The sequence below is a fragment of the Vigna unguiculata genome, chromosome 4 (assembly GCF_037176805.1).
Source record: "Vigna unguiculata cultivar grain cowpea cultivar isolate G323 ecotype 2 chromosome 4, ASM3717680v1, whole genome shotgun sequence".
NCBI lineage: Eukaryota > Viridiplantae > Streptophyta > Magnoliopsida > Fabales > Fabaceae > Vigna > Vigna unguiculata.
The window spans coordinates 4,442,624-4,514,712 of NC_140795.1; the positions used below are offsets into that span (position 1 = coordinate 4,442,624).

Sequence of the window (72,089 nt, forward strand, 5' to 3'; positions counted from 1 at the left end):
ATTTAAAATCTGACTTTTTACCCCAAATATGCTTTTTAAACGGTTTAGATTTGACCTATTTGTAGGGTTTGTTTTGCTAAAAAAGAAATTCTTATCTGATATCATTTAATCTAAACAGGAGTTCAAAACTTTATTATATTGTCATATACTTTCCAATTAAACATTTTTGATTTAATTTTATTTCTTATTTATTTTTCCATTATTTGAATTGACTTATTTTTTTTTTCTTGGCAGTGTAAAAAGAACAAAAGCGAATGAATTGACTTTAGAACTGTGGAATGGCTAACCTGTCTAGTCCATTTTGGTGGATTGATTGCAAGGCATGTGGGTCAGTTTTTTGTTATTTTTTTAAACCCTACAATGCATGTGTTTTCTATATCACAAACTCTTGCTCCATAAAGAAGGTTCCTTGAAAATTCCCTGTCTCCATTAATTTATTTTTAAATTTCTTAAAACATTTGGGATGTGATTAAAGTTGAGATAAGGTCATTTTAAATGTAAGATACCTTATCTCTCTTTTATCTCTCTTGTACCCAAAATTCATGATTCTCACAACCTTGTAATAAACCAATATTTTTCGTAGCCTCTTTGTTACTGTGGTGTAATGATAGAGTTTGTTGATGCTTTTGGAAGCTATTACATGGAAATTTGTTCTGATAACACTCAAATTTTCTTGGTTAAAACATGATCTTTAAAATTTTTGAAGATATGAGTTATTAAGTTTGACTCTCTATCAGTAAGTTGTATGTGGTAGAACTATATATCTGTATCGTCATTTGGTAACAAAAAGAATTTGCAAAGTGCAAGTTCTATTATGTGAGTGCTACAATGGAGTATACATATGAATGTTGCATGAAAGGCACGACATTAGCTAAAGCCATGTGAAAGTTGTCTCTAGCTCAGTTTCCTTCTGAACAATTATCGATGATCGGATATGTGACTTTGGTTTTGATATCAATTATTGTATATTATGTTTTATCATTAGACTTAAAATTATAACAAATAATCACAATGCAATTCTTTTTTTTTTTTTTTCAAATATAGTATTTTTTAAACACCACACTCTGATTGTGACTCTTAGTAGGTACGAGGATTAATATCGGATCTACAAGGACAAATGATTGATTTACCTATTCAAATCAATTTAACAAAATATATAATTTCTTGCTATGGAGCTCGTAAAGGAGTTGTAGATACTGTTGTACAAACATCAGATGTTGGATATCTTACACGTAGACTTGTTGAAGTGGTTCAACATATTGTTATATGTCGAACAGATTGTGGTACCATTCGAGGAATTTCAGTAAATACCCAGAATGAAACAATGCCGAAAAGTAGTTAGACATAAAACCATTAGAAATCAAGATATTGGAATTGGACTTTTTGACCATTTCGTCATGGAATATAGGATAACAATGATGGATGAATGATGCATACATACCAAGAGGAAGATATCTTACTCTTAGTTTACTTTGAGATTCTTCATACTTCAATGAACAAATAATTGGTTTATTTTAGTTCTTATTCATTATGTTACATTTTATTTACTTGTCTTATTTGTTCATTTTCTTTTTCCTTTGCTAATACCCTTATTTTTGTGTTACCAAGAATTTTTTAACTAATCAAAGGGAGAAAAAAAATACCCTTTATCATTTTTCTGAACGGCTAAAACGACTGAAATTTTCGCATATGTTGCTTATTTTCTTTGTTGTATCGAACATTTGGCAAAACATAAAACTAAGAACACAGAGGAATACTACTAAGAATAACGAAAGAATGTTCATTGAACATAAAAATGAAGACACATATTTGCACAACGTTAAAAACCAAGAAACTGATAATACAAAAGAGATGACCCTAATAAAAAAAAAAACAAGGGTGATCGATCAATCGCGACCTGAAGGATTGTTCATACACAATCCGCAAATGGAAGAGAAAAAACTTCCATGTACCTTATTTTGAGATTTAGACAAAGAAGAAGGTGATGTATTTGAATGTGCGTCACCTTCATCATTCTCGTGAAATGTTCTTCCCGCGATGGCTTCTTCAATCTGTGGCACATTTGCCTCCTTGTTGTTGTTCTTCATCTTGTTCTTCAATGCAGCACCAGCAGCAGCATTACCATTGCCTTTTGCATCCTCGAATTGTATTTGGTCTTGCCATATTTTACCAGAAGATCCTTGTCTTCGAAATGAAAATGATGATCTTTGTAATGAATTCATGATTTTTTTTTTTTTTTCTGAATTTCAATGGAAATGTGTGTCTTCTCTTTGTGTTTCTTATGATCTCTTCCTGTGAAATAGTCCTTCTCTTCTCTCTCTCAATATGGATTTGGATAGTGGTGACTATAATAATCTCTTTTGTTTAGTCTGTTCATGCAAATATAGCAATTAGCCTTCTATTTTTAGTTCTTATCCCCACAATTTTTGGCTACTTCGTTTCGGTTAGTTGCTATATTTGAAAACTTATTATTAAGTGTTCTTATCTGCTTTTGGTGATGCTACATTTTAGGGATTGCACAATAATTGAACCACTGATGATATTTCTTGCTCATTTTTAGGTCTCGGGTTTTTCATTTTAGGGTCTAATGTTATTAGCATTTTAATTCTTATCTGTACAGTTAGAATAATTATTGGTAGCAGAGGTTTTGCTTCAAGATTTTAGCAAAATTCCAAGGTCATTCTTTCCTATCTTGTAAAGCACTATTTTTAATGTTTTCTCTCTTTTTGGCATTCCATTAATATATAGTTTATAGTACAATTAAAATAAACTAAATAAATATAAGAAGTGAAAAAAATAATAAAATAAAACAGTTGATAAAGATTAAAATATGATAAATTATTTTTTTCAGGTTATGCAGATCATTATATCACATACTGTCCCATCATTAGTATATAATAAATTATGTAAAATAGATCGAAATAGATGTACATATTAAAGAATGATGGATTAAAAATTAGTTAAAATATCGTTATCCTATATTAAAATATTCACATTAACAATTTCCATAGAGGTCCTGATGCTAAATCGACATAGCTATATCAACTGAAAATCTTAGAAGGGATTAATCTTAATTATATAGTTACACGTTAACATCAAATCCAGTACATGTTTATTTTGTTAAACGAAATACACATAAATTTAAAAAAGTGTTAAAAACTAAAAGAAAAAAACATTGTAAAAGATTAAGAAGCACTACTAAATCATGTATAAGAGGCATTGCAAGATGGTAAATCATAACAAAATCTGCAACTGGAAAAACATAATGAATGGTTTAACTTTCTGCTACATCCTAGTGATGTGAGAGTGTTGTGTGCTTAATAACCCTGCTGCTAATCATCAACAAGCAGAAAAACACACTCAGTAGTCAAAAGAAGCATCCAAAAGTTCAGGAAATGCTGCTCTTAACTCATTATCCCTGTCCAGAATACCATCTACAAATGAATGATATTCCATGCTTGCACCAGAACAACCATCAACTGATGCAACTCCTTGTTTGTCATGGCCACTGGTTTTGGCATTGATGGAAAAAAGATCAGCTTCAGTTTGCACCAGACTTGAGGGGTTCAGTGACCACACAAATGAGTCACTAGTGTGAAGAAACTCACTCCAATCAAAGGAGGAACAATGAGGAACAAGAGTTTGAGCCTGAGGGGTTTGGCAAGAGTAGGACTGTGGTGAGCCTAAGTGGGAGAGGTTGGAGGAAGATGAGGATGAGGTGGAGGATGCAGCTTCACTGAACACATGTGGTTGGACATTTTCTGTGGTGAGGACTTGGTATGAGTGAACCTGACCCTCTTGTGTGTTCTCCACCAGTGACTTATTGGAACCTGATGGTTCAGTTTTGGTTGGTGCCATGTTGCTCATCATCAAGTCCTTGTTAACATAAGCCATTGGGTTAGTGGTGGTGGTGGTGTTTGGGAAGCCACTGATGCTTCCCAAGTCAGAGAGGACTTGTGATACTGGTTTATGAGTCACTGGATCAATTCCCATCTTCATAAGCTTCTTCCTTAGCTTTGTGTTCCAGTAGTTCTTCACATCATTGTCAGTTCTCCCAGGTAATCTTCTTGCAATCAAAGACCATCTGAAAAGAAAATGTGATTAGATGCCACAAATAAGGAGATCAGATTTTTTTTTTCCTTTAAATAAAAAAAAAGGGTAAGTGAAAAAAAAATGGGGTTATATAGTTAGCACATTTGTCATGCATGTCAAAGTTTATGGTTAGTTCATTCTCTCAATAAACCAAGACAACACAGTTTATATTTTCCTCATGCAACATATACCAGCCAGTGCATTTTAAGTTTTGTCATGCTAATTTTGCTTACTTTGTGAGGCTAATAGCTGTATCATAAAATCAGAATTTAGTAAATTGCATTGCACCCTACAGTGTGATTAGACAGCTTGGAATTAACTGTTATCATTTTAGAAATTAAATCTTATAGAAAAAACTCAACACACAACAAATTTCATTATGATAAACTCTAAATTATGGTTTTAATAACATGTCAATAAATAAACTTTAAGTCTAATTCAACCTTACAAAATGAGTTTGGTTTGTAAGATGAGATTGTATTCACTTTTATACTATAAATTAACTTTTATCTCTGGTCGATACAAATATGTAGTTAAAGACATAAAATACAAAAAATGATGCCAGATAAGTTCTTTTATATATAAATTATTTCATCTGTGCCACCTTTCATATTGGTTTCATACAATGTAATGAAGCCATTGAAGCATTTTAGCAAATATATAGAGTGGAATATACCTGCTTCCTATGGCTCCATGAAGGTTAATAATGAGCTCTTCTTCTTGGGGAGTAAAACTATCATGCTTGAGGTCTGGTCTGAGATAGTTGGTCCATCTTAGCCTGCAGCTCTTACCACACCTATTCAGACCTGCAAAGAAATGGAGAAAAGAGAGTAAAGTTGCACCATAACAAAGTCATGTCTCTTTGTGTGGAAAAAGAAAAGGGTTGATTGAAGAAAAAACCTGCTTTCTTTGGAACCAATGTCCAGTTTCCAGTTCCATGATTGGCTACATAGGCAAGTATTTTAGCATCTTCCTCAGGAGTCCAAAGACCCCTTTTCACATTGGATTTGTCACAACAAGGAGGCCTTCCCATTTTTTGTGAAAACAGACAGAGAAGAAAAAGAAGTGCAGAGTGAATTATGTAATGGTGATGCAATATGCATTGAAGGGTAACTTTAAAGTGGTGAAAGGGGGCTAATGTTTAAGATATGAAGAGGCAAGAAAAGCATGCAAATTTTGGCTCCTAATAACAACAATTGCATGATTATGTTCATCTTTCTGTAAACAAAAATTAAAAACCAAAACCATTTGTATGACATCAGAAGCATAATGCAAATGCCTTCCCAATTTCCAAAACCAATATCTATTTCAGGTGCAATTTGAATGAATGACCTCTTTCGTTAAAACTCATTTTATTTGCTAATGCAATCCAAATTCTTAATCAACAGTACAAAATCTTTGCTTAAGACAAAGCAATACAGAAAAAGTACACATAACTACTACATAGATTCGTTCTCAGAAAGCCTGTGTAAGCATTACCACTAAATTCTGAAAAATAAATTCTACTCTGCACAAGTTCTGTTCAAGTGAACCTGTGAACTACCATGGATACAAAGCTATCATGTAATCATAGTGTATTTGGTATATATTTGTGTTTTCTAGTGAATTTTATTCAACAAAGCTGTCCAATCCATTTTATTTTCTGTCACTTCCTGATATTTGTATGAAAAAAAAAATCTAAAATAAATTGAATGTTTGCATCAGTTCAACTCAAAAATTAAACTGTTTTCATAAATATTAAAATTTGTTATATATATATATATATATATATATATATATATATATATATAGGGTTAAATATGTTTTTGTCCTTCATCTCTAAAAATGTGTATATTTTTGTTAAGTTTATTTGACGTTTCAAGCGCATTTCATGATAATATTTGAATTATTTATACCGTTTGATATTTGACCGGTTTAATCCTTCATCTTTGAAAATATTTGAATTTAGTCATTTTAACCAATTTTTGTTAAGTTTGTTAAGTTTATCTGATGTTTCAAGCGCATTTCATGATAGTATTTGAATTATTTACACTGTTTGACACATTTTCGATTCAATGTTAACTTAAATATTATCATAAAATGTGTTTAAAATGTCAAATAAACTTAATAAAATTTGATAAAAAGGACCAAATTCACATATTTCTAAAAATGAATGACTAAATTGGTATAAAATTTTGAAGAGAAATTAATTTCAAAATTGACTGAAACTTGAGAAACCTATTTAACTATATATATATATATACTTTTATTTTCTTATATATAAACTACCTTTTACATCGAAAAGATAATTATGATAGATTGTAATAATAAATAATAACAATTAATTATACATTAGATTAATTATTTAAATAATTTAATTTTTCTTGTTACAATCCCTAAAAGTTGTTGTGATAAGAAATAGACTTAATCAAGTTTTAAATTTTTTATAAATGTGTATATTTTTAATTGAATCTCAATTAATTTTTAAAATTTATTAAATACTTAAAAATTTTACATTTTTAATTAAATTTTAATATTTAACTTTTAGTTTTTCTAAAAAATAACAGTCACAAATTATTTAATAAAAAAAATTAAACAACAAAGAGTTAAAACATTTGAGAATTAAATAAATTAAAAGTTAAATAAAATTTGATATATAAACTTACAACTTAATTAAACGTAAAACAATACTTTCAATTTCTTACGAGGAATTATATTAGTCTATTTCTTTTACACTCTACTGTTAGCTTATTTTTATTCATCACTATATCCTCATTTTCTCCTATTTCTCTTCAGCAAAACACTTCTAATATAATTTCAGTTCTCACAGACTATCACTTCATTAAAGTCCATTCATGGTAAAAGAATCAACAAACTGTGAATACTTTCAAACAAGAATATTTTTACGGAATTGCTGTGAGAACAAACAGAAACAGTAAAATTATCATTGAGTACATAAAAATAGTTTGTAATTTAATCAAAACTTCTTTTCAGAGTATTTCAATTAACTCCTATAATAATTTATAAAAATATCTTATAATATAACTTCATCATCTTATTTCACCTTTGATCACTAAAACAACTCAAAATGATAATCAAGTTGTACTCAAACACAACCTATATCCAAAATGCATGAAAAGTGATATCAGGCAATAAAAACAAAACATCCTCTAGACAGAGAATGGTGTCTCAAGTTTTTATCTTTGACCATTAAAATATAGCTAAAAACTAAATCCTGTGTGTTCTAAGAAAACAGTATGAAATGTACTGGCAGAGTTGATGGTTATAGTTCACAACAAAATGAATGTTATATACATTATATTTCACAATGTATTATGTTTCTACATGCATTTAAGTCCAAAGAAGAAAAGGTAACAGAGTCTTTAAGAAGAGCAGACATTGCAACTCTTCATGCACTTTCCTCTGACTCCTTCACCTCCAACCATATAAAGTGGATTCTTCTCACATTCACCTATTTTAGCCCACCTAGTGCAATTCTCATTCTCATCAACACATTCTCCACTATACTCCTCAAGTGACCTCACAGGTTTTTCAAAGTCACTCACGTGAATCCACTTGGTTGCAGACCACTTTTCACCCTCAATCACTGGACAGCTTCCATGCAAGCTATTGGCATCAGTAGTTGCATCAAGATGAAGACTGAAGAACAACAAGGCATCACCCTTACGAGGTTTTACTGAAAACACCAAAAAAAAAAGGGTTAGAGCCATTGAAATATCAAGCATAAGAACAGTTAAGTTCATTCAGTACTGAAAACCATTGAATTCTTAGTGTGTGAAACTATTAGTCTCTGCAGATGTGCCTGCAACATCATCGTACTAAGAAGGAGAATGTGAAATTACGTACACCACATGATATTATACACTCTGCAGGAATGTTTTTCTGATGTAGTTCAACATAAAAATCTGCTAATAGTTTGTAAAGGCATCCAAATATATATACCTGCATATCCTTTGTGAGCACATTCTGACCAGGTATCATCTTTTGGCTGTGACAACTTTCCCTGAAAATGAAAAAGAATTGATCATGATTTCAATTTTTCTTTTTATAGAGGGAAGGGATTCCGAATGAAACATCAGAGAATCAAAGCCATGAGAAAATCTTTACCTCAGAATTGGGAAAAATTGTTTCCCCACCCTTCTCAACATCAGACAGATACATCAATACAGTAGCAATCCTATGGCCACCCATAATTTGATTAGCTTTGTCATGGAAGTAATCAAAGTGTGGTTCATACTTCTGACCATGCTCATAATGCAGTACTTGCATTGACTCACCATTCTCTGATGCAATGAACATACGTTTAAATTAAAGCAAAGAAAAGCAAATACTGAACTGGATCAAAGAATGATATTTTTTACTAACCTACAGGAAGGAATGTCCATGCAGAAATTCGGCATTCAATATCAGCAACTGTTTCATCCTTAAAAGATCAAATATAGAAAAAAGAGGAAATCAATACGTAAATGCAATTGTCACAAAGCTCTGTTAAAATAAATTTCAGCTCATGAAATTGAGATAAAAAATTGTTGGTGGAGCGGCAGAATTATTTGGTCATGAGACAGAATTATTAACTTGTTACTCTTATGCCCTGAAAGAGTAAACCATTAACCTCTGATTACAGCACAGTAGAACTGACAGTGGCAGCCCTCCATGATGCACATTATTCATTTAAATGCAAGATAATATCAAAGTCTATCCTAGATTATAATCATCTCAAACAAGCAAACAGACATTGAGCATGTTCACCACCTCCTTTCCTAAAGAAAAAGCTTCATAGAAGTCACATGTGGTTGTGAAAGTGATAAAATTCCATTTCTAGCATTTAGCAAGAGCAAGAGCGAACATTCTCCACCATATGAACATCTCCTTATTCACATGTTAACTTGTGGTTCAGTACATCTTCACTTCATTGTAATTATAATTCAATCCACATTTTGCATACACTTACATTTAACTTCTCTATAAGCTACATAGTTAATCATAATCAAATAAAAAGCCTTGAAGGTTTCCATATAAGCATAAAATAAACCATTTTGATTCATCATACCTGTGCCTTGTTCAGAAACATTCCAGAACTCGTTCTGACTTCACTCATTATACTTTTACCAGACTCATTATCCGCCACCATAGACTTCTCCAGCTTGTCCTTGGCCTAATATCACAAAAATTCAGACACAAAACTTAATATGATATATAATCTCATAAAAAAATCTCACATAAACCCAATGCCAGAGGTTTTAAATTGTAGCCACAATTTCGTCACAACCCTTAATATTGCGATAAATTGCGGATAAATGCAGCCTCGGCAACCACAAAGCATTGCAGTCACAGAAACCCCAAAAAATCATTAAGTTGCAGCCTAGATCACAGTCGCAGACCCTTTTCTAAAGCCTTGATTTTCTAATATATTGATCATAAAATCAAACATAATCCTCGTATTTGTTATAAATGATGAGCTTCATTCTTGATCCTACAATCTTATTTTTCACAAAGATGAACGGAATTCAACAATTATACAAAATAAGATCAAAATGCATCAATTACAAAAAATACCAAGACCAAAATCCACAGTCATTGTTTTAAAAGTATAAGGACTAAAATCAAAAACAAAATCTAACCAGAGATATCAAATGATCGCATTCTTCCTCCTTTAAGAACCCCTTGTACAGAAAAGCCCTGCACGACATAATTCACAAAAATCAACAACAAAAGATAACAAAATCGACCCATTTGTCTAGCAAAGGAAAAGGTCAAACCTGGGATTCCACGAGAGCTGAGTGACCCGTGTGGGATCAAATTTCACTGAACAGCCTCCCTTGTTCAACCGAAGCCCCGATCCATGGCTGAAAAACGAACACCCACAAACCAAAACAAAAAAAATGTCAAACTTTAAACTCATCCACGGGCAGAGAGATACACAAATGGCAGAACGGCATTCAGAAATAAAATTATGATCATCATTACGTGGCCTTGGCTTCTTGGTCCACACCAGGCAACCGAATGGCGGAAACAGAGATCTCAAAACAGAGGAAACAGAGAAAGAGCGACACGAAACGGAGAGAAACCATGGTGAAAGGCTTTTTCAGTGGGCAATCTGAAAAGAGTGTTGAAATTTATGCAATGCAATAAAAAAGAGTTGAAAGTGAAAGAGAGTTTGTGAAAATGTAATGTGGGCGTTTATTCAATCTCGGTTTGTCGTTTTCGGAGCAATGAGGATTCAACGAACGCCCACTGGTTTTGATTTGGCTTTCTACTTCCTCTGTCTGTTTCTAATGTGTGCTTAAACCCACCTTCTCGAACCTTCGTTTACCGCATCAACACGGAAAAAAACATGGTCCCTGTGTTTTTGTAAGGTTAAATTCTACGTTATTAATTCATTTATTTTAATATAATGCGGTTTTATTTTATATTCTAAACATTTAATTTAATTATATATTTTTTTAATAAAATGATGCTTCGATTAAAATAAAGTGTTAAATATCTTTTTTTCTTAGCTTTTAGAAAATTTTGAAATTAGTCTATTTTAAATCAATTTAGTTCTTGATGTTTTCAAATACGTGAATTTAGTTCTTCTAATCAAATAACATCTCAATCATATTTTATAATAGCATTTGACTTAATATTAAAACAAAAATATATCAAACAATATAAATAATATAAATATAATCTTGAAATGCGTACAAAACATCAATTAAACCTAACAAAATTTAATAAAACAAATGACTAAATCCACGTATTCAAAATGTGAAAGACTAAATTAATTTTAAATTTTAAAATTAACTGATTTCAAAATTTAACAAAAATATATTTAACTCTAAAATAAATTAACATGTCACGTTAAACTTTATCGGTAAGAGAACTTGTTTTTTGTAACTTGGAAATTTGACTTGATTCATGTTTTTTTTTTCTTTTTCTTTTTCTCTGAAACAAAATGAAACAATTTCTGAATACGTTCAGTTTTAGACGTCAACAGAGAAGTGGAGAAACTTGAGTCCAACTACGTCTTTCTCCCATGCCGAATGTCTGATGAGAAGAAAGAGAAATGGTGTTGCTCTCTCTATGTATAAATAAATTAGCTAAATTGTGGTTTGAGATTTTTAAATTGTTGATAATATTAAATTAAAATATTAAAGAATTAAGAAGATGAAATATAGTTTGCGGAGGAACAAAATTTTGATAAAAGAAATAAGAAATTAAGATTTCATGTTTATATTGTGTATTTTAATTCATTTGAAAATAGGAGTGCATTTGTTTAATTAAATTTATTGTTATTTATAAATAAAATGTAAATATATTGTATGCATCGCCCAACTCAAGAATAAAGTAGATAAAACATTCGTTTCAGACTTCAAAAGAAAAACCCTCAGCATTTTTTTATTTTTTTAGTATTAATATTTTTTTATTAAATTAATTATAAGATAAAATTTAAGTAAAAAAAAGCTTCAAAACAACTTTTTAGTTATAATATATCTTTATTAAATTAATATTAAAATTATGTTTGAGAAAAATAAATTTTAAAAAATATTTTTTTAGTACTAATATACCTATTAAATTAATTATAAGTTTATGTTTAAAAATAAAATTTAATTAAATTATTATTAGTATCCTTCAATTAATCTCTACATGTACTGAAATGATATTTAATGAGTTAAAACATTTTTTTAGTAAATAATTAACTTTTTTTACGAAAAAAAGTAATAATGGTTAATTACTTTTATTTTACTTACCTATCATTGTTCTTCTTCTATTTTATAAAACAAATGTTTTTAGAATTTTGTCAATTTACATTCTTTGAATTTCATGTTGACTGTATACCAATATTTTCACCCTTATCTCAAGTTGATATGTTTTTTCACTACTAACAAAATTTGTATTTCCTACCAATTTTGTTTTGAATTTCTTTTCGTAGGAAATACTTACAAATTTTGTTGTGAATTTTTTTTTTCAAGAAATTGCTACCAATTTTCTTGCAAAACATTTTGTATAAAACACTGTTTGCAACAAATATTGTAGAATATACTTGCAAATTTTAAATTTTGTAGGAAATGATTACCTACAAAGAAATTACCTGCCATTTAAAATTCCTAGAAAAATAGTAGAAAAAAGTCTTTTCTTGCAAAATTTGTTAACAAATTTATAAGAAAAATTTCATGTAATATAAGAATTTACAGTAGTGTTTCTTTCTATTCGTTATTTGTATGAATGTTGCCTTTATTCTACTTGTTGGATTTATATTGGAATTAAAAATACATTTATTTTTTTCAGTTTTTTTTTATACTTTTTGATTTAGGGATTTTGAGAGTTTTTTTTGCATATATCTTGATGAGGAACTGAATTTTTTCTACATAGCTATTAATTATATTAGTTTAGTCTTTTTGCGGACAATAAAAAAACAAAAAAATGTGACAAGAAAATAAGATTCAGATTTAAACTCTACATTCAAAACTAAGGAGCTAAGCTGAGTTTCTTTAGAAAAAGTAATTCAAGTTTTGGAAAAAAAAAAACTTACCTTTTCTGTAACAAAAATCATAAAGAAGGACTCTCTTCAAAGTTATTTAAGTTTAGGAAAAAAAATACTTACCTTTATTGTATATTTATGCATTTAATTTATTTTCATAATTAAATAACTTAAACAAAATTTTAGGTTTGAAAAATGATAAATTAATTGACATTCTTTGTGACATCCCATTTAAATAGATTAATCTACTAAACAAAACATCGCATAGTTATAATATTAAGGAGCAAAGCTGACCGAAGAAACCAGAGTTAAGAAAAGTACTTTAACAGTCATCCATAGGAGTGCTTAAAAGGAAACCTAGGCATATAACCATGCCATAACAAAACCAATTATAAAGCTTAACAGTTTTGCAAAAGAAATGCTATATGAGCATGGAATTACAAGGCACTAGGGCCATAGAATTTCTTTCGAAGGCCACATCAACGGGCCCATTAAGCTACACTGCTACCACCATCAGGCCTACCTCCAGAAGCATTCCCATCTGCTCCCACCACATGGTGATCATCACAAAAGAGAAAGCAGAACAGGAACATACACAAAAATTTCAAGGGTAAGCTAGTGTAATTTAAAACTTATCATGGTATAAAAGAACAAGTACATGAACATTCCCAGGCATACAACACAGAGACACAAAAGTCATGTTATGGCAAACAAACAAGACACTATGACTCAATTATCCAGATACACATACTAAGATCGGATTCACTGGACGCTTGCACTCGTGGTGGCCTCTACTGCTCTGCAGAGCCATTGCCAATGGGTTTCACCCTACCACACACGAGGTTAGCCTTTAAGCGTCTAAGGCCATTATCCTGCCAGAGACTAGAGCCTCCCGCTACTCTCACCACTTGGGTCAGTTTGCTCTACTTGAGACTCACTGACCCTTTAGAGCTTCGGGATGCGATCCTTACTTGAATCCATATCTTAATATATACACTACACACCACCATGAGATCTCCCCACGAGACTCATGGAATTACGCCTATCACATACCAAATTCATGTTTCATACCATATCCACCATCTTTATCTCAAAACATTCAGTTCTCAACCAACCAAAATCCATGTGTTATTCATGCCAACATACCAACTTTTAGTTAAGAAGATTCAAGCAACCACATATATTCACATGCTTTAGGTTTTGAAGGAAAGGGGTAAATAAATAAAGCACACAATTCACCCATCAAACAAAGAGAAAAACAGAATTGAAACCACCCGCTGCAGCAGCCTCGCTCAAGCTAGGAGTTGTCGCCCAGACGAGAGAAGTTGTCTCGCTCAGGCGACGGGCTCTCGCTTAGGCGAGCCTACAACAGTGGGTCATTGGAGAGTTTCACGATCCCTCGCTTAGGCGAGGCTGTCTCGCCTGGGCGAGCTGTCTTGTCGCTCAAAACGCAGCCCCTCGCCTGGGCGAGTGCTCGAGGCAGAACCCTGAGTGAGCTGCTGATATTCTCGCCTAGGCGAGACGAGCTCGCCTGGGCGAGAATATCAGTTCTCCCCCACAGTTCCATACATGCAAGGCAGAAAAACGACATAGAGCAACATCCATAATATACGCCAACCATTTTTACACGATTCCAACACCATTCAAGCACCCACAACATGGAACAGAACATAAGCATGCCACAATAACTTTAAACTTAAAGACCTAGCTCCCCTTACCTCTGTTTCAAGCACCAAAAGCAACCAGACCCTAACTATGCAGTACCACAGCTCCAGGAACTATGGCAATGAGCTGAAACGTGGAAAAAGAGGACAAAACGAAGTTAAGAGACTTAACCCCAACTTGACCCACGTGTTTTAAACAATGCAAAAAGGAGAAGGAACGGACCAAGAGCTCTAAAGCTCAACTTACCTGGAAAAAGAGAGAGTTTTGCTAACTCGGAGGTGTGAGGATGGAGTGCCCTAGCAGGGAACCTTGCTGAAGAACAAAGTGTTTGAGGGAGGGGAACCTGCTTTTGTAAAGGAGACAAGGCACAAAATGAGCTGAAAGGGGTATAGGGGGTCCCTTAGTGGGCTGGCCTTAGGCCCACGAGAGGTTAGGCCCTAAACACAAAACTGAATTGGGGCTTAAATTCTTAATTATATAAAAGACATATTATTTTTAAAATGCATATATAATTTATAAAATGATATTAACAACAATTCCAATATCAATTTCTTTGGCCGAGAGGAGTTTATCAAAGTTAAAGATAATAAAAACATTTAAGAAGAAAGATTAAATGGAGTAGTCCTTATTGTTTGTTAAAAAAATATGTCAAATAAAATTAATTATGATGATTTAATAAATAATTTTACATAAAAAAAAATAAAAAATCTCATTTTTTAACTTTGATTTAGGCCCTGCCAATCCTTTAACAGCTCTTGAATTTGTGCTCCTAAACAACGTTGACTTCTTTTAATAACACATTAATTAAAACTTGAATAGAAAATTATAATTCAAAGTTGGTTTTATTGCGACAAAGATGGTCGCAACTTACAATAAGAAAATATCATAACATGAAATAGTTTATTTTACAAAATATAACATGTAAAGAGAATAAAATAATAAATTATCACGGTGATAGTTTTAGACAATGAAAATATTTTTTTCTTATTGAGGAAAATTATGTAAACATTGGGTTTGGTAGTTGTATTTTAATATATTTGGTTTTGGTGCATATTTTTATATTACAATTTATGAAAGATTGTTTTATATTTTACAATGAATTATAATGACAAGAAAATGGTGTTTAAGACATGTAAGACATACATATACTTGTGACATTGCCAACAAAATATGAAATATGCGTAATAGATGGGTAAGTATAATCAACCTATGTTTATTTTCAATTTTTTTTTATATTGCATTTTAATAACAAAGGAACAATTCATGGAAATGATTATAAAGTTGCTTCTAGGCAAGGTTTTAGACACGGTGAAATTGATCTTAAAAAAGAAATCATTCTTAAAAATTGTAGATATCTTAATAAGTTTGTATTGAAATTTTTTTTTAAAAGTTTCTTAAATAAATTAGAACATAATAATTTTGAACATGCATTAACTTATAATAATCAAAGTAATATCCATCTCATTACATTGATTTCAAAAAATTATCATCATATTCATATTTGCTATCACTATATACTAAAATTTAAATGATAATAATATAAAGATAGAAAATATTTATAAAATTATTGATGATAAGATGACTAAGACTATACTAATAAGGTAATAGTATAATAGTGCAAGGTATTAGTATAAGCTTTCCAATCATGATAGGTGGACTATTAATAAAATATTTGTTACTATTAATAATAAATTAAGAATATGATAAAAATTAGTGTTTAATGCCAATTCTAATATTTTAATTCATATTTATTTTTTTAAGCTATTTTTTAATTAAAATATTATAACGAAGTTATTTTCTTATTATTCACGTCTTCTTTTCATGTTGGATGCCTGTTTAATATAAGTTAATCAATCTTTACCTTTTTCTTTAATTTTGGAGACACAAACAACCATTACAATTTTATAAACTAAGTAATTGATTTTTTCACTTAAAACAATTTTATTTTATAATTAACGCATTAAATTCATTTTATTACGTGTTTGGTCATTTTGCATATGGACAATAAAAAGGTTTAATATATATTTAATGTTTGACAACAATGTCAAATACACGTCTTTAAAGTCGGGTTGAAAAATGACGCGCATACACTTAACACTCTTTAATTACATAAAATTACATAATTTATATATTAGTATTTGTAAAAGTTTTCTTTAACTTTTGTTCATGAAAAATAAAATTATTTTGTCATTTATTACGTGAGAATTTTTAAAAATGTTTAAAATATCAATTATTAGTGTTTATGCTGCCATATTAACACCTGAATATCATTCCTAAAGCAATATTATTTATTTACCTAAAGTGAATGATAAGGAAAAAAATATCAGTGATTCTAGAATTAAAAAAATATGAAAATAAAAAATATTTCACAAAAGTGAAAATGAGTAAGTACTAGTTACTCATTTTATTTTTGTGCACTGACATCTACAATTTTCTCAAAACACTTAAAGACAGAAAGAAAAGGCCCAAATTATGAGGACCCGGCCCATTCCGCATCTATCTTTCAATTTTAGGGTTTCTCTTTCTAGATGCTTCACCGTTCAAATGTCCTTGCTTATAAATACGCAAAGCAAGTGTTTCACTCTCAGTCTCTCACAACCGTGCCTCTTCCATCTGCTAAGGTTACAGGTCTCTCTGATGATCTAACCGACCTATTTTACTAGGTTTATTCTTCATCTCTAATTTTAGGGTTTTAGGACAATTGTTGTTTTTCAACTTTTTGCTTTTTTTTTTTCCTTTTAAATCACGGGATGAGAAAAAAAAACTGCAACAATATGATTGGATTCGTTCCATGATTCCTTGTATTTAAGTCTCTGATGATTGATTCTCTTCATCTCTTTTTCTGGTGCTTGATTTTTGTTTTCAGTTTTTTTGATTTTGAATTTACAATTCTCCTTTTTATGTTTATTCGATAAGATCAATAAGCAAAGAGATATGATGATTTTAACATTGGTCCGTGTTTCTGAATCACCGTGACCGACAAATCTTACCAATTTCTGATCTCCAATTGTAGTTGTAACTTTTATTTTAGCTGTATTTGTTTCTGAAATTTTTTTCATGCATGTATTGTGTTCTATTTTGGCTCAGTGATATTCTGCTTTATATGCAGTATACGCTATTCTGATTTATCATGTGAGCGGATATTTATTTGTAGATGAGAGCCAATAATTTGTTATTTTTCGAAGTGTTTTTATTTGTTTTAGTTACTGTTTTCTGTATATCTTGTCCTGCTATGACGATTTAAGAATAAAATTCACATGTCAGACTTCAGAGATTTTAAAATTGATGAGAATGACAATTCTTCTGCTGAGCGGATTACTTGATATTGTTTGCATCATATGAATTTCACTGTTTCTTGTATAATCAGTAGTTATTATTCTACTTCTAATGATTGGGTTGTGTTGCGTAAAATAATTTTCATTGGCGGGAGATTTCTACTCTGGAGTCTCATACTATTTTGAGGGCAAACAAATTGTGTTTGCATGTTCTCAAGTAACCGTCATAAAACGATTCTCCGGCGTGACGGAGCCGCCCTTAGAGGTGGCATCTCCGCTAGAGTGTTCTCATATTCCATTGCCTTGTGGAGCGGCGTCGCTGCCTTTACCATTTGGGACTGGCCATGAGAAAAACATTCCTTTAGTTTATTTTGCTCATATTTTGTGTATTGCTTGGTAGAATTTTCTTTTCGGGTGACTGGCATGGAATTTCGTAGAAGATGAAATAGAGTGAGAAAGGGTTAGGACGGAAAATATGTTTTTGTATATGTAAATTCATTTTGAACATTGGAGGAGCCTCATCTTTGTAATGAATGGCAAAAAGTTAAGTGTAAAATTTAGGGATCAGAATTTCTGACTGTATGGTGGGTTATTTCTTTGTTGTTTCGAATTATAATAATATATATTAATTTTCAATACTTTAATTTATAAAATTTCGGGTAGGAGTTTGGTGCTATGAATATAATCGTGAAACGAAGAGTAGTTTGGTATTTTTGTAGAGGTCGAGCTTTAGCTATTTCTTTCAAAAGATGAACATGTAATGGGATTAGTGAGATTTACTCAAATCGCGTTCAAGTTTTTTATAAACTTTATAATTGGAATAATATTATTTTGTAAATATAATATAGGAAAAATCAATTAGTGCTAATTCTATTTTTGCTTGGTTTAAGTAGCTGATTCTATTATTTTCTTCGCGTTATGTTAGTTTGTTACGATTAGATTTGTATACATTTCGTTATAAAATTATCTATATATTATAGAGATGTTATAATTTTAGCATAAAACAAAAATCAAAACAAAGGCTCAAAACTAAAATTAATAATTTAATTAATTGAACCAAAATATGTAACCGTTTTGAAACGTTAATTTTTGTAATCGTTTATTCCATTCAAAAGTTTGTTTTCATGTTAGATTTATTATGTTGCAGGTCAAAAATGATGTAAGATTTACGAGTTGACTGAATGAAACATAATAAACTAAATCATGTGTTTCTCGTTCACATACTGTGTTAGTTGAATTGCTTTTTTAGACCATAAAATATAATGAGATAGAGTTTATGCGTGTCGTAAATTTTAACAGTATGTCAAAACAATTATTTGCCTCTGTTCATGCGTGTTGGAAGTTTAATTCAACCTTTCATCATACAAATTTTCACAAGAAAGATCACTGCAAGAGAATTATGTTAAGTTCACGACCCTAACCAAACGTTTTTAAGGGATAATAGAGGCTGTAAGAGGTACTGGTCTAAGATCCAAAAACCTTGATGAGACTTGTGTCGTTGGCCAAACTGATAGAAGAAAAGCATGCTGCCAAACATAAATTTATGGATCTAACACGCAGAATCAGCCACTGACTACCACATTACACTCAATTAAGACTACATCATTACCTCCTTTGTTAAACAAACCAACCCCACCTCCTCAATACAACCAGTCTACGGTGAAGAGAAAAGGACTCTCTTTCACTTGTGATGAAAAAGTACTTGGCAACTAATTTTTGTCCAAATATTACTTCTGGTTACATCCAGACGAAGAAGATACGTCAGTTGATCTTCCAAGTGATGAAAGAGCTCTGAGTGTTATTAATGGATTACCAGTTTACATTCTCTTGGATAATGGGATTTTAGATAACATTCTACAGTCAAGCATTGCTGCTTGTGTCAAGCTACCAGTTGAATCGAAATGGAAGTTCCTTGGTTAACATTCAAAATCACACAATTCAGCTGCCAACATACTTGCTCCCGATATCAGGTGCATAATTGGTTTTGGGAGCTTCATGGTTAGTCACAATAGGAGTTCATATTTTGGACTATAATAACTTATCAGATAAAGCTCTACTTGCAGATAATGTTTCACACGAAGGCCATTGTTGAAATGAATTGCCGAAATGCCTTTGATCTCATACACATGCCATTCCTCTGTTATAGGGGTCAAATCCTGTTAAAGACCATATTGCTACCCATTTAGCCAAAAACAACAAATTGATATTACATGATATGTTGCAATCAAGAATAATTGTGTCAAACAACCCTTGCTGATTACAGCGCACGAAGAGTTTGTACTGATTACAGCGCTTTAAATACAATGAAAAGCATTGCTTTTAGAACACATAAAGGCTTATATGAATAGAAGGTGATGTCATTTGGGCTAACCAACGCACCAACAACATTTTAAGCTCTCATAAATAACATGAAATTTTGGTTTTTTTAGATTTTTTAGATGAAATCTTGGTTTATAGTCCCACATTGTGCACCCATTTAAAACATTTGAAATATGTACTACAACTGTTATATTTGGCAAATAGCAAATGGAATATTTGGGACAGTCTCGACATCAGGAATACGGACGAGGGCAAGATTCAAGTTGTCTTGGCTTGGCCCTTACGTAAAAGTCTTAAACAATATAAACCTTTTTTCTACTCTGAAAACAGCCTTAACACAAGGTCCTCTTTTGGCTTTACCAAAATTTTCACTTCTCTTTAAATTAGAAATTGATGCTTCTGGAATGGGTACGAGGGGGACTCAAAACAAGCACCCAATTGCAAAAAAATATCATCTGTCGTGCAAAAGCAATAAAGTTATGTGCGAGTATTATATGCCCTTAACAGAAGTAGTGGCAAAATTCAGATTTTATCTTCTTGATTACAAACTCCAAAGCAGCCAAAATGGCTTACATGCCAAGGAAGGATAGTATACTTACAGATGCACTCTATACTATTCCTTTCGAATTAGGTTTGTTCTTTGAGTATGATTAGATTAATTCCCTGTATTTAGGTTTTTGGTTTATGATTTTGAATTTACATTTGAGGGCGAACAAATTGTGTTTGCATATTCTCAAGTTACCGTAATAAAACAATTTTCCGACGTGACGGGGCCACATTTAGGGATTGGCATTAAGTTTGAAGCACGATCATTAAACGGGAACATACTAAACTCTGAATAAAAAAAAAATGAAAATAGACTGTGTGCGAATCCATTACCATTAATAAAAAAATGTATTTGATTAAATCAATAATGATTATGTTCTAGGGATTAAAAAAAGATTTTGTTCTTTATGTTATGAATAACAAAAATATGCAAATTTCACGATAGGGAATTGTTTAAAAAAAATGAGGCATGCTATTTTATGCACTTAGATTGCGGCAGAAATGGGGTAGATGATTAGCAATGATTGAATGAATGTCATATATGAGGTTTTTATTTGACAAAATATACAATCCTCAGATTGAATTTTTTTTATTTTCCTAATTAAAGATACTTTAGGAAAGTCACCTTTAAGAATTTCTGAAATTTCATTTTTAATGTTATAATATTGGAAGCATATTTTATATTTAATATGTATGTAGTATTGCTTTCATTTTCTCATTACCGCGTTTATTTCGGTCTCCCCTCCCTTAACACAACTGTCCATTCGGTCCAAAATAAATTTGATATTAAAGGCAGTTTTTTCCAAATTCTCCATTCCTCCGTTCGTGTTCGTGAAATAGTTGTTTTTATCGCTCCATAAGGGGTGAGGAATTGCTTTTGAAATGGCTCTCATAATAAATCGGAATTATACTGCATATAAACCAGAAAATCACCGTGCCAAAATAAATCACAATACACGCAATAAAACAATTGAAGAAAAGAATCCAACAAAATATAGTTCTACCTATGATTGGAGATCAGAAATTGGTAAGGTTTGTCGGCCACAGTGATTCAGAAACACGGACCAATGTAAAAATCATCATAGGTAGAACTATGATGATTGTATAAATTATATAAATTGTATAAAAAAAATTGTATAAATTCAAAATAAAAAAAAAATAGAAAAAAAAAATTCAAAAACTGGAAAATGAGATGGTGTCACGAATGTTTAAAACTTGATATATCCAATTTGGTCTGTAAAAACAACACATAAGAAAAACTGCAAGTGACTACACTATATAAAATATGGGCCAAAAAATGTAGTGCTGTTATTTAACTCCTATCTCGTAAGTTACAAGAGATGAAGCTGATGACAACACTCAATCTATGAGCTTTTCAGACCCAGAATCAACTAAATAAACCCAGGGTATAGTTAAAACTCAATATACACAACTAACAGAAAATTGTTGTCATACGAAATGTGGTAACACCAAGTAGGTTCTCCCCGAACAGGATATTGGATATACAACCTCTAGCAAGTTGGATTGGAAAATCATTGGTTAAAATAGTCAAGTTTTACAATAAATTATAAGAAACAAGAAAGAAAATTAAATAGATCATTCAAATATAGAAATATTCTCAAAGTAAAATGCCTCAGTAAAATCCTAGGATATCATATGAATGAGGCTTCACCAAGTAGGTTCTCCCTGAAAACAGGGTCTTGGATCCGCAGCACCTCATAAAATTGGATTAAATCATCATCAGCAATTTCAATAATTGAAATATAATCAATGAAAATAAATACATAAAGAAAAATAAACGAACACTAAAGCACAACAAAAGTGAAGGAATGTTTGTCTCATGGCCAGTCCCAAATGGTAAAAGCAGCGACGCCACTCCACAAGGCAATGGAATATGAGACCGCTCTAGCGGAGATGCCACCCCTAAAGGTGGCTCCGTCACGCCGGAGAATTGTTTTATGACGGTTACTTGAGAACATGCAAACACAATTTGTTTGCCCTCAAAATAGTATGAGACTCCAGAGCAGAAATCTCCCGCCAACTAAAATTAAATTGTAGAGAACAACTCAATCATGAAAACTACAATAATAACTAATGATTATCCAACACACAAAGATATGCATATAATGCAAACAATGTCACATAATCCGCTCAGGGGAAGAATTGTCATTCTCATCGATTTTAAAATCTCTGAAGTCTGACATGTGAATTTTATTCGAAAATCATCACAGCAGAATAAAATATACAGAACAAAAACTTCAATATAAAAAGGTTTTACTTCAGTTCAAACTACGTGATTAACAATTAAAACAGTGAAGAAAATAACATATAATTGGCTCTCATCTACAAATAAATATCAACTAGCATAATAAATCAGAATAGCTTATACTGCATATAAAGCAGAATATCACTGACCTAAAACAGAACACAATACAGGCATGAAAACAATTACAGAAACGAATACAACTAAAATTAAAGTTATCGCTATTATTGGAGATCAGAAATTGGTAAGATTTGTCGGTCACGGTGATTCAGAAACACGGACCAATGTAAAAATCATCATATCTCTTTGCGTACTGATCTTATCGAATAAACATAAGGGGAAATGCAAAATTAAAAAACAAAAACAGAAAAAGAAAACGATTTCAAACACTGGAGGCAGAGAAGGAGAGAATCAATCATCAGAGACTTAAATACAAGGAATCATGGAATTAATCCAATCATATTGTTGCAGTTTTTTATTCTCATCACATGACTCATTGAGAAGAAAATAGTGATAAGGGAAAACAATAATCCAAAAATTGGTGACAAAGAACAAACCTAATTAAAAGAGAACGATTCAATCCTCTGATCGACCTAAAACCCTAGTAGAAGGAAGAGAGACACAAAAGTGAGACACTGTGAACGAAATACTTGCTTTGCGTAATTATAAGTAAGGACATTTGATGAACGGTGAAGCATCGAGAAAGAAAAACCCTAAAATTGAAAGAGAGCTGCGGAATGGGCCAGTATAATTTGGGCCTTTTCTTTACTTATTTGTTCGGGCTTTTCTCTATGCACCTCCAACTTGTTTTCTCCGCTCCCAATTTTTTTTCAAAAAGTCTTAAATCCTTGGCTTTTTGACTAATTCCGTCTCACAAAATTTCAAAATCCTGTCAGATCTCAAAATCTAATAAATATACTTGACGCATTTCAAAATATACATACAGGAAATATATATATATATATATATATATATATATATATATATATATATATATATTTCTTCATATATTATTTAAAAATAAAACTATATATATTTATTAGATTTTGCAATCTAGTATATATATTTTTTGAAATCCGTTAACAATATTTATCAGATTTCAAATTTTGATAATGTATAACTATATATAAAGGGGATTCTCTCTTCTGTGTCCATATCTCATAATTCCAACTTTACCATTTACAATTTAATTATTTATTAAATTTTTAAAAATTAACGGTTAATTTTCCAAGTTTTTATAAAACTATTTACTTATCTCCTTATTCTTTTTTCTCCTACTATTCATCTTTCTCATATTTTCTCCATACATTTCACTTTAATTTTTATAAAAATACTTTTATTTTGTTCATTATAACATTACAATATCATCAATTATAAATATAATTCAAAAAATGCGTACATACATGCGTGATAGCGTCTGTGTTTACCCTAGTTTTCTTAATGAGGTTTCGAAATTTGTCAATTTTTTTAAATAAATTTTTACTTTCTTAACTTTTGAAATATAATTTGGATTATGAAAGGATATTGTACTCTTTATAGTTTTAATGTATGTTTTTACTTAATTAGGATTTTTTTTTGTATTAATTCTTTTTTTTTGTAATGATGTTTTTACTTAATGTACTCTTTATATTTTTCACTCTAAATTCGTTGATGATAGGGGAACAAACAACAAATTGATCCATGATAATAATATTTGTAAACTGCAGGACTTAAAATATATTTAAGTTAATTGTGTTATATAGTTTTATATTCTTTTAATTAGAGTAAGTGTCTATAAAATTCTTAATTTAAGATTTTTTTCATTACTTTGATTGTATTAATTAATATCTTTTTACCTTTGATGTTAAACTAACTGTAGCTAATACTACAATAATGAAAAATGACAGTTTGAAAATACCTAAAATTTCAAACTAAAGTATATTAAATTTGTTATTTTCTTACAAGAAGATGGTCATTTTGACATAATCATTACATATTTAATGCCTCATTAAAAAAAAAAGTAAATATAAAACTTAAGCATAATCTATACATAGGTCTATAGTAGCAGTTAACTTAACAAACATTCATCAATAAGCAACATTTTCATTACTCTTGTCCACTTGTTAACTCCTTTTTTGTTCTCCTTGAAGCAAAGACAATGAACGCTTAAGGGTCAACATCATCGTTTTTCTTCCTTTTATGTTAAGATTATCCACATCAAATCTTAGAGTACAATTGAAGAACAAACTTCTTTTCTCATACATATTATATATACAAAAGTGTGTTAGGTGTTCATAGCATTCATTTACCAAGATTCAGAATAATGCAGTTGCCAAAGTTTAATGTGGCTTTGTTTTTCTTCCTGATCTGCTCTTCCATTTACTGTGGTAATTCCACATTCATCTTATTTTTCATGTTAATATAGTTTATAGGTTAACAGTTGAATTGGGTTGCTTCTAATGTTCTTACATATTTAGTTTTTGGAACTCGTATGAACTCTGATTGATTGTTCTTTCACCATGTATATAAATTGGGTTATATTATCACAATCTGATTGATTAGTTCAAAAGATATCCATCTGATTTTTCTGAATGGTTGATGATGTAAAGAAATCAAACTCAATTGCTAAGGATGAAAAGTGTATATGCAGGAAATGCAGAGGCACATCAAGTTGCACTCCATGTGCACAACAAATGTCCCTTTCCAATATGGCCAGCAACAGCACCAAACAGTGGCCAACCAGTGATAGCAGATGGAGGATTCTACCTTGCTCCAGGTCAAACTGAACGTGTGATAGCACCATGGACATGGAATGGTAGAATCTGGGCAAGAACAGGTTGCGATTTTGGTTCAAATTGGAAACCAGCTTGTGAAACTGGGGACTGTGATGGAAGACTAGCATGCAATGGACTCATAGGCACTCCCCCAGCAACACTGGTTGAAGTTTCATTTCAAGGAGGAAAACCAAATTTCTATGATGTTAGCCTAGTTGATGGCTACAACATCCCTGTGTCTGTCACTCCCAAGATCACAAACCCCAAATGCCTCATTCAAGGGTGCTTGAAGGATCTCAGAGCCCTGTGCCCTCCTGAACTTGAGGTGCTGAATTCCAAGGGAGAAGTTGTGGGATGCAAAAGTGCTTGTTTGGCCTTTGATGATGACAGGTTTTGTTGTAGGAATGCCTATGGGACTCCAGGGAAGTGCAAGCCTAGTGTGTACTCAAAGATATTTAAGGATGCTTGTCCTAACTATTTTAGCTATGCTTTTGACTCACCTACCCCATTGGTGAGTTGTGCATCCTCAGAGTATGTGATAACATTTTGTCCTTATGCATGGGGAGGTGCTGGTGAACACAAATCTGAGTAGGAAGTGCTTACACCTCTGTTGTAAGAATTGAAGTTGGTTCTGGAATCAAATGATTTGATTCTGTTTGATAATATGTTGCAATAAAAGTTGTATATTGGTTATTGCATGTTATTGATACCTGAAAAATACCAAGTGCTGCATAGTTTCTAGTTTACTACCATTACTTAATTGTAACTGTTTGATATATTTGTTTATCATGTATTCTTAATTAGTTTAGTTTCATATTGAACAAAAGATGATATGGTAAAGTATGTGATTGAATAACTTTTTATTTCTAGTTTATGGTTCTATATTTCTCACTCAAGTGAAATTTTAGTCGCAAGTTTCTTGGTATATAAGTTGAGATAGATAATTCAGCTCAGGTGAAATCACATTATCCGTTTGTATTGTGCAGGTTAATAGTATTATGATTAATTTCTCGGAAAGAACTACAATATAATAATTACTAATTTTCCTCATCTAAATTGAAGGGTACCTAAATTTTCCTTAATGCTTCCAAAAATCCTAAACAATCTAGGTTTTCAACAACAACCAATCCTTATATAAAAAAACATCTATTCTTAAAACTCACTCATAAAGAAGAAGAAGAATTCAAACTTTTATAAAAGAATGACTTATTTGTGAGAACCGAAACCAATCAATTCACAAATATTTATATTATTCCAATACAAAGAATATACTACAACACTATACTAATTATAATCTTCCATTGAATTGGAGACAGTTTACATAACAGAAGTTTAGGGACATAAATTTTAGAATAAAATAAAAAATAAACATGTAATTTCTATTTTAAAAAGTTTCAAACTTTTATTTACGAAAAATTACCTTAAATAAAAATCAATGCTCTTACAAAATAAGAATTAATAAAATATATATTATTCCCATATGTTAAAATAATAACTTATTTCAAATATTAATTTATTTCAGTAATTTTCATTTTTTCACATTGTAAATGATTCAAAACAGTGTTAACAATAATATTATTATTGAATTGATATATATATATATATATATATATATATATATATATATATATATATATATATATATATATATATATATATATATATATATATAAATAAGATAATTGAATCTTTGAGCGTCTAGTGTAGAAATAATGGCATTTAAGTTTTTTTTTCTTCAATTTCTAAACAGAAGTCTTCTTCGTCTTCGTCTTCGTCTTCTTTTTATATTTTAAAAAATTACAAGAAGAAAAACATAGTAGGAATTATTGACTTAAAAGACCCAAAAGCCATTTTATTTTCCATCAAGTAATTGAACTCTAACAAAAACTTCATCAAACTATCTTTCAGTGGTAACTATTTTTGTTTTTATCAATGCAATGTTAACAATAATATTATTGAATATATATATATATATATATATATATATATATGTATATAAATAATATAATATAATATAAAATATTAAGATAATGAAATCTTTGGGTGTTTTGTGTAGAAATAATGGCATTATTAAGTTTTTACTTTTCTTATAAATTTCTAGACAGAAGTCTTCTTCTTCTTCTTATATTTTCAAAAAGAATGAGAACAAAACATTGTAGAAAATTTTGACTTAAAAGACCCAAAAGTATTTTTTCCCATCAAATAATTGAAAATCTGTTGAACTACTTACACACATGCTTTATAGAATTTTAATATAATAGTGCATATAATAAAATTGTATTCTAATGAATTTAAAATAAAATAAATTTTAAAAAATTATTATGAGTAAGGAATAAAAAATTAAAAGCCTGAATTAATAATTTTTATCTTTAAGGGGAATAAATAATATAATTTAGTTTTATTAGAGGAAAAATATTGGCCACAATAAAAAGTGGTTAGTTTTTAAAAATAAATATTTTATATATAAAATATGTAAGTGTTAATATCTTTACAATTTTACATATATCTTAACTTGATTTTTTTATTGATATAAAAGTACTATATACTAGTATTTAAATGTGAATATTTTATTTACATATTGTATGATTATTTTTATTGAACAAAATCTTTATCAATTATTTATATCTGATTTTAATTAATTATTTATGAGGCTTTAGTGATTTTAATACTATTATTCTATTATGAACTTTATATAGTAAAGGGAATTGTAAATAGAATCAAATATTAGATTAGTATTTGATTGAAAAAATGGATTAAATGAAAAAAAAAAAGACAAATCAATGTATATTGAATTACGTAGAAATTGTCAGTTTTCTATAGGTACTAAATTAAGCTATATTGAATTGTAAGAAAGTAATTTAATTATTTAAAATGTATATTTGTTACACATTTAAAAAAATGAGAAAATTTCATTACCTTGTTTTATCCATTTATAATTATATTTAACTAATAGAATTTAGTTTTTTTTCCATTTTTATTTTGAAAATACTTGTTATTATTTTTACCGTTTATTTCTATAACTTTTTAATACAACCATAGTTAAATTAAAGAGAAATATAAACATGGAAAGCTCTTTTTTTTCTAAAGTAAACAATAGTTCACCATTAAAAAAATATATTAGTTCTTGGTAACCCTTTTTTTTTGTTGCCCCATGCATTACGATGAAAATAATAGACTTTATTTACCTTATAGTCTTCTTAGTCAACTTAATATAAAATCAACACTTTCAAAATAAAAGATAGTTCAAAGTTGAATAAGAAATATTCTTTTGTATTTTGCACTTTTTTCTTCTTCTGTCAAGTAAGTATTCTATTAAAATATATATAAATAATACAAACACTAGTACTTGTTCATCAGAAAAAAAATAAAATATATCAACTTACAAGTTGTACTTTATCATAAAAAAAATGGGGATGATGCTGTATCAGAAATGAAAAGAAAAAGCAAACATGTGATAAAAATATTAAACTGATGAATAAAAGTCAAATATATGATTAATTTTTAAAAGAAGAAAACTTAATATATGATTAATGTTAATTAGTAGTGATTTCTATACTTTGGAAACATGATATAATCATAAAACCATGAATTGATCCTTAATTATTTATTTGCTAAAATGTATTGTGATTTTAAAAATTTATATACAAAGTAAAAAAATTCTAAGTCCCTTAAAAAGCATCTTGGAAGGTCAAAAATGGCAGCTACTGAATACACAAACATCATCAGTCAAATCAACTCTACAAAATGACAAAAAATAGAAACTCCCAAGAAATTGAACTGCCGTGCCAGCTTAAACTGTGTTCAATTACATTATTTTTAGAAAAATTATTTTTTTTGACAATTTTTTTTACAGGCTTAAAAAAATATTTATAAATAAAATTAAAATAGATTAATTTTATTAATTTTTTTTACCTAAATAGATAATTTATCAAAATTTGTAAAAAAAAATAAAAATTCATTAACCCATGTTTTCCTTATTTTTAACGTGCTCAATCAATATCTCATACAGTTGTTGTTAACCTCTTACTCAGAGCATGTGGACCTTTATTCCTATGATGTTACAGCTGGCAGAACTCACCTTTTAGACAGTTCACAAACTTAACAACCATAATTGTGTCCAATAATATCTTAATATTGGATAAAAAGTATGTTTTTTTTTTTTTTTATAAAAATGACCGACAAATGAAATTATTAACTTTACAATATTTGTGTTAGAAATTTAACATTTTAATAAAACCAGTATAAATAAAATTATTAAATAATAATTAGTTTTTGAGAAAAAATCAAACTATATTAATTAAGTTAGATATTATTTTATAAAAAAATGGATATTTAAAATAATTTTTATTATAAATAAATAATTATTATTATTTTGTGAATTTAAGTCTAAATTGATTTTAATTTTAGTTATTAAGATTTTAACTATTAAAAATCAGTGTTTAAATTAGTGTTTAAATTAATCTTTAGTTTAAAATTGAAAACTAATTCAAAATAATTAATAATAGATAGTTTAAACATAGTTAGAAATTAACTTAAAATTTAATTTTCAAATTAATTATTAGTTTTATTTACAATAAATATTATTTTTAATACTAATAATTTTTAGTTTATAAAATAATATTTGTTTTAATTATTTTAATTTTTAAAATTGTATGATATCTAATAGTTTTTCTGTAAAAAAAAAAATAAGAATTTTGGTGATAAAAGTGAAGTAGTATTTTACACTCACAAATTAAAAAAGATCATCCAACAATTAATATATTAATTGTCTACTTCTCAAGATGTAAAAATATCTAAAGTGGGTGAAAACAAATTTGAAAGAGTCCTAATATGTGTCACATCACAACAAATTCATAGAAAATGTTCACATCCACTATTGTTGTAATTTTTTTCATATAATTATAAAAATCTATTTATTTTAAGTAACACATCACCCATTAAAAAATTCACATCATGGTTTAAGTGCAAAAAAAAAAAAAAATTTCTTTTGTTATATCTGACTCTATAAATATCACATTAATTCCATGCACATTCATTAACCACAACACCGAAAACACAGAAAACAGAACAACACCAGAATCTCTTGAACAAAAAAAAACATGACAGGGATGGGTGAACTATGGTCTCAACTAGGTTCACTCATGGCTAGCATCATGTTCGTGTATGCCATGTACGAGCAATTCTTCCCGCACCATCTTCGAGTCTACGCCAAAAAATACACAAAAAGATTCACAGGGTTGATGTACCCTTACATCCAAATCAACTTCCCTGAGTGTTCAGGCGAAAGGTTGAAGAGAAGTGAAGCATACACCGCCATAAGAACCTACCTCAGTGCAAACTCGTCTCAGAAAGCTCAGAGGCTCAAAGCCGAAGTGGATCAGGGTAGGCAAGACTCGGTGGTGCTTTCCATGGACGACAATGAAGAGATCACAGATGAATTCCACGGTGTTAGACTGTGGTGGAGTGCAAACTACACACTCCCAAGAACACAGTCATTCTCATTCTACCCTTCTTCAGAAGAGAAGAGGTTCCTAACGTTAACGTTCCACCGGCGCCACCGTGACCTCATCACCACCTCTTACATCCAACATGTGTTGAAGAGAGGAAGAGCCATTGCCGTCGACAATCGGAAGCTCAAGTTGTACACCAACAACCCCAGCAACGATTGGTATCGATGTCATTTTATATCTTTTGAAAGTCTGACATAAGACTAATTTCAAGTATATAAGTAGATGCAAACATTTGAATTATTTCTTACAGGTATGGTTGGAAACGAACGAAGTGGAGTCATGTGAATTTTGAGCATCCTTCGAGGTTTGAGACTCTGGCAATGGATCCGAAGAAGAAGGAGGAGATACTGAGCGACCTTGAGAGGTTCAAGAATGGGGAAAAGTACTATGCTAAAGTGGGGAAGGCTTGGAAGAGAGGGTACTTACTGCATGGACCTCCAGGAACTGGGAAATCAAGCATGATAGCTGCTATGGCGAATTACATGAACTATGATGTGTATGATCTTGAACTCACAGCGGTGAAGGAGAACACGGAGTTAAGGAAGCTGTTGATTGAGACATCAAGCAAGTCCATTATAGTGATTGAGGACATTGATTGTTCTCTTGATCTCACTGGGCAGAGGAAGAAGAAGAAGAAGGAGAAAGAGGAGGATGATGAGGGGGAGAAGAAGAAGAATCCTGTGAAGAAAGCTGAGGAAGAAGAGAAGAAGGAAAGTAAGGTGACTCTGTCGGGGTTGTTGAATTTCATTGATGGGATTTGGTCAGCATGTGGCGGAGAGAGGATCATAATCTTCACCACAAACTTTGTGGAGAAGCTTGATCCTGCTCTCATAAGGAGGGGAAGGATGGACAAGCACATAGAGATGTCATACTGTGGCTATGAAGCATTCAAGGTTCTGGCCAAGAACTACTTGGAGGTTGACTCACACACTTTGTTTCCCACTATAGAGAAGTTGATGGGAGAGACCAATATTTCACCTGCTGATGTAGCTGAGAATCTGATGCCTAAGTCGGTTAATGAAGATCCTGAAATCTGCTTGAAGAGTTTGATTGAGTCTCTTGAAGAGGCCAAGAAAAAGGCGGAAGAGGAAGCAGAGAGAAAGGCCAAGGAGGATGAAGAAGCACGGTTGAAGGAAGAGAATGGAAAGAAAGAGTTAGAAAAAGGTGAAGCAACTGGAAAATCTGGAGAAGAGGTAAAAGAAAATGGTAGTGTACATTAGTTTAGATTATGATTAGTCATGTTAGTGAGACAATGATGTATGTTTATGTTATTCATATGTGTGAGATATGTCCGGAATCAAAATGAGTCTAAGTTTTACATTGATTAGAAATGAGAAAATAGAATATTATATAAGAATAAAGATCCACAAATTTATTGTTGAGATTTTAGATCGAAAGTGGTGTCAATTTCTTATATAGTTAAATTTAGGTTTCATTGGTGTTTTTTTATAGGTGAAACTTCGCTCTATTGATAAAATACAAATATTTTAACTTTTTTCTACTTAATTCAACCTAAATTATTTTATATTTGATTGATGTTGAATACAGACAAGCGTTTGTTGTTTATGGTGAGTCTTTTAATATCTATATTTAAGGAAGAATAATGAAGAGAGGTGAGGTGGGTGAAGAAATGATATTCCTAAATTAAGTAACATGACGAAGGCGATTTATGAGAAGGGCGTGAATAGAAAGAGTCCTCCAATAAGAGGGGGAAGCTTAAAAAGGGAAAACTTACTCCAAAATATATTATCCTAAACATCTCTAACAGAACATAAATCATTCTCTGTTAAGAAAATTACGGTTATTTCATGAATTACCGGAAATTATAATTTCTAAATATTAATAGAAAATGTATACACCTACTTTAATATATATATATATATATATATATATATATATATATATATATATATATATATATATATATATATATGCAGAGAATTAGCTGTAAAAAAATATTATTAAAGTCATTGAAAGCGACACTATTATAATTATAAATAGGAAAACGATTTGTTAAAACCCGATTCTTACTACTTTTTTACCACTTTAATCGGTAGTACATGTGATTTTTCATTTGCAATTTTTTATTTTTTTTTAAATCGTTCATGTTGGTAGTGAGAATCAAAATGAATTATGCGTGTTTTCGAAAAAAACATTTCTTCTCTTCTCCTCTTCACTTTGCAACCCAAAATGTTGAACCAAACACCCTTTTCCCCTCCTTTTCTTTTCTTTGGTATGAACTTTGTAAGCAATAATGTTCTTTATTTTTTTCGTCCTTTACGTGTGCCATTATGAGTTTTGTGGAAACAAAGGTTGACATTGATCTTTTTTCTCATGAGAGATTAGGGCTTTTGTGTTATTGTGTGTGCTTTCCTCTTCTCCGTCGACATTTTGTTGTTTTCTCTCGCCAAAGATCGGAGTTTTTACTTATTATGCTCTATTTCTTCTAATTTTCCTACATGTCCTTAAACTTTGATTACTGTACATCACCTCACAATACTAACTTTTAAGATAATATTTTTATTTATTGGTGTATTATAATTCAAACATATCTCTAGCTGACATAACATATTTAATAAAAATAACTAAAAATTATTTATAACTGTTTCAATTTCAAGTTTACTAGCATTGCTAAGACTAATGCATTCAAAGTATTATCTATTTTAGTGTTTGAAAAGTTTATAGCAATTTTGTTTTGAAATGATATTTTAGTGAAATAATGAAAGCTAATTGTTTATAAGTTACCTTTTACTTTACTTTCTAAAACATTTTGGAGTTCATAGGAAAAAGTCACAGTGGCGTCTCTATCACACTTTTCGATGAAGAAATCTCTTACTGAGTTACATGATGAGAAATATGTATTTAAGTTAGTTTTGAGTTTGATTATTAAGAAAAATGAGAAACATTGTTAAAGGTTATCCCACTATAAACTATTCATTTGAGAATTTTATGAGTAATAATTTTATATAAAAAGTCACTTAAATAAATTAAAGAAAGACGTAAAACTTTGAAATATAACATAATAGTTTTTTAAAAGTTTAACATATAATAAACTAATATTTTAGAAGTCTTTATTATTCCTGATATCGCAATAAAATAATTTTGAATTTAAAGTTTGATTTACTTCCTATAAAAATAATTTTATAAAAGCTTCAACAAATACATGATTTGAAGATAATTTAATTTTTTTTTAAATATAAACTAAACATTGGAAACAAAACCTTCATATATTTTTATAAAACTAAAAGCTTTTTTCTTTTAAATGATCTTATTAAGAGGTAAAGTTAGGATGTCAAATAAATAAACTTGTACATCTAGAAATTGTTCGAACCCATTATTATGTTAACTATATGTTCATTTTTATTTAATTTTTCCTTTGTATTATATGATTTATGTTTATTTTTTTCTCATATATGTTTGGTAATAAATATTTTGGGATAGTTCTTTTTGTCTCTATTTTATTACGATACGTTTCCATTGCAATGGGTATGGTTTACCTCTTTGACGTGATCCAACAAGACCCATTAAGTCTCAATAATATGGAGATATTTTAAAATATGTACATAAGAACAAATATTCTCATATTAACTTTAACTATAAGAATAACCTCAGTAATTTGATTACGTTATTATATTCTTTAATATATGATATTCTTTAATATCATATATTTACTGAATATTTGGTATACAAGATATGATTGTATATTATTAATATTATTGTTATTATTATTATTTAATTGATTATGTCATGATATTCTTTAATACTATATATTATTGAATATTTGATATATGAGATACGTTGACACATTATTATTATTATTATTATTTAGTTGAGGTAAATCGTTATTTTACTAATATAATTTGTTATTATATTACCAGTTTGATTACTTGAATCTCTGGGTCCAAAAATTCTATAAATACAACTAGTGTTCCTTAGGAAAATATATATTTGAAGAATTTGGATTCTCTGCTGGGTTTTTGGTGTTGTTCTTCTATTGTGTCTTCATAATACACTAATTATCACTAATTTTGACGTTTTAAAATATATTGAAAAAATATTTAAAATACCAATAGAATATATTTTTAATGCTCAACCCGATAACAGAAAAAAAAAAACAATAAAGAATATATACTCACATTTGAGTTCTCTCTTTCACCATTTGAGTAGTAAAGAGAACTGCAAAATAATTATTCAAGTGATATCAAGTTAATGCACAAAACACAAAAAACAGATTACTTCATCACAGAAAAAATGAATTTCCTTTTCACACAACTTGGTCAACAAATCTCAGCAATGGGTATTTCCTAACCTAAACTCTGTCATCTGTATAACTCTATAAATACAACACAAATGCTTCATAACATAAGAAACCAAAATCTTGCAGACACAACACAATCTAGTTACAACCTGCGAGATCATGCCAAACAACACATACCAAACGTGGACACAAACAGGGTCATTCATGGCCTCAATCATGTTCATCTACGCCATGTTCATGCGCTTGGTTCCTTCAACTCTTCAAACCCGTGTTCGAAGGTACACCAACAAATTCACCACCTTCCTCTACCCTTACATCAGAATCACCTTCCACGAATTCACAGGCGAACGCCTCATCAAAAGCGAGGCCTACGCTGCAATCCAAACCTACCTCAGCGAACACTCTTCGCAAAGCGCCACAAGGCTCAAAGGAGAAGTCGTCAAAGTGAAAGACACATACAACCCTGTTGTTCTTAGCATAGACGAGAACGAAGAGATCGTAGAAGAGTTCCAAGGGGTGAAGTTATGGTGGGGTTCGTACAAAATCACCCCCAAAACTCACTCCTTTTCTGTGTTTCGTTCTTCGGACGAAAAAAGGTTCTACAAACTCACCTTTCACAAACGCCACAGAGGCCTCATCACCGAGACTTACCTCAGACATGTTTTGGAAGAAGCGAAGGCCATTGAGACGAAGAACAGGAAGCTGAAGCTTTACACGAACAGCAGCACGAGGTGGAGCCATGTGGGTTTTGAGCACCCGGCAACTTTTGAGACTCTTGCTATGAATCCAAAGGAGAAGGAGGGTATCATGAATGATCTTGTGAAGTTCAAGAGTGGGAAGAGTTATTATGCTAAGATTGGGAAGGCTTGGAAAAGAGGGTATCTTCTGTATGGTCCTCCAGGCACAGGGAAATCTACCATGATAGCTGCAATGGCTAATTTCATGAACTATGATGTGTATGATCTTGAACTCACAGCAGTGAAGGACAACTCAGATTTGAGGAGGCTCTTGATTAACACTTCAAGCAAGTCAATCATAGTGATTGAAGACATTGATTGTTCTCTTGATCTCACTGGTCAGAGGAAGAAGAAGAAGAAGAAGGAGAAAGTTGAGGGTAGGGAAAGAAAAAGTAGTGATGAAGATGATGATGATGATGATGAAGAGAGGGGAAGTAAGGTAACACTTTCTGGACTGTTGAATGTTGTAGATGGGATTTGGTCAGCTTGTGGAGGAGAGAGGATCATGGTTTTCACAACAAACTTTGTGGAGAAACTTGATGCTGCTTTGATCAGAAGAGGGAGAATGGATAAACACATAGAACTTTCATATTGTTGCTATGAGGCATTCAAGGTGCTTGCGAAGAACTACTTGGATGTTGAGTCTCACCATTTGTTTCCTAGAATTGGGAAGCTGTTGGAAGAGACCAAGATTACTCCTGCTGATGTTGCTGAGAATCTGATGCCAAAATCAGTTGATGAAGAAGTTGACACTTGATTGCATAGCTTGATTCAGTTTCTTGAGATCGCACAAAGGAAGCAAAAGCAAGTCAATGCACCAGAGAGTAAAGATATCAAACATGGTGAAGTTGTAGTGGAAGAAAATGGTGTCATCAATTAGTTGTTTTTTTTTTTTTTTCTTTTTCTCTTCTCTCTATCATTGAGCTTGTTTACTTGGAATTGTAGAATGTGACGTATATCTGTATTTGAACTTTGACTTCAACATTGTTTGCAGGATTTGAGTATATGTAATTGTCCTATGTTTGAACATCTTGATGGACAGAAAATTAAGGTTCACGTTGTTCAAAGTTTTAGTATATTTGGTTCACATCATTTGATTTCCTATTCACATCTTTAACATGCTCTGGTTCAAAAATTTTGGTTAGAATATCAAAATATGAGTTTAAGTTTTATATTAGGTAAATATAATATAATTGAGTATTTTATAAGAAATTATAAGAAAGAAAAATTATAAACTTATTATCTTAAAATTTTAGATCAGAAATAATGTTAATTTTTTATAGGTTTAAATATGTTTTTTATCTTTTAATTTTTAGAGAAAATTAGAATTTTTTTTTTAAATTTTAGTCCAATTTAGTGCCTCGTTTAATCTTTTTAACTAAATTTTGTTAAGTTTACCTCATATTTTATACGTGTTTTATGATAACATTTAAGTTGTTTATATTCTTTGACATAATTTTTATTTTTAATTTTAATTGAAATGTTATCATGAAACATGTTTAAAATATTAAATCAACTGATAACGTTGTTTTCTACCTTTTATTGATGTTAAGTTTTGTGAATAAAATCAACTCCTACATAACTTTTATCTTGTTTAATCCTCTAGTTTATGTTGTTTTTACATTGTTTCGTATTTTAGTTGTTTTATGCTTTTTTACTTCTAATCTCTATTATGAGTGTGTGAAATAAAACAATAGGAAACAATTCTGGTGGAAGAAAATAAGCTAAAGCTCAAGGAAGCATGATTGGACATGAAAGATTGACTTTTACACAAATAATCATGTCGAGGGGCACCGAGATCAAGTCCAGCACTGCAAACATGGAGAAAGGACTCACCTATATGTATATACTGCCTTGGATAACCCTTGGAAGGCAAAAAAACGATCATTAGGCGCCAGGGTCACTCGCTGGGCGAGCTGGTGGCTCGCTGGGCGAAAATGACAGACCAGAACTGCAGTATTCGAGTCGCTGGGCGAAAATGTGGCTCGCCCAGCGAGTTGCATGTCCGAGAACGTCGATTTTAGGCCTCGCTGGGCGAGTGTGAAGCCGCTGGGCGAGCCCAATACGCGAATATGGTTATTTAATCATGTTTCTACGAGAGTATTAGGGGATTCCTCATTTTTCACGAATAAAAACACCTTGGGTGCTTGGGAGAGACTCTTGGAGGCTATTAGGGGTGTTGGGAAACTCTCCCTTCTCCTTCTTGGGTTTCCTTCTTCATCCATAGAGGTTTTACCCCTTATAGGTTGGAGAGGATGATGGGCTACGAAATTGAAGGCGGAGATGCGAATGGGAGGCGCAATTGAACCATGAGCAGTATTCAAGATTCAAGAACCTTGGGAGAGAGATTGTTTCTACTTTATGGTTCCAATTTCTTCCTTATTCTTCAATTTTGTAAAACCCTAGGTTCTCCACCATGGAGAGCAATTTCTATTTATTGAGATTAGATGTAAAACATTGAATTCTTGTGTAAAATTGTGTTGTTAATTTATATGCTTTTCCAATTCATGTTAGTATTTGATTTCCATGCTTAATGCTTGTTGTGGTTTAATCACCCATGGCTTGTTTGTGGTTCTTGAGGTGTTGGGAAACATCTTTAGAATCTAGATTTGAAATTAAATACCTAAGGGATGCTTGTATCTAGGAATAGAACTTGGTTCATTAGTAATCTTAGATTCTTGAAACTAATGCATGATTTCACTTGTTGAGGATTCAAGGAATTGAAACTTGATGAGTAATCATAGGCTCAAAGGCTCTAGGAATAGGATTTGAGTATTCTTGTGAATTGATTTTAACATGAATATGGAATTGAGATAATTTATAATGCATGAGAATGAAATGGTTGAAGTCTAATCTTGACAAATTGTAAATACACTATGTTAATTTCTAGTTGCACACCAACTGTTTCATAAAATACAAAAAGAGTTTCTTAGTATTTTTGTGAACTTTGTGTCTAATTGAGTCGTGAATTGCGAGAGTTATCATGTGTTGCACAAGTCCCTTGGGAGAGAACGATAACATACTTATTACTTGCTATGTGTGACCGGTGCACTTGCCGTGTTGGTTTTTCACTAACAAGTTTTTGGCGCCGTTGCCGGGGACTTGTGTTTCAACACAAGGTGATTTGAGCATTTGTGACTCTTTTAGACTTTGTTGTTTATTTCTTTTCTTTTATGCAGTTTGTCTATAGATGTTTATGCTTTCCATTGATTTGGTTTGTGCTTAATGCTTGTCTCGGGGTACGCCTTAGAGCATGATCTAGTTGTTGGAAGGTCCTAGGAATGGGATTTCGACAGCCTACCTAACCAAATCAAACCAAATATAACAAGTCACCAGGGATGGGATTGTGTGTTTGGCCCCACTGTTCTGGTTCTTAATGCAAGTCTTTATGCATGCTTAGACCAAGGGATTGGAAAAGATGTGTCGGGCTTAGATAGGCACAATAAGAGGAATCTGAGTGTTTTTACCTTAAAGAATAGGGAAAGTAGTATTCATCACCTTTTGAGAGTACTGAGTGATCTTACAACAAGAGGGATCTTGGTGAGGTTACTTGGGAAATCTGTTTTAATCATTCTGCATATTAGAATTGTTGTTTGGTTGGTGTGCTTGTGTTTATGTTTTGCATTTTCTTTTCTTCTTCTGATTTTTATTTTTTTTCCTTTCAATTATCTTCCTTGTCTTTATGTTTTTCAATTTTCAATTACCAAATCTTGACTTCTAAAAATGTGGGTTAACCAGTTTGTTCGAGTATCTTTTGTGTTCTTGTGAGTGCTAGGTATTGATAATGATGAGAAAGAAGACACGAGGAGCAAAGAGATTTGAGCAGCAGGCGTACCCACCCAAAAAAAAGAGTTTGTTTTCTTTCCTTTTCTATTTTCATTGTTTGCTTTCAATAATCAAAAAGTGTGACTTGGCTGGTCTGACAAATATGATGCACTTGGTTTTATGACTTTGAGTGAGTTTGCATGACTTTGATGAGAACCATTTATATTTGCTCATAAGTTGATTTTGGGTTACATTGAGAGTATGACGTGGTCTTGTGAAAACTTGTGCTTGTGGTTGTACTCATGTTTGTATGCTTAAATTGTTGTTATTGTTTTTACCGCGATTAATGACTATGGCATGGTGTATGACAACCTTAAGAAAGCAAAGAACTAAACCGGGTGAGATTTTGTGCCTCAGAGTTTATATCTATTGAGTGTTACCACTATTGACATACAATTAACTTTGCTTGATTTTCATTGCTAGTTGTTCTTCATTGGCTTGTTTACATATATACAAGGAACTTTCTTTCTTTCCTAGCATCATAGTCAAACCCAAAAAGCCAACTATGTTTTCAAATATTAGAACCTTTGTGTAAGTTGTTTGAGCATTAAAAGCAAATTTCCTTCATCTTTGAACCCATAAGCCTTGTTGAAAATGATTGACCACCTCACCTTAAGTGGAGAGAACAAAAATTTCATGGTCATTAGTGTGATTCAAGTGTGGGGGAAGTTACCAAAGAGGGGAAGCATGAAGATCAAAATAGAATTGGTTGTGGTTGATGTGGTGCCATCTTGTAAATATGTCCCATACAAAAGAAAATGAAAAAAAAAAAGAAAAAAGAAAAAAAATGAAAAAAAGAAAAAGATGAATAATGTGATTGCAAGATGGTGTTGGTTGTATTCTATTTTTCAAGTATAAGAGAGTAGAATGTAAAGATTGCCAAAATGATTTGATTGCTCTCTTTGTTCATTCATGCTACCTAGAAAAACCAATTTCCTTCATAGCCTAGTCACAATTCACCAAATAAAGTCTTTGTTGTGTTTGCATGTTTTGAAAACTCTTGGCTCTTGAAATGAAAAGCAAAGTCAAATTGTGTGCAATTAGTGGTAGATGAGAGAATGACACACCCTTATACACTAGTGTGCTTGAGTGAAACACTTTTTCTAGTGAGAATTGATTTCTTGGGTTGATCAACGGAACATTTTTGCCATAGTTGTTAATCTCTCTTAAAACATGTATATTCATTCTTGTGATGTTTACATTGTGGGCAACATAGCTAAGGATTTGACAGATTACACATATTCTCTTTGTATTGGTTTTGTAAAGAGAGCATTCATGAATGTTATCTAAATTGATTGTGTGAACTTGCTTCCTAGTAGTTCGACCTTTGTCAAGTAGATGTCTTTCTAGGCCAAGTTATCTCTTGCTTGAGGACAAGCAAGGTTTTAAGTGTGGGGGAGTTTGATAACGTTGTTTTCTACCTTTTATTGATGTTAAGTTTTGTGAATAAAATCAACTCCTACATAACTTTTATCTTGTTTAATCCTCTAGTTTATGTTGTTTTTACATTGTTTCGTATTTTAGTTGTTTTATGCTTTTTTACTTCTAATCTCTATTATGAGTGTGTGAAATAAAACAATAGGAAACAATTCTGGTGGAAGAAAATAAGCTAAAGCTCAAGGAAGCATGATTGGACATGAAAGATTGACTTTTACACAAATAATCATGTCGAGGGGCACCGAGATCAAGTCCAGCACTGCAAACATGGAGAAAGGACTCACCTATATGTATATACTGCCTTGGATAACCCTTGGAAGGCAAAAAAACGATCATTAGGCGCCAGGGTCACTCGCTGGGCGAGCTGGTGGCTCGCTGGGCGAAAATGACAGACCAGAACTGCAGTATTCGAGTCGCTGGGCGAAAATGTGGCTCGCCCAGCGAGTTGCATGTCCGAGAACGTCGATTTTAGGCCTCGCTGGGCGAGTGTGAAGCCGCTGGGCGAGCCCAATACGCGAATATGGTTATTTAATCATGTTTCTACGAGAGTATTAGGGGATTCCTCATTTTTCACGAATAAAAACACCTTGGGTGCTTGGGAGAGACTCTTGGAGGCTATTAGGGGTGTTGGGAAACTCTCCCTTCTCCTTCTTGGGTTTCCTTCTTCATCCATAGAGGTTTTACCCCTTATAGGTTGGAGAGGATGATGGGCTACGAAATTGAAGGCGGAGATGCGAATGGGAGGCGCAATTGAACCATGAACAGTATTCAAGATTCAAGAACCTTGGGAGAGAGATTGTTTCTACTTTATGGTTCCAATTTCTTCCTTATTCTTCAATTTTGTAAAACCCTAGGTTCTCCACCATGGAGAGCAATTTCTATTTATTGAGATTAGATGTAAAACATTGAATTCTTGTGTAAAATTGTGTTGTTAATTTATATGCTTTTCCAATTCATGTTAGTATTTGATTTCCATGCTTAATGCTTGTTGTGGTTTAATCACCCATGGCTTGTTTGTGGTTCTTGAGGTGTTGGGAAACATCTTTAGAATCTAGATTTGAAATTAAATACCTAAGGGATGCTTGTATCTAGGAATAGAACTTGGTTCATTAGTAATCTTAGATTCTTGAAACTAATGCATGATTTCACTTGTTGAGGATTCAAGGAATTGAAACTTGATGAGTAATCATAGGCTCAAAGGCTCTAGGAATAGGATTTGAGTATTCTTGTGAATTGATTTTAACATGAATATGGAATTGAGATAATTTATAATGCATGAGAATGAAATGGTTGAAGTCTAATCTTGACAAATTGTAAATACACTATGTTAATTTCTAGTTGCACACCAACTGTTTCATAAAATACAAAAAGAGTTTCTTAGTATTTTTGTGAACTTTGTGTCTAATTGAGTCGTGAATTGCGAGAGTTATCATGTGTTGCACAAGTCCCTTGGGAGAGAACGATAACATACTTATTACTTGCTATGTGTGACCGGTGCACTTGCCGTGTTGGTTTTTCACTAACATCAACTAACTAAAATGAATTAAAATTACCAAATTCACGCATTTATAAAATTAGAGAATTAAATTAGGTCAAAATTTTTAATAAAAATTAATTCTAATTCTCAGAAAGTTAAAAAACAAAAAACAGAAGTAACTCTCTTTCATGGGGAAGGTTCAGATTTTATTAGTTTTATGTCTTCTCGAAAATTTTTCTCTTCCTAAATCCATTATTACCATCGGAATGGATGGTTTAAAACCTTACAATAAGTTATGCTGTGAATTTTCTTTGATCTGCTATGATGTGAACAGTTTGATTACATGTAGTTATGCATTTCAAGCCAAAGAGAAAATTCGATTTAGAGAATTGTAATTCAATTATTGAAAATATGGTTAAATATGTTTTTGGTCAAGTTTAATTGAACTTTGGAATTAGTGCTTTTTCGAAACTTCATACCAATTTAGTCATTCATATGTAGAAATGCATGAATTTAGTCATTCTTAACAAATTTTGTTAAGTTTATTTGACAATTTAAATTCATTTTATGATAATATTTGAGTTAACATTGAAGCGAAAATGTGTCTAATAGTGTAAATAATTCAAATATTATCATGAAATGCCCTTGAAACGTCATATCAACTTAACAAGATTTTGTTAAAAGTATTAAATTCACGCATTTTTAATGATAAAGGAATACATTAGTTAAAAATTTTAAAAAATTTAAAGATGAATTAATTCTAAATTTCACTGAAAAGAGAGACAAAAACATATTTAACCCTTGAAAATATAGTAATGGTAGATCGGTTGTTAAACTTACCTTTAAGATAACTTTTGCCATTATATATCATCAATCAATTTAGTTCAAATAAATAAAACAGAAAAATAACTTATAAATATACTTTTGTTAAAAAAAATAAGAAGAAGAAAAAGAGGAATTTGACAGAATCATGCGTCAATTATGAAATTATTTTTTCGTTATAATTTAAGTCAGATTAATTCCATACGTTCAGCAATTTTCTTGAAAAACAATGACATCTTGATGTTATTCATATTCAGAAATAAAAAAAGAATCTAAAGAACTGCATAATTTATCATTTGTGACACAGAACTAGTTAACACTTTTATGTCGTTTTATAATTTCTTAACCAGAAACATTTTGTGAGAGAAAATGACATTTTTGTTCTTCGTATCAAACTTCATTACAGAATACACAAAGTACAGCAATAAATATAGTTATGATGCTGCAAATCATGCATAATATTAATATTTTCTTGAAAGTGATGTGTATTCTTTGTTATATATTATTACAAGTTGGAAAAAAAAATAAAGCAAAGAAAAAGAGCTTACTTAGCAACGTGTACTAGAATAGATGAATGTTTCACAAACCATGTTTATCTTTGAAAGTTTTCAACATGACGAAAACTAAGAAAAATAGACCAGTTATTTAAAATTTTAATTGTTTCATTAAAAATCTTAAACATGATATCTACTGTTATTTGGTTTATAAACTTAATTACTTGCACATTTCTTTTAAATTTTCTACATTGAAAATTTGTACTTTCTTTAATTTTAAAGATTTTGGTTTAAATATATTTTTTTAATTTATCAAACTTCAGTTAAATTTGTTTTTATTCTCCCAAATTTAAAATTAATAATTAGGAGAGGATGAAGGTGTGAGTAAGGGAAAAACGTTTATTTTATTTTACTTTTTTATTTTGGAGATGGAGATTTTAAATGAAAGGATGGAATGAGATGTGTATGAAAAAAAAAAAAATTATTGTGAACTTCAAATTTTGAATTGTATGATCTAAAAGTATTATCATGCAAAAGTGAATTTTGACATTGTGCATTTAAGAAGTTATTTTTCAATCTTGAAGTTTATTTCATATTTCAAAATCTATAAGTTATTTTTTATATAAAAAAACACCTTTTAGACTATATAATCTAAAATATAATATTAACTTATGAATTATATGATTTGAAAGTTAAAATTGAATTTTAAATGACTGTTCTTAGTTGTATATTACATTGCACTTTTTCTATGTTTTGGTTTGTACCATTTGAAAGTTTTCTAATTACACAATCAATAAAATAAAAAACTTTAAACTGAAGAGTGAAGCGAGGATTTTAATATTTATAGGTAGGGATGTCAACGGGGCGGGTAGGGTACGGGTAGTAGTTCTCCCGTACCCTACCCGCTGGAAAAATATTTGCCCCGTACCCGTACCCATATCCGTCGGGTATCCGTTATGCGGGTACCCGTCTATTTTTTTCATATTTGCGGATATCCACGGGTATTTACAAAAATATTTTAAAAAATAAATATTTAACCATAATTAGTGCTTAGATCAACAAGTCTCCTTTCTCAGATTGATTCTTGAAAAAACAAACAAATAAAAAATCACTACCAATTTATATTGTAGTTTATTTTTGAATAAAATATTAAAGAAATTACTAACTTCATCAATGTCCACCTCTTGCAACATTGTATAAAGTTTCATGTTGTCCAATTTTAATCTAGAAAAGCCTTAAAACATAAGAAGTTCAGTAAAAATTTCTAACAATCACTTAATTAAAATATCTAAGTAAAAGTGTTAATTTCATTACCTTCCATGTTGGTCCATAACCAGTCTTAGAGACACATCAATACCTCCACAGTATATGGAAGTAATTTACTCATTTGTGGGGTAAGAATCTGACCACCATTATTGGATGAAGACTCATAATGTTGTTTACTAATATATATATATATATATATATATATATATATATATATATAAAAGGTAAAGTTTAGCGGGTACGGGTATCCACGGGTACGGATACTATGATACCCGTACCCGCCCCGTTAACATGCGGGTATCAAAAATATCCATACCCGCGGGTAGCGGGTATCCATTTTTAATATCCATTTCCTATCTGTTGCGGGTTTTATCCGCGGATACCCGCAGGTACGGATTTTTTTGACATCCCTATTTATAGGTCATAAGAAAACTTGAGGATACTTTTCAAAATAAACATATGGTGTCTATACTTTTACTATTATATAAAAAAGGATTTTGCATTTTGGTGTGCAGATTTCTTTTTTAATTTTGCCTTTAATTATAAATTTCGTTTTTTAAATTTAATCAAAAAAATTATCCAAAATAACTTTTTACAATAAAAAAATTATTTACAAAATAAATAAAAATGATCAAAAATAAAATTGTAAAATTTATCTATATCTACTTTTGTAATTATAATAAAAAATTTATTATTCTTTGCTATAAAAAAATATAACACACATGTACTCGTATATATTTTCATAGTCTTTTATAACGAACTTTCTAGCAATTTTTTTTTCTAAAGTAAAATTTTAAACAAAATTTCTAGAATATAAATAAGAGATTCTAAAGCGGATTTTGTGGAATGAAAAATTATACTATAATTATAATTTTTTTACTTTTTTATTATTAATTTTTTGACATGATTTAGTGTATATCATTAATTCTGTAAACAAAAAAAATAATACATTAATTAATAATTCATACTAAATTCATACTAAATTAGGCCAAGAATTAAAAAATGAAAGACATAACATTATTATGAAATGAAACTTCTATTCTATATCTCTTCTTCTTCCTCTTCTCAAATATTGGAAACGGAGTGTAATACAATAGAAAATTTATTTTTAAGTTTTTTGTGTTAATACAAGGATGTGGTTAATAATAATTGAGATAAAGAAAATATTTGAAAAAAAGGTTAAAAAATTATCGCCGAATCCAATATAATTGTCTAGCAGCCCATTATTCTAATTAATTGATTTATTACTCACCTACTTGTTTTTACACCTAATAGGACAAATATTATTTTTATTTATCATTATCATTATTTTGCATACAGTAGTAAAACAAAATTCTAATTCACGAGAATATCTCCATCTACACTTGTTTTCGTGTTTTATAATACTCATTTTGGCAGTGTTCCAATTCCAATTATTGAGATGCACATGAATTATTAAAGTAATTGATGGAAATAACAACTTCAGTTGTTCCAAAGTTCCATAAATTCGTTCAATCACTAACTATTCAAAGAATAATATGCACATTTAATTACTCATTTGTTCTAATATTTTAATCACTTGTACATTTTAACCATATGTACATTTAATTATATTAGTTTTTACATACATATTTTTTTTTAATCTGCCTTTAAAAATGTTTACAAAATATAACAAATGTTTACATACAAGCTTGATTCAAGCCTATAAAATTTTTTTAATCTGCCTTTAAAAATGTTTACAAAATATAACAAATGTTTACATACAAGTTTGAAGTCTACAAAATCAGTTTGTAAGGTAAGATTCGTACGTCATTTCGGTAGAATAAGCTTTAATTTTATTTTGTTTAAACAATGACTCTAATACTATATTGGAAGTGAGTTTTAAGCTTATCTCAACCCCACAAAATCGACTTGTAAAGTGAGATTTTCACCTCACTTATATATTATAAAATTGTCTCATCTTTAGTCAATGTGACACTTCTAACCAGAAAATATCTTATATATATTTTTTTATTTATTTTTGGTTTATATATATTTTTTGAAGTTTCTCTAAATATGAACAAGAAAAAAGAAAAATAGTAAGAGAATTTATTTTAAAATAAAATGTGAAAAATAAGTAGTGGGGTGAGAATAAAAGAAGCTTTTATATTAAGGAAGCGTGTTTGCGTGGTAAGGTGGAAGAAGGAGAGGCTGCTATTGTCGCATGTGTCAAATGGGTAGGAAAGTAGCAACTCAATGCCTCTCTCTAACTAAAGCAGCTTTCGCACTTTCCACCGTCTAGAAACTTTCTTCTTCCATTCTTCAACAAAATGTAACATTTTTAAAGTGGGTTAGTTACGTCATCAAATAATTTAGGCATCAATTTAAATGTTCTATCACATATAAATGATAAAGTAAGAAAAACTTATAAATTTAATATCTTAATTAAAAGTAATGATAATTATAAAAATGTATGGATTTAATTATTTTAACTAATTTTTTTAAGTTTATTTTTAAACACATTTCATCTCAACTAACTTTGAAGTAAAAATGTTTAAAAGATTTCGTTAGGTGAGATGAAATGTATTTGAAACATCAAATAAATTTAATAAAATTAGATTAAAATAACTAAATGTACACATTTTTAAAGTTAAAAGATTAAATTAGATCAAAATTTTAAAAAATAACTAATTTTAATTTCCGCTGAAAGTTAATGTAAAAAATATAAAGATAATTGTACATAAAATATACCATTTTGAAATATGAAAGAGTGTTTAAAATTTCATATTAATTAAAATAAAATATATAAGTAAATGTAAAATTCATTTATATAACATTTAGTTAAAGTTAAAATTATTACTTTTTAAAGGGTTAGGTTCTATTCCTAATTAAAAAACCAAATATTACAATGTTCTCAAATTCATAGTAATCTCTATACAAGGGAAAGGAATCAAGTTAGAGAAAACAATAACTTATCCCAATTGAAACAGTTTTCTTTTTCTATAAGGAACTTGACAAGAAAGGGCACATGAATGTGTGAAACTTTGACTTTTCCTTATAGGAACTTGGCAAGAAAGAACACAGACGTGTGTGTATATATATTCACATCAATTGTGTAAGATCAGAGAAAAAGTGAGAAAATCAAGAGCACAAAGAGAAGATCAGAGAGATGATGGGGGAGCTATGGACTCAGATGGGGTCGTTAATGGCAACCGTGGTGTTCATGTACACCATTTTTGAGAAATTCTTCCCTCCTTCCTTCCGTGACCGTGTTCAAGCCTATGCTCAAAAAGTGACCAACCATTTCAACCCTTACATCCAAATAACCTTTCCTGAGTTTTCAGGGGAAAGGCTGAAGAAAAGTGAAGCATACAATGCCATCCAAACTTACCTCAGTGCAAAGTCATCACAGAGAGCCAAAAGACTGAAAGCTGAAGTGGTGAAGGATAGCCAAAGCCCACTGGTTCTCAGCATGGATGACAATGAAGAGATCACAGATGAGTTCCAAGGTGTGAAAGTGTGGTGGAGTGCAAACAAAGTAAGCTCCAATCCACAAAGGTACAACCCTTTCTCTTACTACGGTTCCTCTGATGAGAAAAGGTTCTACAAGCTCACTTTCCACAGAAGCTACCGTGACATCATCACCATGTCTTACATCAAACATGTGTTGGATGAGGGGAAGGAAATTGAGATGACAAACAGGCAATTGAAGCTTTACACCAACAATCCCAGCAGTGGTTGGTATGGTTACAAGCAGTCAAAGTGGAGCCACATAGTGTTTGAGCACCCTGCCTCCTTTGAAACACTTGCAATGGATCAGAAAAGGAAGCAAGATATCCTGAAAGACCTTGCTAAGTTTAAGAAGGGCAAGGAGTATTATTCAAAGATAGGTAAGGCTTGGAAAAGAGGGTATCTTTTGTATGGCCCTCCAGGGACTGGGAAGTCTACCATGATAGCTGCTATTGCTAAGTTCATGAACTATGATGTGTATGATCTTGAGTTGACAGCAGTGAAGGACAACACCGAGTTGAGAAAGTTGCTGATTGAAACTCCAAGTAAGTCTATTACGGTGATTGAGGACATTGATTGTTCTCTTGATCTTACTGGCCAGAGGAAGAAGAAGAAGGAAGAGGTTGAGAGTGATGAACCAAAAGATCCTATGAGGAAGAATGAGGAGGAGAGTAGCAAGAGCAGCAAGGTAACTCTATCTGGGTTGCTGAATTTTATTGATGGGATTTGGTCAGCTTGCGGAGGTGAGAGGATCATCATTTTCACCACAAATTATGTGGAGAAACTTGACCCTGCTCTCATCAGGAGAGGGAGGATGGATAAGCACATTGAGATGTCCTATTGTTGTTTTGATGCATTCAAGGTGCTGGCCAAGAACTACTTGGATGTTGAGTCTCACCTTTTGTTTGGAAGAATTGAAAGATTGTTGAAAGAGACAGAAACGTCACCTGCTGATGTTGCTGAGAATCTGATGCCAAAGTCTGAGGATGAAGATGTGGAGACTTGTCTGGAGAATTTGATTATGGCTATTGAGAAGAACAAGGAAGAAAAAGCAAAGAAAAAGGCAGAAGAAGAAGCACAGAAAAAGTTGGAGGAGGAGAAAGCCAAAGAAGAATCTATTCAGAATGAGGAAAGAAACAAAGAAAAAACTAGGGAGAATGGTGTGAAGGAAAATGGGTTTTGTTGATGGGGAAATGGAAATGTTTTTGCAAATAACAATCAATTACTGATCTAGCCATTTAGTTGGTATATACTGCAGTATACTACCACTACTAGGATTTTGTATTGGAATATCTACCAATTTTTCCAAATGTATCTTCTTGGCTTAATAAGAGTCAATTTTTCCTTGTCTTCTGGTTTTTCCAATGTTTCTTAGATTAGCAGATTGAACTCACCTCTTTCAGTTTGTGCCATCTTTGTATAAAGCATAATGCTTCATTGGAAACCTACAATTAACATGCAATGATCATTATCTTACCAATCTAACTCATTCTTCCAATTCTCTTGCAGGCCAAAAAGAAATTATTTTTCTTTGATCTCTGACGTTGTTAATGACTGAAAGGTTCAATGTTTCTTGAATAAATTGTTTTCAATTACTGGTTCACAAGTTAATTATCAAACAGTTCTCAGTTTCAATTAATACTTTATATTAAATTGTGATAGTTACAAAGTTAAACATAGTTATGGACTCAATGTAATTATTAGACGACAATCTAGCATTTGTAGTTTTCACTAGTTACTGGTTTTCGGACCATTACTGATAATTACTCTATATTTTCTACATTTTGATCCACACTCAAACACGAAGACCTTTTTCCTTTCCCTTCCTAGATTCATACATGGACAGTGAAATCAAATAAGAAAACTAACTAGAATTTTTTTTATAAACATTCAGAAACATTTAACCTATAATAATCTGCTATTAAATAAAAATGATAATAAAATAAAAGTAAGTCTTTTCATTCTGTTTTCTTGCTCTGTGCCCTCCCAAAATAGAACATAGAACAGGCCTAATTTACTTTTTCTTGCAAAAGCAAAGTCTGGTTTCATCTTTATCCGGTGACCTTTCAACCTTTATAAGAACCACTCAAAATGAACACTGTGTAGCATAAGAAAGTCAAAAATTGGGATACCTAACCAAATGTTTTGTTTTTCTACTCCATTGTGTCTTCTTATCCAATTGATTAAGGAACCTGTAGTCGGTGCTTTGACAATTTAGCATGCATCAACACACGTCATACACAACAACACATTTTTCTAAATCTGATCAAATTCACAAATAAACTAGAAACCAGCACAGATATAGTGGAAGTGCTTCTAATAAATTATTTATGACAAGATGTAATGAAAGAAAACTTTTTCTAATATACTAGATTATGTGTTTAATATTGGCAATAAAGTTTGATCATGTGAATCAACCAGAAGTCACGAATCAGATCATTCTACTGTATTACAAAATTCAACAAATTTCTTGTATAATATGATTTATGATTTATCCACAGTGTGATATGGTCTATTTTTATTTGAAGTATATCCAAAGATATTATGAGGTATGAGAGGGATATTTTGTCACACATATCCTGAATCTTCTATATAAGACAATGTCTGAACCAGAAAGTTGTCTGCAAGAAAAAATAAGAGGTGGAAACAAGATGAATCCAGGTGATATGTTTGGTCACATAGGATCCATAGTTGGTTCCTTGATGTTTGTTTGGGCCATGTTTAAGCAATTTTTCCCTTACCAAGTTGTGAACCAAATTGAGAAACACTCCCAAAGATTGGTGACTTATGTGTACCCTTACATCCAAATCACATTCCATGAGTTCACGGGTGAGAGACTGATGCGGAGTGAGGCCTTTTCTGCCATAGAGAACTACCTCAGCTCCAAGGCATCAACACAAGCAAAGAGGCTCAAAGGTGACATAGGGAAGAACAACCAGAGTCTTGTTCTCAGCATGGATGATCATGAAGAAGTTGGTGATGAGTTCAATGGTGTGAAGCTTTGGTGGGCCTCTGGGAAGCACATTTCCAAGGCACAGTCCACAATTTCCTTCCACCACCCTATGTCAGATGAGAGAAGATACTACAAGCTCACTTTTCATAAGAGAAACAGAGATGTGATCTTAGGGACATATCTTAACTATGTTATGCAAGAGGGTAAGGCCATTAAGGTGAAAAACAGGCAAAGGAAGCTTTATACCAACAGTGGTTCTTATTGGAGCCATGTGGTGTTTGAGCACCCTGCAACATTTCAAACACTGGCTATGGATCCTGAGGAGAAGGAAATGATCATTGATGATCTCATCACATTCAGCAAGTCAGGGGGGTTCTATGCAAGGATTGGGAGGGCATGGAAGAGAGGGTACCTACTTTATGGACCCCCAGGAACAGGCAAGTCCACAATGATTGCTGCTATGGCAAATTTGTTAGGATATGATTTGTATGATCTTGAGTTGACTGCTGTGAAGGACAACACTGAATTGAGGAAGCTTCTGATTGAGACCTCAAGCAAGTCTATAATTGTGATTGAGGACATAGATTGTTCACTTGATTTGACTGGCCAAAGGAGGAAGAAAAAGGAAAAGGAAGAGGAAGAGCAAGAGAAGAATCATCCAGGGCAAAAACAACAAGAGAAAGATGTTAAAAGTAGCCAGGTAACACTTTCTGGTCTTCTGAATTTCATTGATGGGTTATGGTCTGCATGTGGGGGTGAGAGACTCATAGTTTTCACCACAAACTATGTGGAGAAATTGGACCCAGCATTGGTCAGGAAAGGGAGAATGGACAAGCACATAGAGTTATCCTACTGTGGCTTTGAGGCATTCAAGTTGTTGGCTAAGAATTATCTTAACATTGATGCACACCATCTGTTTGGCACAATACATGAACTGCTGAAGCAAATCAAAATTACCCCAGCTGAGGTTGCAGAACATTTGATGCCTAAAAGTGCTTCTGGGAATGCAGAAATTCACTTGAAAAGTCTGATTCAAGCACTGGAATTGACAAAGATGCAAGAAAAAGTTGTTGTGCATGGTCCTCATTGGACTGAAAATTAGTCAAATAGTGTGGATACTTTTCTCAATAACTTATAATAATACTTGGTGAAGTATATTTAATACTGAGTGACATCTTTAGAACATTCATGAGCTGAACTTTAAAAAATTGTAGAACTGCTACACCTGTCGTTTGTGGCCTAAAACATTGTTCTATGGCCCAATCTAAGTGGTACCTAATTGATGACCTAACTAAATTTTCCAACAGACATGTGCTGATGATTGGAAATGCATAGAATATGTATGAAACTAGTGATCTGATAAACTCATGCTGTATACCTTTCTACGCAAGCACGCACTTCATCTTCATTACACTGCACTAAATCCAGAATTGTGATAAGAATGGTGTAAAGTTGAAGAAAAGGGAATGCAAACATCATTGAATAACAGATAAAAACAACAGAAGTGATGTTGCAACAGATTCAGATTATATATTATATGGATACAAGTGTAGAAATATCCTTTTATTTTTTATTTTACAAACTCAAGTAATCGATTAATTACTCTTAAAATTAAGATCATTGATATACAAAGAAAAGAATGAGCTTTCGCCAACTAAAGAATGATTTTAGCCAACTATATATGTCTTTAAGAACACTTTTTTCTTATAAAAATGGTTTTTGGTATATTGAATGGACCAAAAATTATTTAATTAAATTTTCAATCAAATAAGATTTTTCTTTTTTAATTTTCTTGATCACTTTATTAATTATTAAGTTTCAAAATAGAAATAATCATTAATAAAATAAAGTTGCCTCGATAAAACTAATTTTCAAGTTAATTTAATTTTATAACGTATCTATGCTTTTTAATTTATATTTTTACTATCATTAAATAATTTTAAAATATTTTGAATTTAGTTTTTATATTTTATATTTCATAAGTAATTGAAAATACTCTTCAAGTGGACGATGATAAAAGCAGCAGCGGTAGTGTGTTGCAACAATGAAGGGTAGTTTAGTCTTTTTATTGGTGTGATGCAGTTAGTAATTGGGAGAACATCCATGTTAAGATTTATATAAGCATTGAATATGGCCCAACCAAAGATAGGATTTTTGTTATCGGACCTAGGAAGCATAACAAGGCTATTATTTTCTGCACCACCATGTTTTGCTTATAGACCCCCTACTTTTTAAATATTCATTTCACGGATTGTGATTTGGCAATTACTTCATGCACTCCACTAAATTTCTTCTCCCACCTCGTCAAAATGCTTCCGGAAAAATATTTTCGTAGAAGGAAGAAATGTTTGCTTTCCGAAAAAAAAAATCCAGAACTATTTATTGATTTCTAGAAAATAAATTTCAAAAATGATGGGTGCAAAAAGTAATTGCCTCGTGGTTTTTACCTTGTTTGAAACTAAAATTTCCTTTTTCGGCCACTATTTACAGTTGCATTTCAGTTCTTGGAGCATTTCTTCCCGTACTCCCATAAAACATTTTATCTCATCTTATTCCTAAATAAAAATATATTAAAAATCCTAAATTTCTTTCCTCTTTCTTCACACAACAACGTCCCTCTTGACCTTACCTTGTCATCTTTATCATCTTCCTCACTCATAACCAATTTCATATTTACAAAACTAATTTTGGATTGACCAATCCGAAATGCACATCTAGATAATTTAGTATACACTCCCAGGTCAATGCATGAAAATGCATGTTTTTTATTTTTTTATTGCCGACTAAAATTATCTATAACTGTTGAGATAAAATGACAACTTTGATTGGAGAACATTATCAACAGTACCATGTCAAGGTTGTTTGTAGATACTAGCAATTACGAACATGAAAATGATAATGAACATCAATTTTTATTTTTCTGGCCGTGTTCAATGGTTGTGTGCATAACTTACATATATTTAGTTGTTAAAGTTTTAAATGTACATTAGTCTCAAGAGTTGATAAATCTAGTAATTCTTTTTTAGATTTTATCCTGTTAAATTTTTTGGCATTTCAAACAATCATCGTAGGATAGCATGAGTATGTTGTCTAGTTCTTAAGTTTGATACTTTTGTTATAATGCACTTAGGCTTCTTGAATTATATAATTGAGGAGCATTTTTTTTTATTAAGGCCTAAAAGAAGTATAATGACAAGATCTTTTGGAATCATTATTTATCTATTTTGTTATGCTAGTTGGAAATGCATGGGAATTTTTTCAGATGTTAGATGCACATCCACTGTCTCCATTGTTGTCCATCCATCACTTGAAAGCATTGGAGCCCATATTTCCTGACATGGATAGAGTAGAGGCTTCAGGGCCTACATTAGGGCCTACATTACAAACATGAATTAAACAAACAAAAAAGCATACACTTCCAAATTGGTCAATCTGGTATGCATTATTAGATCTGAAAGTGTATATCAAATTACTCAATCTAATATGTAAATTTACATACCTGGGGTAATCCTGTATGTAAATTTACATACTAGATTGGGTAATCCGGTACATACTCTCGATTTCAGGCAGTGCATTTCAGATTAACCAATTCCAAAATAGTTCTATCAAGATAAAATTGGTGATGGGTGAGGACGCTATGGAGATAACGACGCGAAGGTCAAGAGGGATGTCGACTGAAGAAAAAAGAAATTAGGATTTTTAATATGATTTTTACAGGGGTAAGATGGGGATAAAATATTTTACGGTGGTGCTGGAAAAAATGGGTGTGCAGGAAGGTAGAAAAAGAGTGGGTGCAGAAAGAAATGCTGCGGTTCTTGCCTTGGGCATTTTGTTGGCAAAGGATATTATCAGAAATCAAGATTCTGTAGAGAATGATATTGGGAAACTCCTTTATTGAGTATTTAGTGTTTTTTTTTTTCAATGTACTTGAATTAATAGTTGTTGAAATAGAAACATGAAGTTTAAGATTTGATGATAATATAGAAGCAAATGTTGAATGTATTAATCTTGTATTTAATTTTGAAGTGGTTGTAATTTGTGATTTTAATTATGTTGTAGAGATGACAAATAAACCCGTGTCCGTGGGTATCACCCGAACCCGTCCCCGTTTTGACGGAAAATCCCCGCTTTGACTGGGTATGGATATGGATATGGGTAATACCCAAAATTTTCAATTGGGGATAGAGATGGAGATATATATATACCCGCCCAAATACCCGTCCCCGCTTAAATTACTAAACTATTTATAATTTATTAAATAATCTAAAAAATATATATAAATAAATAATATATTTACACATATAATATAATATAATATAATATAATATAATATAATATATATACATATAAATAAAATATACTTATATATATATATATATATATATATATTTACACATATACATGTAATATAATATAATATAATATAATATAATATAATATAATATACATATAATATATATACATAATAATATAATATATTAATATAATATAATATAATATAATATATATATATAATATATACGTATAAAACAAATTAATCATTTAACTTGAGATCTTTTATAAACAAATTTATAACATTACAAATTTACAAAAATTTAAAAGAAATATATACATATATATATATATATATAAACATAAAATATCTACGCATATACATATAATATATATACATAATAATATAATATATATTATTATATAATATAATATAATATATACTTAAAATAAATATATATCTATAAATATATATATATATATATATATATATATATATATATATATATATATATATATATATATATATATATATATATATATAAACATAAGATATCCACACATATAATATATATACATAGTAATATAATATATAATATAATATAATATATATACATAATTATATATATATAAACATAAGATATCCACAATATAATATATATATACGTAGTAATATAATATATAATATAATATAATATAATATAATATATATACATAATTTTATATATATATATATATATATATATATATATATATATATATATATATATATATATATATATATATATATATATATATAACATATTTCTCATTCTCTTTGTTTTTTGTTATACACTTTGTTTATTCTCTCAATTGTCTGGTTTGCTTTTCAAGATTTAATTTTGAAGGTAATTTTTCTTCTTCTTATTACATAATTTTTACTCTTTGTACATGGTTATGTTCAAATAGGTGTTCCTCAATTTCATTCTATGAAATAATTTTTAGGTTACACATTTGATTATCTTTATTTATTTATTTATTTTCATGAAAATGTTTGACTCTTATTTTGTAGCTCTTCTTTTTGTTACTTTGGTTATACACTTTTTTTACTCTCTTTTAATTGTCTGGCTTGTTCTTTAAGGTTTAAGCAGATCTTTAAGGTACTTTTCCTTTTATCATAATTTTAATTATACATTTTTTTTCCGTTATGTTATGTTCAAATGGATATTCTCAAATTTGGGTCACACATTTAATTATCTTTACTCCTTTATGATAATTTTATTTATTATTTATTTTTTGTTTCATGATAATGTTTGATTCTCAATTTTAAGTGCTCAATTGCATAAATCCTTAATTTAATTCAAAATCAAAAGATGAAGAATCTATGTTTAAATTTGAATTATTATTAATTTAATTTTGTTATTTGTGCTATTTCGTTTAAGTGGTATAATATAAATTTTTAATAGTATAAAAAATATTTGAAATATTTTTAAACTTGATTATTGGTTTTCCTTTTATATTTTGTTAAAAAAGAAATTAACCTTTTTACTTTGTTTGATTTTTTTTTTGTTACCTATGTTAGTTTATAGAGAAAATGAGCACAGGAGATCAAGATTTGCAGGTACCAAGTCCACCACAGTGTTCACAACAACCAACTCCCTTTCAAAGTTCCAATAATGACAGTCAATCTCCATTGAATCCATCTACGCAAACACCTTCAGAAGTTCATGATGAAATACATTCAACAACACAAGTAGAGCCTGAGAAAGGGAAGTTGAAAAGTGTTGTGTGGGAACACTTTGAAAAGATAAAAGTTGATGGAAAATACAAAGCTAAATGTAACTATTGCAAGAAACTGCTTGGTGGAGAAACAAAGAATGAAACAAAGCACTTGCACCATCATACAAACATATGTATTCAAAAGAAGGCTTTAGCAAAAGGAAAAGGGGGACAAAAAACACTTTTTTCTAAGATTTCAAGTGGCAAAAAGGAATTGGCTTGTGGAGCTTATAATGAAGAAAATGCCAAGAGGGAACTTGCTATAATGATTATATTGCATGAATATCCATTGTCAATAGTGGACCATATTGGTTTTATTAGATTCGTGACAACAATTCAACCATTATTTCAACTTCCTTCACGAAATACGATAAAGAAAGAGATACTCGGCATCTATGAACATGAAAAACAAGTTGTTATGAAGTTGATAGATACAAATAAAGGAAGAATAGCAATTACATCGGATATGTGGACTGCAAGCAATCAAAAGAAAGGGTATATGTCTATCACAGCTCACTATATTGATGACAATTGGACATTGCAAAATATAATTTTGAGGTACACCTTTTTTAATTTATAAATTTTCCAGTAATTTTTTTTATGCACCTCTAGAAAGATTATATGTCTTACAAAATATTGCTTAATTTATAGGTTCATTTATGTTCCCGCACCTCACACAGCTGATCGACTTTGCAATGTATTAGTTGATTGTTTGTTCGATTGGAATATTGATACAAAATTGTCTGCTATCACTTTGGACAACTGTAGCACAAATGATAGCATGATTGAAAAAATTAAGGATAAGTTGAAGTTGGACACCCTCATTAAGAAAGGATCTTTGCTTCATATGCGTTGTTCAGCACATATCCTTAATTTGATTGTGAAAGAAGGGTTAGCCGTCCTAAAAGAAGGGGTGGAAAAAATTCGAGAAAGTGTAGCATATTGGACAGCAACTCCTAAAAGAATGGAAAAATTTGAGGAAACAGCTAGACAATTGCGAATTTCTTTCACTAAAAAGTTAAGTTTGGATTGCCCAACTAGATGGAATTCTACTTACAAGATGCTTGATATTGCCATATGTTATAAGGATGTGTTTTTTAGGTTAAAGCAACGTGAAGCTCAATACACTTCTTTGCCAACTGATATGCAGTGGGAATTTGCAAAGGATGTTTGTCGAAGGCTAAAATTGTTTAATGACATCACAGAAATCATTTCTGGCTCCAAATACCCAACTGCCAACATCTTTTTCCCAAAGATTTGTGAGATCAAGATTGCAATAAATGATTGGGTTAAATCTCCTGAGATAACCATTCAAAATATGGCAATACAAATGTTAAAGAAATTTGAAAGTTACTGGAGTGTTATTCATGATATATTGGCAATTGCTTCAGTTTTAGATCCAAGGTACAAGATGGACATGTTAGAATATTATTTTTATAAATTGTATGGTAATGATTTTGATCTGAAACTTAGTAGGATTCGTCAAATGTGCTATGATTTGGTTTTGGAATATCAATCAAAAAAGAATGAAACTTCTTCTTATAGAGCTACATCGTTGGAGTTGGGAAAGGATGTTGATAATGATGCGAATGAATTTTTAGAGTTTATGGAAAAAAAGAAAAAATCTAGAACTACAGTTATGAAAACAGAGTTGGATTATTACTTGGAAGAAGATAATTTGCCGGTTACACAAGAATTTGATATCCTATCATGGTGGAAAACAAATGGGTTAAAGTTTCCAACCCTTCAAGCAATTGCAAGGGATGTTTTTGCTATTCCAATAACAACTGTAGCTTCTGAATCTGCTTTAGTACTGGTGGTCAGATATTAACTTCTCACCGTAGTCGACTTCATCATATTACTATAGAGGCTTTGATGTGTACAAGAAGTTGGATATGGAACTTAAACCATCTAGGTAAGTTACTCAAATTTATTAATATTTTTTGTTAGTATTTTTTGTGAATTCTCATCTAATATTCTACATTTGGTGTTTGTAGGTGTTAAAAAATTAAAAGGAAAAGATGTTCTCATGAGTGAAAATGAATCTGATGAAGAAGGTACATTATATTCTAGTAATTAAAATTTTCAATTTCAATTATTATATCATATCTAATTTTTCATTTTTTTTTCTATGTGTAGGTGGATCGAATGCAAATGAAACCACTGATCATTTGTAAAATTAATAAATATTTTGGTTATTATAAAATTTTAGTAATGTGTAATTTTTTAGCTTTTATATAATTATTTGAATTTTATTTAGTTGTTATTTGATACTTTAATTTGATATTTATACTATTATAATATTTTTCTTAATATTTGACATCATGAAAATAAAAAAGAGTATGTTATTTTAATATTGAATATTTTGATAGTATCATGATTCCGTTAGTGTGATTTTTAAATTTTTTTTATAAAAATTATTTAATTGATATATGGAACAATAAAAAAATGGGTATGGGTATAAGAAAATACCCGTTACCCGGTGGGGATAGGGATGGGTCAAAAGTTGTATATCCGTTGGGTTTGGAGATGGGGATGGAGATGAATTTTTATTATGGGAATGGGGATGAGATCATGATACCCGTACCCGCTCCGCCCCGTTGCCATCCCTATTATGTTGTAAGTGTTTATTTTACAATGATTTGATCATTTGTAAAGATGGAAAACTTTAAAAAATATTTTGGAACCCTTCGTAACTTTTATGTTTTAATAGATTAAAATATGTTTCGATCTCTTCAACTATTATTCAAATTGGTGGAAAAATAAAAAGAATATTTTAATAAATTAGAACGATGATTTAATCAATTAAAACTACTTAAAACTCAAAATTATCTATTTTTCTCTGTTTTAATCAATTAAAATAAGATTTTAATTCATTCAAATTACTTAAATCTCAAGTTCAATTTTTGTTGTTCTGTTTTAATCGATTAAATTAAATGTTGTATAAACTAAAATCACTTAAATTAAAATATTTTCAACACAATACAATCCTAAGAGTTTATTTCTAAGTTTTGTTTTAACCGGTTGAAGTGATAAATCTCCCAGATACCAAAATCTTTATTCTCTCTTTTTTCAAAATCAAATGAGAATCAAAACCGTTACTTCTTAAAACACATTGTCTATTGAGAGAAACTCTTGCTTAGATTAAAAACATTTCTCTGAACCTTGTTGCTTTAATTTTTTTATTCAAAATATTGGTAAGAGAAGTTCACATTTTTTATTGTTTCTTCTTTGATGTGTTATATCTTTGTTCAGGTGATCTTATTTACTTTGAGTAATTTTTCTAATGTATTGATCCCATTTAGAGTGGTAAAAAATGTTGTTTGTGATAAACAAGAAAATATTTAAATAATAATATATTTTAGTGATAGAAAATAGGATTAATTACTTTGAAACGAAATTGAAATTTATCTTTATTCAAAATTTTGATACATTTTAGTTTTCAAATTTTAAAATCATTGGATAAAGTCATTTTAATTCAAATATGTTAAATTCTTTTAATGTGTCAAACGCGTTTCATGCTAGTATTTGCTTTTTCTTTTTTCACCGTTAAACATGTTCTCACTTCAATATCAACTGAGGAACACATTTGACACATAAAAAATATCTAATATAATTGGGTTGAAATGATTATATCCTATGATGCACCGATATTTCAACTTCGATCACGTATCCGTGTTCGACAGGTATCATGTTCGATACTTTAGGATAGTTTAACGATACTTACCAATCAAATATATAATTTATAAAGTCCTAGTGTACTACAAAAAATAGTGACCAATTTTAGTGACAAAAAATAATTAGTCACTAGACCAAATTGACAACAAAAATAGTTTCAAAAATTTATAATTGATCTCTAAATTGATAATTAAAATAGTTTCAATTATGAATTGATTTTTAAATTGGTCAATAACATTAGCTATCAGGTTTTGGCTACCAAAATAATTAGTCTCTAATTAAAAATTTTGAATTTAGATATTAACAATCATATATTTATTATGTTTGTAAGAATTATTATTATATATTTTTCAACATTCATATATCACATATCTATCACTTATTGTATTCTATTATTTTGAAAATAAATGTATCGACGTATCAGATACGTGTCGTATAAGATATATGTATCATATCTGTGCATCATAAATTATATCTATTCATTTTTAAAATTTAGAGACCAAAATGTATCAAAATTTTAGATAAGGATGAATTCCAATTTCGTGAAAAAGTTCAGAGATTAAAAACATACTTAATGCTAAAATGTAATTATTCACTATAATAAAAAATTCACATCATTTATAAATTAAAAATTATTAATAACTAAAATAAATTTTATTATAAATAAAATATTATAATTAATCTTAGTAATTAAAATAGTTTTTATCAACTAATATTAACTACTGAAATTTAGAATATCAAAATTTAATATCGCCTTCTATGCTTGTTGGCTTATATGTTAACCGATACATTTTTCCATAAACTAATGTGTGCCTTTCTGATCTTTTCAAACTACAGACACTACTTTATGGATCTTCGTAATAATAACTCCCTAAGAATATTATTATATACACATTACTTTCCTTGAATTTGAGGTATAAACAATACCGTTTTTATTGACCGTCCCAAGTCTGTATATAAAACCTAACTAAAGTGATTATATCGTAGCATTGTCTATGTAAAATGCTAATTAAAGTGATTCTGAATTACTTATTTTTAAAAGGGTTAAATATGTTTTGGTCACTTAACTTACAATAAAATTTGGAATTAGTCTCTTTTTGAAATTTTGAACTAATTTAGTCTTTTATCTTTCGAGATATATTGATTTAGTCCTTTTAACAAGATTTTGTTAAGTTTATTTGACGTTTCAAACACGTTTGATAATAGCATCTGACTTAACATTAAAGCGAAAATGTTTCAAACAGTATAAACAACTCAAATACAATCCTAAAATGCGTTGAAACATCAAATAAATTTAACAAAATTTGGTTAAAAATATTAAATTCACGCATTTCTAAAGATAAAAGACTAAATTGATTCAAAGTGTTAAATAATGACTAATTTCAAAGACAAAAAACATATTTAACCCTTTTTAAAATTTATATACATAAATAAAATTAATTTCATTTTTCAGATATAGTGATGGTCAAAACTGAGTTTCAAAATCTCATATGATTTGTATATGTAAAAAAATTTATCTCTAAATTCCTATAATATTTGTCTTATTGAACATGGATATTCTTCGTCTCTATACACCTTTACTATTTTAAATATTAATTAAATAATTTTATTTTATAAAGTAAAAATCAAAACAGAGAGAACATGAATTATCAAATATTAAATGATAAAAGAATATACATTTTCTTTTCTCCAATTATAAAGATCAACAAAAATAATTATAATTTAAAAATATCAAATAAGAATATCAAATAACTATTAATTAAATGTGAAATAATCATAGAAAAAAATTAAAATTGATCAAATGTTTATCAGTAGGGACGGATCTTAGTGTGATCCCAGATGTCCATGGCTCCCAATTTTTTTAAATTTTTTAAAAAATATATCTCCAAAATTTAAATCTTTTTAAAAATATATACAATATATATTATATTTATGGAAAATTAAATTAAATTAAAATTTATTTTTTTATAACGTATAATATTTAATGTTAATAAATAATAAAATATAAAATTAAATATAATAAAGAATAAAAATAATCATGAAGATATTTCATGTTCTTTTATTGGCTTTCAGGTTTTTTTTTTTAAATATGTACATTGATGAAAAATAAAATAATAGATTCAGTTTTTGAAGTTATAAAAGGAAAGATATTTGTAAATATAAAAATAAGACAAATTTATTTCTTTACATACATACTTTCAAGCATGATACTAAGGATGAATGATTGAATTAGATGAACTATTTATTCAAATTCAAAAAAATTATAGGGGTTTCATATTAATCATTTGGAACTTATACCAGAAAAATATTTTCAAATATGAGAGTATCCAATAATGAAAAGAGATGAAATTTGAAAAGCTTATATAAGGAGAAACATACAAGGAGATTTCAATGTTAAATTATATATATTTTTGTTATACCAATGACAATAATTAAATATATAAATTTTCAATATATTATTTTGGTCCCTCCATACTTTTTTGTCAAAATTTGCCAATGTTAAAGATAAATTATGAAAATAAGAATTAAAAAAAGTAATATAAACATATATTAATAAATTAAAAATATTTTAGTCATTTAAAGTGGGATAAATACAAAGATAGAGACAAAATGAGAAATATATATATATATATATATATATATATATATATATATATATATATATATATATATACTTATGTCTTTCCCATAAATTACGTATTACCTATATATTTATACTTAAATTCATACTTATATTTAGTTAACATGAAATTCTTCGTCAAAATGAAATTTAGACAATACATGTGATGACGGTTTCATTTACCATTATTATTATTATTACTAGCGAACATTCAGGCACTGTCGCGTTGTGTATCTGCATTTTTTAATTTTTATAAGATCAATAATATTTATTTTTAAAATATATATAATAAATTTTAAAATAGTTGTTAAATAAAATAACTGTTAAAAAAAGATTTTTAGAATAACGGTCAAAATAAAAAAGATTTAAAAACAAATGGTTAATAATAAATTAATTATAAAATAATTAATTTTTAAAATAATAATTAAGGGTAAAATTGAAAAATGAAAAGTGGACACAAAAAGAAGAATCTACTCTATTGTTATAGATTATTATTACTATTATTATATAAAAATTATTTTTTCAATTTAAAAAAAAATTATAATTATCATCTCTTAACAACGCATATATAGCAACTCTTTTACATTGAATTCTCCGTATTTATATACATGTTATTTCAAATATCTAAACAGAGTTTGTTCATATGGATTGGACACAAATATTTTTGGTCTATAAAAAAAACATCCATGTCACAACTTCACATCTGCCAACTATGACTAATTTACGTAATTAATTCCATCTAGAACATTATCTAAGAGACTAAATTATTTATTAATAAAATCATTCATTTCATTAATTGATTGGTTGGTATGCTCAAAAAGTAATTAAACGAAATTGAGGTAGAATTTTCCTTAGAATGTTTTCACAATAAACAACGTCATGCGTGAATATGCATTTCATGATCTCATGCTCACACTTTCTCTCTTATTTTTGGACTTTTATGACAACAACTTGCAATAACCGACAATGTTCCCGAATCTCAAACGCAATTTATTAATTTCCAAAATGCAGAATTAAATTAATTTTATTTTGGATTTTCTACAACATGTTAAAAATTTAAGTGTCAGCCTAAGTCTCACATTAAGTAAAAAAAGTTGAGCATTATATAAAAATAAAATTTCAAAAATTTATTGCCTTAAAATTTTGGATTGAAAGTGATGCAATGTCTTATATGGTTGGACTCGGATCGTATTGTATCTTTTTGGAAACCCCTCTTAAAACCTAATAAGTGGTTCACATATGAATGTGAGTTTCAATTTGAAATACCAAGTTTCTTGGCATCTCCTGAACTACCAATCATCACTGTTCTAAGTAACTCCATCGAAGTTTCTCGTACATGTGTATAATATTATTATCTCCCATGTACGTTCCTAGAAACTGTCTTGTTTCTAATCAATACAAATTGGTGCAATTCAAACCATGAATATTAAACTATAATTTTTTTCCCTTAAAATGTGTTAAAGTTTGCAACTTTCCCACACTATTCCATTTTTCAACTTTCTTCCAGAGGAGTGGTGCTGAATATATATATATAGAGAGACATGAAGCATGAAAAGGGAGAAGGAGCATGGAATGAAGGGGATGAGAGAGTGTTGTCGCAGGATAGAGGGCACTGGGTGTGACTCATGCATGCACAAATAATGCTTTATGTTTATGGCCAGTGTCTCTGTCTTGTGACAACATTCTCTTCAACCTCTGTCACAGTTTCTTTCTTTGTTGCCACCATGGAACATTTACGAGGTTTGAATCTATCCAACTTTTATCACTGAAATTTTCTTAACTTTGAACTGTCACTTAATGCAGATTATTTCAGGCCTTTCAAGTTTAGGTTTTGCTTTGCATTATTTGTGTTTTTAATACGTTTCTGGTACAAAGAATCAGAAAAAGTTAAAGAACGGAGAAGGAAGGTTGATCAGAAGTTTTTTTTAAATGTGTTTTTTATTATCTATATATGGTTACATTATCATTACAAGAAGTTGAGTTATTTGTTTGTAAACTCACGCACCAGTGCAGGAAGGACCTTTGGCAGCGGTTGTTTTTAATATTCTGCACCGGTTCGGGAACCGAAGCATATTGGGACGATGCCAAAAGAGCATAGCTTTTGGCCTCGGTTAAGAACCGAAACCATAGAGTCCCCTTCTGCCTCGGTTCAGTGGAACCCGAGGCCATAGAGCCCGGCCTTTTGGCCTCGGTTTTCTGTGCCACCCGAGGTCATATGGGCTTCTTTTTTTTTTTTTTAAATTCGATACCCTTTTGGCCTCGGTTTTGGGTGCATCCGAGGCCATATGGGCTTCTTTTTTTTTTTTTTAAATTCGATACCCTTTTTGGCCTCGGTTTTGGTTGCACCCGAGGCCAAAAGTATGCTTTTTGCTTCGGTTCTGGTATGAACCGAGGCCTAATACGCTGTTTTTTTTTTGATGCAGTTTCTGATTTGGTGTTATTCCCACATTTAAACCTGCAAATTTTATTCAGCACCCAGCACAGACCAGAATAGACCAGAACATAATATTTTAAAACACATCTACAATTCAAATTCATTTAAAAGACAATTACAAATCTTTTATAATCAACATACATGTTCTAATCAATAGTATTGTACATTTCAATTATATATTTGGCACATGCTATCCTACCAAACTTGATGGACTTTGCGGGAATTGCTGCAGGACTCTTGAATGTCTACAAAATAATAGATTAAGTTAAGTTAGTATATAAAAAGGAAATATTGCAAAGTATTCATTTTAATTCAAATATATATGACCGTTTCCCAATTTGTTGTAATACGAGCACGCACAGTGGTTGTCATCCATTGCATTATATAGTAACCGCACTCATATGAGCCGGTTTGTCTATTACACTACATTATATTAACAACGTTACAATTAATTAAGGAAGAAAATCAAGCAAACAATCATGAAGATATGGATAGAAATATCAAACCTGGAGAGAACACCATACAAGACCTTTTGCCTTAGCCGTTGATCTCCCTAACAACATGTTATGTGCAGCAATTGAACTATGATATAGGGAATAAGTTAGGATATTTTTATATAACATGTCATATTCATAAGATTGATATTGAGGTTCTTACCAATCTATCACTTGTCTAAGATGGTTGGGGGGAGGGCGATGCAAAGAGCAAAACCACACAACAAGGTTCTCCCTTAGGAAAACCACAAGTAACTGCCAATGACGCCTGATAAGAAAATAAATTCATTGTTATGCATTAAAATGACTTATTATATTCATAAGTTAACAAAAATGACTTACCCAACAACATAAGGGACAAAATAAATTTCTTTTCTACGTTGAAAGCATTTGGTCACATATGCTTGGATGTCATCAAACTTGTTGCCTTCATGGGTGAGTTGGGGGTCTATAAACCCATATACATCATTCAGCCCCATAGTTTCAGTGACACCAGACAGATACCTAAACCAAAAATTGAATTGATATAAGTAAATACATAAATATATCAAATAACTATATATAATGACTAAAAAACTTACATCATCCATAATTGAATAATGGTAATATTGAGTTCCTCTTGTCCTCGTGCAAGCTCCAAGACATCTTGGGAATTCAAGTAAAGTGGGATGTCAAGATCTCTCCCAAAAATGTTAGAATCCCAAGGAACCTGCATCGGCTTATCAGCTATGATTTCTGCAAGTTGGAGCAATGCACCAAGAGGATCATCCAAAGAGAGAAGAATCTTCTTTGAATATTTTTTCAAATCTTCAAATTCTTTTCTGTATAATATGCAATCATTAGGACATGCGTGTATCCTTTTATACTCCATACCCATCGGACAAAGAATTTTCTTGGCATCATAGTTTCGAGTGGGTAGAGTATTTCCTTCGGGAAGAATTTCATTCAAGAGCACGAGCAATTCTGTGAAGCTTTTATCTGTCCAACCATTGGTCGCTTTCAAATTCATAAGTCTTAAAACCGTTGATAATCGCGTGAACTTAGTTGAACCAACATACAACGGAGTTTTCGCATCAGCAGACATCGTCTCATACACATGCGCTTGTGCAAAAGCTTCTGCGCCAACATCCCGTATCATGTCCTCTATATTGTCTTCTTCTACTCGCTCTTCACATCGCTCTTCACATCGCTCTTCCCGTCGCTCTTTCATGGAGGAATTGGCAAGATATTCAGATCGAGAAACAGTTGGAATGTGTATTAATTAGCCGTGCCATGTCCATATTGTATAACTTTTAAGAAAACCATCACAAATAAGATGTTCCCTAACTTGAGTTGCATTCAATTTTCTTCCATTCAAACAGTTGACACACGGACATCTGAACTTCACCTCATCATCACTTCTCCCCTCATAACGTTGCGCAAATTTTATAAATTCTTCTACTCCATTCTCATACTCAGCGCTAATACGTGGTAAATTAATCCAATCTCGATCCATACTGAAATTGCGTGAACAATTTCAGTAATCTTTGAATCAATGCTCACGTCGTAATCAAGGTGTGACCCTATCCCATTTAAGAAGATTCACTTTCTTTATTTTATTGGTACATATTACTTTTAAAATACATATCTTAAATTTCACGAAATTTTGCCAGCATTTCGCATTGGCCTTCAGGATACACGAAATGAAAGTGATTATAAACCACAATCAAATATGCACCCGAAGATCAATACAAAACACAATTGACAAATATTCATGAATTTTAAGATATGTATTTTAAAATATATATATATATATATATATATATATATATATATATATATATATATATATATATATATATATATATATATATATGCACTAATAAATTACTAGAAAGTGATTAATCTTCTTAAACTGTCCAATCGGACAATTCAAGATTCAATAATTTAAATTATTAGTATTGTATCCCCTTATATCTAATTTTTTAAAAATGTAATTTTTTCAAAATGAAAACTCGGGGACAATACATAATTTACGTATTGAATCTCAAACGGGAAACTAAGGCTAACTCACATATAAGAAAAACAAACAACATGTTTTAACAAATAATTAATAAAATATATAAAGCAAACAACATATTGGCATCATAGGAAAATATTAGAATTAGGAACCTGGGAGCGCGTAAAAAGAGCAGATGACACTGGAAGATGATGCAATTCAACGCGTTCGAAAGCTACAAGAGATAACAAAAAACACAAGAGAAAGTCATAAGTAACAAATAAAAGCAAAAACAACAATTTCATTAACATCATATATTACCTATTTAATTATAGTGTTTTTACAATTCTCTTAAATTCAGACTTAATGCTCTACATCTGAAGACACAATGCTCTTAAATTGAGACTCAATCCTTTCACAAAATTAATCAAAACACTCCAAACAATTTCTATCTCAATCCAAATTAACACTCACAATAACTAAAATTTAAAATTAACATACACAAAAACAGAAAATCAAACATACACAAAAACAGAAAATCAAACAAAAACGCATTGGAAATTTACCTTAAAGAAAACCGCGGTGCGACAATTGCAGCAAAAGAACGAAAATGTTCGCGTGGTGGTGGAGGGACGCCGGAACACTTGTAGAGAGACAGAGAGAGGGACCACTGCCGGAGCAGCGTGGCCGGAGCAGGGGGCTCGCGTGGCTTTCTCGTCGGAAGTCGCGGAGAGAGAAGCAGAGACAGCGGCGGCAGGGGGATCGCGTGCTCGCGTGGTTTTCTTGCCGGAAGTCGCGGAGAGAGAAGGAGGAGACAACGACGGTGTGGCAGTGGCAGTGGCAGCACAGGAGCAACGCGCGATGGTGGCCGGAATTGCAGAGAGAAATGGAGGAGGAGCGCGCGCGAGGAAGAAAGGGGGTGCAATTTTGAGCCCTAATTAAACAATATGGCCTCGGTTCAATTTAGAACCGAGGCATATAACCCCTTTTGGCCCCGGGTCCCTAACACCCGAGGCCTAATACCACTTTTGGCACCGGCTTTTGTCCCAACCGAAGCCTATAAGTCAAAACGAGAATGGCATTTTTGAAATTTTGGGCATCCTTTTTGGCTTCGGGCCTTCTTAACCGAGGCCTAACAGCGCTTTTGGCTTCGGTTTCTTTACAACCGAGGCCTATAACTGCTTTTGGGTTCGGGTTGTAGGTGAACCTAGGCATAAAAGTTGCCTATAATTGCAAAATTGCCACCGCGCCATTATAGGCTTCGGTTCCTGGCCAACCGAGGCCTATAAGGCGAGGTAGAAATCCAATTCTGCACTAGTGATGGTAGATATCTGCATATTTATATGTGCGGATAAATTTTTTTTTTTTATATAACTTATTAAACCATAAACATTCATTATTTTTACAGAAAGAGTTGGAACAACAATACAAATAATTATTCGTAACAAAAACGTGTTTGAATTTTCTACTTAAGTTCTTGGTACTATTCTCCGTTGTACTTTCAAAATAGATTAATATTAATATTTTAAATTTTTTCTTAATATATTTTAAAACATCATAATCAATGTTCATCATTATATTTTGAAGCACAACAAATAAACATCAGAAACAAATCATCTCAATTTCTTTTGCACTCCTCACAAGATTTCATCATTACTTATTATCTTATTTTACTAGTCTAGAATATAAATATAAATATTATATTTGTGCTTAAATTTCAAATTTTATTTGAAATGAGGTTTGTTTTTAAAATTGTTATAGTGAAGATAGTGTATTTCTACTAAAAATTTCAAATTTTATTCTTGAAATAGGGTTTGTTTAAGAGTGGATCAAGTTGATAGATCAAAATAAAATGAATCAATGTATTAATATACATCTTTATTGTAGATAATTAGTGTATACAAAGCCCAATTGAATTAATTGTATTTTTTATTTTTTTTCTCATTAGAAGTATGTTGCTTGATATCATATCAAGTTTCTTGGTATGTGTTTAATCAATCACCAAAAAATTCAAAATCACATATCTATTAATTAGCAATATAAATTTTATATTTTATAAGTCAATTTTCTAATATTAAATTAAACTTACATTATTTTACAAAATGATATAAAAGTGTATTTTAATTAAACAACTGTTAGTCACTATCTTATTCATGAATATCAGTGTGAACAACCTTTGTATTACAAGAATAATTTGTAGGATTAAATTTAACCTAAACTACTTTAAGATTAGTTAACCAATCATTAACACTGCTCCATCCAAGTTTTTAACACGTGTATATATTTATTTATTATTTATTTCCCAGCAAATTCCTAGAAAGTGTATTGTTATCAATCAAGACAGTGAAGTCAATTCAATTCATACCCTACTTTTTATACATACCTCGATGAAAACATGTTTTTGTTATAAATTAACGCAATTATTTATTTGTACTCTTTTATAAAAATAGTATTTTTAATTTTTACTTTTACCCAAATAGTTATAAAAATAAAAGTAAACATAAAATTGCGTGAGAAAAAGCTCATATGAAAAAGAAAAGTATTAGTCAAAGTGTGAAAAGACGACATGACAAAAGGTTGATTTTTCACAAGCATTAAAATAAATCGCCATTTTATTATTTTAAAAATATTTTATAAGTGTATGGTTTGTTTTGCTTTTTCTAATTTAGGAGAAGAAAGCATCTATTTCCCTTTTCACCTTTCTAATTTCTGTTTTGAAAATTGATATTGATTTTGATTGCTTGAAATTGACCCAGAAAATTGTTCTATGGAGGACTTAAATAGTCACCAGAAGACAAGAAGTGAAATAATTCATTAGAGTATATCAATGCCAATTGCTAGGAAGTTGGCTTAGGTTGTTTTTATGTTCTATAGATTGCTTTCAGATTTTCTAATGATAAAGAAATTAATTTATATGACAGACTTTAACACTGTCTCAAATTAAGGGTGAAGACTAGATTTAATCATTTTTAAGAATGAGAATTAAATTGTGACAACGAAAAATTATTTGAGGATCAAACTGATATTATTTGATAAATAAAGAGACCAAAAGAATATTTTAACCTAATTATTATAGTTGGAGATTTCATGTAGACCAATGATTAAATAAATATATAATGTATAAATAAATACAAATTTTATCTTGGTTTTTATAAAATTAAAAAAAACTTAAAATTCATGTCTTAAAACTTACAAATAAAATTAACATTATTATAATATATATAAATATTTATT

At 30.4% G+C, this 72,089-nt stretch overlaps 6 protein-coding genes, 1 long non-coding RNA gene, 9 other non-coding genes and 1 pseudogene across 17 annotated transcripts; 9 read left to right on the forward strand and 8 right to left on the reverse strand.

Moving 5' to 3' along the window:
* Positions 1-3,108: 3,108 nt before the first annotated feature.
* TDF1 (Duplicated homeodomain-like superfamily protein) lies at positions 3,109-5,181 on the reverse strand. Its single transcript, XM_028069461.2, has 3 exons — positions 4,993-5,181; positions 4,769-4,898; positions 3,109-4,084 (listed from the first exon to the last, which is right to left on the reverse strand). The coding sequence occupies exons 1-3, from the start codon at positions 5,123-5,125 to the stop codon at positions 3,361-3,363; spliced, it is 987 nt and encodes a 328-aa protein (XP_027925262.2). The 5' UTR covers positions 5,126-5,181; the 3' UTR covers positions 3,109-3,360.
* A 2,173-nt stretch (positions 5,182-7,354) lies between these two features.
* LOC114180250 (putative prolyl 4-hydroxylase 6) lies at positions 7,355-10,394 on the reverse strand. Its single transcript, XM_028066537.2, has 8 exons — positions 10,060-10,394; positions 9,852-9,938; positions 9,714-9,771; positions 9,143-9,247; positions 8,458-8,515; positions 8,200-8,375; positions 8,035-8,095; positions 7,355-7,768 (listed from the first exon to the last, which is right to left on the reverse strand). The coding sequence occupies exons 1-8, from the start codon at positions 10,161-10,163 to the stop codon at positions 7,455-7,457; spliced, it is 963 nt and encodes a 320-aa protein (XP_027922338.2). The 5' UTR covers positions 10,164-10,394; the 3' UTR covers positions 7,355-7,454.
* Positions 10,395-16,934: 6,540 nt separating this feature from the next.
* On the reverse strand, positions 16,935-23,350 carry LOC114181027 (uncharacterized). Its single transcript, XR_003603728.2, has 2 exons — positions 23,179-23,350; positions 16,935-22,399 (listed from the first exon to the last, which is right to left on the reverse strand). It is a non-coding gene; the product is annotated as an uncharacterized LOC114181027 (long non-coding RNA).
* LOC114182814 (small nucleolar RNA Z199) lies at positions 16,959-17,040 on the forward strand. The gene has a single exon (XR_003604249.1). It is a non-coding gene; the product is annotated as a small nucleolar RNA Z199 (small nucleolar RNA).
* Positions 17,148-17,222, forward strand: LOC114182796 (small nucleolar RNA SNORD18). Its single transcript, XR_003604232.1, has one exon. It is a non-coding gene; the product is annotated as a small nucleolar RNA SNORD18 (small nucleolar RNA).
* LOC114182818 (small nucleolar RNA U54) lies at positions 17,299-17,381 on the forward strand. Its single transcript, XR_003604253.1, has one exon. It is a non-coding gene; the product is annotated as a small nucleolar RNA U54 (small nucleolar RNA).
* LOC114182821 (small nucleolar RNA R64/Z200 family) lies at positions 17,443-17,534 on the forward strand. Its single transcript, XR_003604256.2, has one exon. It is a non-coding gene; the product is annotated as a small nucleolar RNA R64/Z200 family (small nucleolar RNA).
* Positions 21,654-21,758, reverse strand: LOC114182831 (small nucleolar RNA snoR97). The gene has a single exon (XR_003604266.1). It is a non-coding gene; the product is annotated as a small nucleolar RNA snoR97 (small nucleolar RNA).
* LOC114182816 (small nucleolar RNA Z278) lies at positions 21,989-22,103 on the reverse strand. The gene has a single exon (XR_003604251.2). It is a non-coding gene; the product is annotated as a small nucleolar RNA Z278 (small nucleolar RNA).
* LOC114182820 (small nucleolar RNA R64/Z200 family) lies at positions 22,503-22,595 on the reverse strand. Its single transcript, XR_003604255.1, has one exon. It is a non-coding gene; the product is annotated as a small nucleolar RNA R64/Z200 family (small nucleolar RNA).
* On the reverse strand, positions 22,852-22,926 carry LOC114182819 (small nucleolar RNA SNORD18). The gene has a single exon (XR_003604254.1). It is a non-coding gene; the product is annotated as a small nucleolar RNA SNORD18 (small nucleolar RNA).
* LOC114182813 (small nucleolar RNA Z199) lies at positions 23,035-23,116 on the reverse strand. Its single transcript, XR_003604248.1, has one exon. It is a non-coding gene; the product is annotated as a small nucleolar RNA Z199 (small nucleolar RNA).
* A 1,478-nt stretch (positions 23,351-24,828) lies between the features above and the next one.
* Positions 24,829-26,243, forward strand: LOC114181484 (Pathogenesis-related thaumatin superfamily protein). The gene is made up of 2 exons (XM_028067952.2): positions 24,829-24,987; positions 25,251-26,243. Exons 1-2 carry the CDS (start codon positions 24,924-24,926, stop codon positions 25,964-25,966), a joined length of 780 nt encoding a protein of 259 aa, XP_027923753.2. The 5' UTR covers positions 24,829-24,923; the 3' UTR covers positions 25,967-26,243.
* A 4,153-nt stretch (positions 26,244-30,396) lies between these two features.
* LOC114182312 (AAA-ATPase ASD, mitochondrial-like) lies at positions 30,397-32,266 on the forward strand. Its single transcript, XM_028069162.2, has 2 exons — positions 30,397-31,042; positions 31,135-32,266. The coding sequence occupies exons 1-2, from the start codon at positions 30,474-30,476 to the stop codon at positions 32,102-32,104; spliced, it is 1,539 nt and encodes a 512-aa protein (XP_027924963.2). The 5' UTR covers positions 30,397-30,473; the 3' UTR covers positions 32,105-32,266.
* A 2,995-nt stretch (positions 32,267-35,261) lies between these two features.
* On the forward strand, positions 35,262-36,966 carry LOC114180289 (AAA-ATPase ASD, mitochondrial pseudogene; annotated as a pseudogene).
* An 11,290-nt stretch (positions 36,967-48,256) lies between these two features.
* On the forward strand, positions 48,257-50,018 carry LOC114182753 (AAA-ATPase At3g28580-like). Its single transcript, XM_028069684.2, has one exon. It carries the CDS (start codon positions 48,328-48,330, stop codon positions 49,852-49,854), a length of 1,527 nt encoding a protein of 508 aa, XP_027925485.2. The 5' UTR covers positions 48,257-48,327; the 3' UTR covers positions 49,855-50,018.
* A 741-nt stretch (positions 50,019-50,759) lies between these two features.
* Positions 50,760-52,783, forward strand: LOC114182754 (AAA-ATPase ASD, mitochondrial-like). Of its 2 annotated transcripts, XM_028069686.2 has the most exons (2): positions 50,760-52,321; positions 52,415-52,783. In XM_028069686.2, the coding sequence occupies exons 1-2, from the start codon at positions 51,269-51,271 to the stop codon at positions 52,721-52,723; spliced, it is 1,362 nt and encodes a 453-aa protein (XP_027925487.2). In that variant the 5' UTR covers positions 50,760-51,268; the 3' UTR covers positions 52,724-52,783. The 2 variants fall into 2 exon arrangements, with proteins under 2 accessions (XP_027925487.2, XP_027925486.2); XM_028069685.2 differs by having other exon boundaries at positions 50,763-52,783.
* The last annotated feature ends 19,306 nt before the right edge of the window (positions 52,784-72,089 follow it).

Coding starts and splice junctions, on each gene's coding strand:
- LOC114182312 (XM_028069162.2), top strand. CDS start 30,474: ATGACAGGGATGGGTGAACTATGGTCTCAACTAGGTTCACTCATGGCT. Junction 31,043..31,134: donor AACAACCCCAGCAACGATTG/GTATCGATGTCA, acceptor TATTTCTTACAG/GTATGGTTGGAAACGAACGA.
- LOC114182753 (XM_028069684.2), top strand. CDS start 48,328: ATGATGGGGGAGCTATGGACTCAGATGGGGTCGTTAATGGCAACCGTG.
- LOC114180250 (XM_028066537.2), bottom strand. CDS start 10,163: ATGGTTTCTCTCCGTTTCGTGTCGCTCTTTCTCTGTTTCCTCTGTTTT. Junction 9,939..10,059: donor GACCAAGAAGCCAAGGCCAC/GTAATGATGATC, acceptor TTCGTTTTTCAG/CCATGGATCGGGGCTTCGGT. Junction 9,248..9,713: donor GCGATCATTTGATATCTCTG/GTTAGATTTTGT, acceptor TTGTGATATTAG/GCCAAGGACAAGCTGGAGAA.
- LOC114182754 (XM_028069685.2), top strand. CDS start 51,269: ATGTCTGAACCAGAAAGTTGTCTGCAAGAAAAAATAAGAGGTGGAAAC.
- LOC114181484 (XM_028067952.2), top strand. CDS start 24,924: ATGCAGTTGCCAAAGTTTAATGTGGCTTTGTTTTTCTTCCTGATCTGC. Junction 24,988..25,250: donor CTGCTCTTCCATTTACTGTG/GTAATTCCACAT, acceptor GTGTATATGCAG/GAAATGCAGAGGCACATCAA.
- TDF1 (XM_028069461.2), bottom strand. CDS start 5,125: ATGGGAAGGCCTCCTTGTTGTGACAAATCCAATGTGAAAAGGGGTCTT. Junction 4,899..4,992: donor ATTGGTTCCAAAGAAAGCAG/GTTTTTTCTTCA, acceptor ATTTCTTTGCAG/GTCTGAATAGGTGTGGTAAG. Junction 4,085..4,768: donor CATGGAGCCATAGGAAGCAG/GTATATTCCACT, acceptor TTTTCTTTTCAG/ATGGTCTTTGATTGCAAGAA.